The 72,089-nt window shown below is 41.8% G+C and overlaps 1 long non-coding RNA gene across 1 annotated transcript; it reads right to left on the bottom strand.

The window, feature by feature from the left end:
• Positions 1-18,542: 18,542 nt before the first annotated feature.
• Positions 18,543-39,493, bottom strand: LOC130267205 (uncharacterized). The gene is made up of 3 exons (XR_008843095.1): positions 39,336-39,493; positions 21,180-21,268; positions 18,543-18,832 (listed from the first exon to the last, which is right to left on the bottom strand). It is a non-coding gene; the product is annotated as an uncharacterized LOC130267205 (long non-coding RNA).
• Positions 39,494-72,089: the final 32,596 nt, after the last annotated feature.

Here is a 72,089-nt window from a genome sequence, read left to right on the forward strand (position 1 = left end):
TGGGGAGTGTTTAACAAACCAAGATGCCTCCAGCTGTTGCACAACTACAACTCCCACCATTGACTGTCTGGGCATGCTGGGAGTTATAGTTTTGCAACAGCTGGAGGCACACTGATATGGAAACATTGATGCATGGGGTGTATAGTGTGTATATGTATTGTATATGATATGTGACAACGCATACAGTACTGTACAGTTCTTTAAATACCTTCAGGGGGGACAGAATGTCCTCCATTACGATCCTGCCGACTACAGCTCTATAGGAAAGGAAGGGGAGGGCAGCCAGCAGCTCATTGGATGCCTGCAGCAAGATGCTGCAGGCTATTGGCTATGGCTGCACTGGGGGGGCGGGGCTTACACAGAGCTCACAGTGGAAGCCTGTATTAGTTAGCAGTACAGCATGTGAGTAACAGAAGGCAGAACGGGGCACATTATACAACTATCTGTCATTTGCTGAAGTTGTCAGTGCTGTCAGATAGCTGTTTGTACGATGGCCCCAACACACAGCAGCATCATATGTCGAGGCTGCCTTCAACATACGATGGGCTCTGAGAGGCCATCATATGTTGAAATGATCATATGTCGGGGCCATCATAAGTCGGGGGATCACTGTATGTGTGTTTTTTATATTTTTTTATGTACCTTTATATCTTATTAGTTTACATTATACATGAAAAACATTTCTTTATGTTAGAATGTCTTAATTGATTATGTCTTTTTACACCCAGTTATATATATATATATATATATATATATATATACACATTTTTTTTGTCTTATAAAATACTTATTTTTTGTATATTTGTGCTTCCATAAAATCCAGTGTTTGTAGGGTTGCCTAAATAATATGTGCAGTCTGTTTGTACTTTTACATTGATTTTCATTTTCTTTCCCTTTTTTTTAATGTTCATGCAATGTTGTTATATACCCTGAATGGGTTAAGTTTTTTAATTGATGTATCCTGACCCGATAGGGTTTATACTATTTTGTATATAAACCCCCTCCTTATCCTGTTTGTCATGCCTGATGAAGCCGTCTCAGTACGGTGAAACGCGTTGCATTTAACCCCTTAAGGAACGGGGATTTTTCCGTTTCTGCATTTTCGTTTTTTGCTCCTTGCCTTTAAAAAATCATAACTCTTTCAATTTTGCACCTAAAAATCCATATTATGGCTTATTCTTTGCACCACCAATTCTACTTTGTAATGACGTCAGTCATTGTGCCCAAAAATCTACGGTGAAACGGAAAAAAAATCATTGTGAGACAAAATAAAAAATAAAAAAACGCCAATTTGTAACTTTTGGGGGCTTCAGTTTCTACGTAGTACATTTTGCGGTAAAAATGACACCTGATATTTATTCTGTAGGTCCATACAGTTAAAATGATACCCTACTTTTATAGGTTTGATTTTGTCGTACTTCTGGAAAAAATCATAACTTCATGCAGGAAAATGTATACGTTTAAAATTGTCATCTTCTGACCCCTATAACTTTTTTATTTTTCCGTGTTTGGGGCGGTATGAGGGCTCATTTTTTGCGCCGTGATCTGAAGTTTTTAACAGTACCATTTTTGCATTGATAGGACTTATTGATTAATTTTTTCATGATATAAAAAGTGACCAAAAATGCACTATTTTGGACTTTGGAATTTTTTTGCGCGCACGCCATTGCCCGTATGGTTTAAATAACGATATATTTTTATAATTCGGACATTTCCGCACGCGGCGATACCATATATGTATATTTGTTATTTTTATTTACACTGTGTTTTTTTTTATGGGAAAAGGGGGGTGATTCAAACTTTTAATAGGGAAGGGGTTAAATGATGTTTGTTCACTTTTTTTTTTTCACTTTTTTTTTTGCAGTGTTATAGCTCCCATAGGGACCTATAACACTGCACACACTGATCTTTATCATTGATCACTGGTTTCTCATAGGAAACCAGTGATCGATGATTCTGCCGCATGACTGCTCATGCCTGGATCTCAGGCACTGAACAGTCATTCGGCGATCGGACAGCGAGGAGGCAGGTAGGGGCCCTCCCGCTGTCCTGTAAGCTGTTCGGGATGCCGCGATTTCGCCGCGGCTATCCCGAACAGCCCACTGAGCTAGCCGGCATGCTTTCGGTTTCACTTTAGACGCGGCGTTCAACTTTGAACGCCGCGTCTAAAGGGTTAATAGCGCGCGGCACATCGATCAATGCCGCGCGCTATTAGCCACGGGTCCTGGGCGTTGTTAGAGGCCGGGCCCGACCCGCTATGACCCGCGTTATAGATCGGGAGTGGACACATGACGTTCCAGTACTACATGTGTTCTTAAGGGGTTAAATAAAAAATCTTTTACTCACCGGACGTGTCCGTTCCTGGTCAGCGCCGATATCCCTCACCGCCCCTTGGAAGTCCTCACCTGTTAAATGTCAAATAAACGACTTATTGATTTAAATTTACAATATGTCTACTTTATGTTGGCATCATGAAGCTGACATGTTTTTACTTTTTTAAGACATTAGAGGGCTTCAAAGTTTAGCACCAATTTTTCACAAAAAATTTTAAATCTGAATTTTTCCGAAACCAGTTCAATTTGAAGTGGATTTAAGGGGCCTTCATGGTAGAAATCACCCATAAATTACCCTATTATAAAAACTGTATCACTCAAGGTATTAAAAAAGACATTCAGTAAGTTTGTTAGGAATAGATGCAAAGTGGAGGAGAAAACTCAAAATCTCAATTTTTTTCACTAACATGTTGTAGCCCCTCAAAATTTGTAACCCAATATCTCCTGAGTATAAAAATAGCCCAATAGTGGACATAAAGTTATCTGTGGACACATGGTAGGGTTCAGAAGGGGAGTGCCATTTGGCTTTTGGAGAGAGTTTGGCTGGAATAGTTTTCAGGGGCCATGTCACACTTACAAAGCCCCTACGGAAACCCCCCACATGTGACTCCATTTTGGAAACTACATCCCTCAAGGAATGTAATAAGGGGTGCAGTGGGCCATGAAAATAAAAATGAAAATTTTTATACTAAAATGCTTGTGTAACCCCAATTTTTTTATTTTTACAATGGGTAAAAGGAGAAAAAGCCCCCCAAATTATGTTACCCAATTTCTCCCAACTATAAAAGTAGCAGGAGTGCCAAGTGGCTTTTGGATAGCTGTAACACTCCTCACGTTTCTGAAGACTTGACCTCCGGTGTATGTGGATCCGCTGGACCTGTGTGGCAGATGACTCGGACCGTACCAGGGAGCGGAGTCTAATGTGCCGCTGGTCTTCACCAGAGCCCGCCGCAAAGCAGGATGGGCTTGCAGCTGCAGGCGACACCCAGGTTGCTACCCCTGGCATGGCTCGACCACACAGGCGGCTGAGGAGATGCGAGGCACAGGAGGGATGAGACAACTCATAGTCAGGATAGCAGTAGGTCAGGGCAGGCGGCACAGTAGCGTAGTCGGGATGTAGCAGGAGTTCAGTAGGCAGACGGCAGAGGAGCAAGGTCAAGTCACAAGAGCAGGAGATCTGGTACACAACAAGGCAATACAATGGAACGCTTTCTTTAGGACACAAGGCAACAAAGATCCAACAGAGAACTGAGGAGGGTGGAGGAATTTATAAATAAGCCACAGGTGGTTACACTAATGAGCGTACTGGCCCTTTAAATCTTAAAGCTCCGGCGTGCGCACGCCTTAAGGGACGGGGACACGCGCGCCACAGCAGAGAGGCAGAGGCAGGAGAAACACTCGGAGAGTGACGGACTGGTGCTCGCATTCGGGTGCGTCCCGTGATGCGAGTCCCAGTCCCGTCGGCATATGGTAGTAGAAGAAGAAATAACGTAGGCAACTCACCAGATCTTCTTTCTTGGATTTTATTTAAACATACTCACAAATACATATGGCGGGGTGGACGAGTCCTGGGGGCGGTACGGTAGGCGACAACAGGCCGTGTTTCGCACAGGTGTTGTGCTTCGTCTGGCCTCATACCGTATGGACTTCATGGGGATTATAATGCAGGTGTGGGGATCTGTGCACCTAGCACCAACTGACTTCAAGAGTAAGCAACATGTAAGATATGGGATGGATTTTGTATAATATCCTATTACATGACATAAAATCTTCTGATATTGTCCTAAAAACATAATGCTAGATCTGTCTTCTCATTCATATCTAGCGGTCCTGTTGCTTGAGTCCTAATTATCCATTGGGTTTCCCTTTGTAGTAAATATATATCTGCTTTAATACCTGGAACTGCTCGTACTTTCTCTATTCCGGCAAACCGCAACACCTCAGGTTTGCCTTCGTGGACTTCGTTCACATGGGACAGCAGACGCGGAACTCCTTTTCCAGATCTGAAGGAGTAGAAGTGCTCTCTGATTCGGATGCACATTTGACTTATAGTTTTCCCTATGTAAAAGAAGCCGCATGGGCAAAAAATAACGTAAACTACTTTTTTTTTTTTTTTTTTTTTTTTTTTTTTTTTTTACATGTTATTAACTCTGTTACTCTGTTGGACTGGTCCTATCCTAAAGGTTTTCGCTCCTAGATTAAATCTGCAGTAATTAGATTTTTTTGCATGCATAATTTCCTTGTGGGGCTATATCTTGTAACCAAGTATTTTTATTATTGTTAGTTTTTTTCTGACTCTTTAATGAATCCCCCAATAATATGATTTTTTCTATATGCTATCAGTGGTTTATTGATAGCTGTCTGTCGGATGTCCTCATCTGCTTCTAATATATACCATTTTTTTCTGATTGCTTGTTCGATGCGTTTGTTCATTAGGGTATTATTGAATGTGAAAGCGAACCTACTGGTATTCTCTTTTTGTTGCTCTCTTTTCTGTTGAGTGTTCCTATACAGTATGTTGTTTCTCTCTTTTCTGTCTGCTTTCTCTCTACCCCCTTTCTATAAATCGCTGTTCAAGTTTCGTCTGCTTGTTTAAGATATTGTTGTACATTGTTGTTGTTTCTTTTTATTCTTATAAATTGACTGTATGGTATGCCTTTCTTAACAGAGAGAGGGTGTGAGCTTTTAAAATGTAGGAGTGTATACTTGGCTATTGATTTTCTATGAATTGTAATGTATCAGTCACGAAATCGACGTAACCTTCTGAATTGTGGGTTTTTTTTCAGTGCTTTCTTTATAGCCTATACACCCGCATTATGGGGTATGCGGGTGTACAGGGTTACAACATCTATAGAGCAGAGGCTCCATCCCTCTTGCCATTGCATCTACCCCAATATTTGTAACAGCCCCGTCGGCAGCAGAAGGTAAGGGGACAATAGCGTATTTGGATGGAATAAGTTTTGGGGGCCATGTTGCATTTAAAAAGCCCCCATGTTACCTAGACAGTGGAAACCCAACACATGTGACTCCAGTTTGGAAACTTGACTCCTAAAAGAATGTTAGAAGCGGTGCAGTGAACATTTACACCCCACAGGTGTTTGACACAATTTTAGAACAGTGGCCCATAAAAATGAAAAATTAATTTTTGACACAAAAATGCTGGTGTAACCCCAACTTTTTCATTTTCACAAAAGGTAAATGTAGAAAAAGCCCCCTAAAATTTGTAAGCAAATTTTTCCCAAGTATGGAAATGTCCCATATTTCCATGTAGCATGCTGTGCGGGCAAATGGCAGGGCTCAAATGGCAGGTATAGGAGTGACATTGGGTTTTTTGGGAGAGGATTTGGGCTGCAATAGAAATCGGGGACCATGTCACATTTACAAAGCTCCCATGGTTCCCGAACAGTGAAACTCCCCTGCCCCCATGTGACCCCATTTTGGAACCTGCGCCACTCAAGGAATGTAACAAGGGGTGCAGTGAGCATTTAGATGGAACAGGTGTCTGACAGATTTTTGGAACAGTGGTTCGTGAAAATGAAAAAATTAATTTTTCATATTCACGACTCATTGTTCCATAATTCTGGTCGACACTTGTGGGTTTTAAATGCTCACTGCACCCCATGTTACATTCCTTGAGGGGTGTGTTTTTTTTTTTTAGCGTTTATGTCAGAACCTCTGCAATGATCAGCCCACTCCTGTGCAAATCCCCAATTTAGGTCTCCAATGTACATGGTGTGCTCTCACTCCTCAGCCATGTTGTGCACCCGCAAAGCACTTTACGTCCACATATGGGGTATTTCTGTAGTCGGGAGAAATTGTGTTACTTATTTTGGTGGGCTTTTTCTCCTTTTATCTCTTGTGTAAATAAAATATATGGTACAAGACCAGCATGTTAATGTAAAAAAAAAAAAAAAAAATATATATATATATATATATATATGTATACCCTAGAGAGAGTTCAGAGAAGAACTACTAAACTAGTACATGGATTGCAGGATAAAACTTAACAGGAAAGGTTAAAGGACCTTAACATGTATAGCTTGGAAGAAAGAAGAGACAGAGGGGATATGATAGAGACTTTTCATACATAAAGGGAATCAACACGGTAAAGGAGGAGAGCATATTTAAAAGAAGAAAAACTACCACAAGAGGACAAAGTCCCAGGGGCCCACTTACAACACGTAGTCACAGAAATATACACCTTCTCTATAGTTGGTGTATGTTTCTGCACCCGATGCAAGGGCTGCCATGCAGCCACTGGATTTACTAAGAGGTTGAGGCCCCAATATGTCTTCATCTCGGCTGCATTGATGGGGCCCATCTATTGTGCCTTTTCAAAAAAAGCATCGGGATGCTGAGCCACAAAGTTAGTACACGTACAAGTTTTGTCTGAGCCACCATCAAATTGACCAAGTAAAAAGTCAATTTCAGTGAGGACTAAGGGGTCAAGTTGGATTTCTGGGCGGCCAACAAAAACAGGAATCTATAGCTCATAATCATCCAGAACTGAGATCCAGATGGGTTACCTATAAGGGGGACAGGGTAATTTTTTATGGGGACCCGGGACACTAGATAGAGGGGTCTCTAATGGCATTGCCCTGCGGCGCTACCTTCTAGGGGCTCATCATCACTGGATGATGACGAGGAGGAGGAGGAAGAAAAGTGGAAGAAAAGTCTTTCTCTTCTCCCTTAGTGGCGGTCTTGGAGGCAAGCAATGTGTATTCCTCCTCCACCAAAAAGTGTGTAAGTGTGTGTAAACGTATTATGTTTACACTATATTTCCGTGTAGTGTATCTATATAGATCACGGCATCTGCGGCAGTGCAGTACTTTGAATGGATGATCGGATCGCCTGCAGCTCTGCCGCGGCGATACGATCATCCAGCATGGCGGCCGGAGGTCCCCTCACCTGGCCCCGGCCGTCTCCCGTGGTCTTCTGCTCTGGTCTGAGATCAAGCAGACCAGAGCAGAAGATGACTGATAATACTGATCGGTGCTATGTCCTATGCATAGCACTGAACAGTATTAGCAATCAAATGATTGCTATAGATAGTCCCCTGTGGGGACATAAAAAGTGTAAAAAAAAAAAAAAAAAAAAAAAGTAGAAAAATCCCCTCCCCCCATAAAAATAAAAATTGGCAGTTTTTCCCATTTTACCCCCAAAAAGCGTAAATATTTTTTTTTTATAAACACATTTTTGTATCGCCGCATGCTTAAATGTCCGAACTATCGAAATATAATGTTAATGATCCCGTACGGTGAATGGCGTAAATGTAAAAAAATAAAAAAAAGTCCAAAAATGCTGTTTTTTGTCACATTATATAAAAAAAAATACAAAATGATCTAAAAGTTTTGTATATGCAAATGCGGTATCAACAGATGATGGCGCAAAAAATGAGCCCTCATACCGCCCTATATACGGAAAAATGAAAAAGTTATAGTTGGTCAAAATAGGGTGATTTTAGATTACTGATTTTGTACAAAAAGTTTTAGATTATATTTTAAGCGGTACAAAAATATAAAAGTATCTAGCTATGGGTATCATTTTAATCGTATTGATTCACAGAATAAAGAACACATGTCATTTTTACCATTAAGTATACAGTGTGAAAACAAAACCCTCCAAAATGTGCAAAATTGTGGTTTTCATAAAAACTTCCTCCCTAAAAATTTGCTGTACATTTTATGGTAAAATGAGAGGTTTCATTACAGGGTACTATTGGTCACGCAAAAAACAAGCCATTATATGGGTCTGTAGATTTAAATATAAAAGAGTTATGGATTTTAGAAGGCGAGGAGAAAAAACGAAAATGCAAAAATAAAATTGTTCTGGTCCTTAACCTGTTGGGGACGAAGGGCGTATGCATACGCCCGTGGAAATTTATGGTTCTATGATGACCCGGAATATAAGGAGGATTGCTGTTGTTTAAGACACCTACGATCCCCCAGAAGGGATAGGAGTGAGGTGGCAGAGGTGCCACCCCTCCTATCCCTGCTATTGGTCATCAGAAGCGACGACCAATAGCAGATTGGGGGCGGGGGGGTTAACTTTCGTTTTCCTCCTCCTGCCCCCTCCCCCCCATAATAGGCAGGGCAGAATGGGGAACCGAAGGGGAACGGGCATCGAAGATCCACTTACCCATCCGATGGCAGCGGGCGATGGTGATCGGCGGGCGGCGATGTCGTGCGGCAGAAGAGGACGGCTCCCTGGATCCTACGAAACCTGGTAAGTTGCCTAGCAACATCTGGAGGGCTGCAGTCTGAGACCACTATACAGTGGTCTCTAACCTGTAGCCCTCCCAGATGTTGCAAAACTACAACTCCCAGCATTTCTGGACAGCCACTGACTGTCCAGGCATGCTGGGAGTTTAGCAACAGCTGGAGGCACTCTGGGAATCAAATCACTAGCGTAGAATACCCCTATGTCCACCCCTATGCAATCCCTAATGTAGCCCTCAAATGCACATGGCGCTCTCTTATTTCGAAGCCCTGTCGTATTTCAAGGAAACAGTTTAGGGCCGCATATGGGGTATTTCCATACTCGGGAGAAATTGCACTACAAATTTTGGGGGGCTTTTCTCCTTTTGCCCCTTATGAAAAGGAAACGTTGGGGGCTACACCAGCCTGTTAGTGTAAAAAAAAAATGTTTACACTAACATGCTGGTGTTGCCCCATACTGCTCACAAGCAGTAAAAGAAAAAAAGACCCCCAAAATTTTTTACGCAATTTCTCCTGAGTACGGAAATGCCCCATATGTGGCCGTAAAATGCTCTGGGGGTGCACAACAAGGCTCAGGAGTGAGAGCGCACCATGTACATTTGAGGCCTAAATTGGTGATTTGCACAGGGGTGGCTGATTTTACAGCAGTCCTGACATAAACGCAAAAAAAAAAATACCCACATGTGACCCCATTTTGGAAACTACACCCCTCACGGAACGTGACAAGGAGTATAGTGAGCCTTAACACCCCACAGGTGTTGACGAATTTTCATTAAATTTGGATGGGAAAATGAAAAAAGATATTTTTTTCACTAAAATACTGGTGTTACCCTAAATTTTTCATTTTCACAAGGGAAAATAGAAAAAAAGCCCCCCAAAATTTGTAACCCCATTTCTTTTGAGTAAGAAAATACCCCATATGTGGATGTAAAGTGCTCTGCGGGCGAACTACAATGCTCAGAAGTGAAGGAGCACCATTGGGATTTTGAAGAAAAAATTTGTCCGGAATTGAAGGCCACGTGTGTTTACAAAGCCCCCATAGTGCCAGAACAGTGGACCCCCCCACATGTGACCCCATTTTGGAAACTACACCTCTCATGTAAAGTAATAAGGGGTACAGTGAGCATTTATGCCCAACAGGCACAGACCACTTTTCCAACGATCTGTCAAACAACAGTAGGGTGTAAATACCCACTGCACCCCTTATTAAATTCTGTTAAGGGTGTAGTTTCCAAAATGGGGTCACATGTGGGGGGTCCACTGTTCTGGCACCACGGGGGGCTTTGTAAACGCACATGGGCCCTGACTACCATTCCAAACGAATTCTCTTTCCAAAAGCTCAAGGGCGCTCCTCCTCTTCTGAGCATTGTAGTTCACCAGCAGAGCACTTGACGTCCACACATGGGGTATTTCCATACTCAGAAGAAATGGGGTTACAAGTTTTGGGGGTCATTTTCTCCTATTACCCCTTGTAAAATGTAAAATTTAGGGGAAAAAATGCATTTTACTAAAAAAAAAAAATGTTTTTTCATTTACACATCCAATTTTAACAAAATGTCATCAAACACCTGTGCATAGTTAAGGCTCACTGTACCCCTTGTTACGTTCCTTAAGGGGTGTAGTTTCCAAAATAGTATGCCAAATGGGTATTTTTTGCTGTTCTTGCTCCACAGGGGCTTCTTAAATGCAACATGCCCCCCAAAAACCATTTCAGCAAAATTCACTCTCCAAAATCCCATTGTTGCTCCTTCCCTTCTGAGCCCTCTACTGCGCCAGCCGTAAAAATTCAAAAACTGGGTCTACAAGAACATGCCAGTGTAAAAAATGAAGATTTTGAATTTTCTCCTCAACTTTGCTTCTATTCCTGTGAAACACCTAAAGGGTTAACACACTTACTGAATGTCATTTTAGATACTTTGAGGGGTGCAGTTTTTATAATTGGATCATTTGTGGGGTATTTCTTATATGAAGGCCCTTCGAATCCACTTAAAAACTGAACTGGTCCCTGAAAAATTCTGATTTTGAAAATGTTGCGAAAAATTTTAAAATTGCTGCTGAACTTTGAAGCCCTCTGATGTCTTTCAAAAGTAAAAACATGTCAACTTTATGATGCAAATATAAAGTAGACATATTGAATATGTGAATCAATATATAATTTATTTGGAATGTCTATTTCTTTACAAGCAGAGAGCTTCAAAGTTAGAAAAATGCTAAATTTTAACATTTTTCTTAAAATTTTTGAATTTTTCACCAAGAAATGATGCAAGTATCATCTAAAATTTACCACTACCATAAAGTAGAATATGTCACGAAAAAAAAGTCTTGGAATCAAATTTATAAGTAAAAGCATACCAGAGTATGCTAGACGTCTGACAGGTAAGTTAAGATCTTTGGGTTTGGAAACTTAAGTTTGTAACTGGATTGAACACTGGCTCATGGATTGTACCCAAATTGCTCCCCGGTTATTAGTGGTGTACCTCAAGGTTCAGTACTGGGCCCACTGTTGTTTAATTTATTTATCAATGATATATAGGATGGCATTAACAGCTCTGTTTCTTTCTTTGCAGAGGACACCAAGCTTTGTAGCACAGTACAGTCTATAGAGGATGTGTATAGGTTACAAGATGACTTGGATAGACTAAGTGTCTGGGCATCCACTTGGCAAATGAGGTTCAATGTGGATAAATGTAAAGTTATGCATCTGGGTACTAATAACATGCATGCGTCGTATGTCTTGGGGGGGATTAAACTGGCAGAGTCACTGGTAGAGAAGGATCTGGGTGTACTTGTAGATCACAGACTACAGAATAGCATGCAATGTCAGGCTGCTGCTTCCAAGGCCGGCAGGATATTGTCATGTATAAAAAGAGGCATGGACTCGAGGGACAGGGACATAATACTCCCCCTTTATAAAGCATTGGTACGGCCTCACCTGGAATATGCTTTTCAGTTTTGGTCGCCTGTTCATAAAAGGGACACTGTGGAGCTGGAAAGGGTGCAGAGACGCGCGACTAAACTAATATGGGGCATGGAACATCTTAGCTATGAGGAGCGATTAACGGGAGTTACAATTGTTTAGTCTTGAGAAGAGACGTTTAAGGGGGGATATGATAAACGTATATAAGTATATAAATGGCCCATACAAAAAATATGGGTACTAATAACATGCATGCATCGTATGTCGTATGTCTTATGTATTAAACTGGCAGAGTCACTGGTAGAGAAGGATCTGGGTGTACTTGTAGATCACAGACTACAGAATAGCATGCAATGTCAGGCTGCTGCTTCCAAGGCCAGCAGGATATTGTCATGTATAAAAAGAGGCATGGACTCGAGGGACAGGAACATAATACTCCCCCTTTATAAAGCATTGATACGGCCTCACCTGGAATATGCTGTTCAGTTTTGGGCACCAGTCCATAAAAGGGACACTGTGGAGTCGGTAAGGGTGCAGAGACGCGTGACTAAACTAATATAGGGCATGGAACATCTTAGTTATGAGGAGCGATTAAAGGAGTTAAAATTGTTTAGTCTTGAGAAGAAACGTTTAAGGGGGGATATGATACATGTATATAAGTATATTAATGGCCCATACAAAAAATATGGAGAAAAACTGTTCCAGGTTAAACCCCCCCCAAAGGACGAGGAGGCACTCCCTCCGTCTAGAGAAGAAAAGGTTTAGTCTCAAGGGGCGACACGCCTTCTTTACCATAAGAACTGTGAATTTATGGAACAGTCTACCTCAGGAACTGGTCACAGCAGGAAAATGTAACAGCTTTAAAATAGGGTTAGATACATTCCTGGAACAAAATAACATTAATGCTTATGAAGAAATCCCTTCCCCAATATTGCGCCACACCCCTACCCTTCAATTCCCTGGTTGAACTTGATGGACGTATGTCTTTTTTCAACCGTACTAACTATGCAACTATGTAAGGGTTATTAATGCTTAAATTGACAGTGGTCAGATTTGCAAAAAATGCTCCCATTCCATCATGGCCTCCGTACCCAAGGGGTTAAGGTGAAAATGGGCTTGGTCCTTAAGGGGTTAATAGGGTACAAATATATTAATGGAATAAGAAATTAAAACAGAAGCAGATATGATATATTTTGATTGTATTAACCCCTTAAGGACCAAGCATTTTTCTGTTTTTACACTTAAGTTTTTTCCTCCTTACCTTTTAAAAATCATAACCCTTTCAATTTTGCACCTAAAAATCCATATGAGGGCTTATTTTTTGCCCCACCAATTGTACTTTGGAATGACATCAGTGATTTTACACAAACATTTATGGCGAAACGGGAAAAAAAATCACTGTGCGACAAAATTGAAGAAAAAACACCATTTTGTAAATTTTGTGGGCTTCTGTTTCTAGGCAGTACATTTTTCGGTAAAAATGACACTTTATCTTTATTCTGTAGGTCCATTCGATTAAAATGATCCCCTACTAATATAACGTTTGATTTCGTCGTACTTCTGGAAAAAATCATAACTACATGCAGAAAAATGTATACATTTAAAATTGTCCTTTTCTGACCCCTATAACTTTTTTATTTTTCCACGTACAGGGTGGTTTGAGGGCTAATTTTTTGCGCCGTGATCTGAAGTTTTAATCGGTACCATTTTTATTTTGATTGGACTTCTTGATCGCTTTTTATTCCTTTTTTTATGGTATGAAAAGTGACCAAAAATACGCTATTTTGGACTTTGGAATTTTTTTGCGTGTACGCCAGTGACCGTGCGGTTTAATTAATGATATATTTTTATAGTTCAGACATTTACGCACGCGGCGATACCACATTTGTTTATTTTTATTATGGTTACATATTTGTAATATGGAATTTGGGAAAAGGGGGGTGATTTAAACTTTTAATAAGGAAGGGGTTAATGTGTGTGTTTTTAAACTTTTTTTAAACTTTTTTTTTTTTTACACTTTTAGTCCCCTTAGGGGACTTTTAGGAGCAATCATTAGATTCCTCATACAGATCATTGTGGTTTCATAAAACCACAATGATCTGCGTGCTCTGCGTTCGATTGATAAAGCCTGGTCCTGCCAGGCTTTATCATTCAGAGAGCCGGAGCCACCGCAGCAGGAGAGGTAAGCCCTCAGGCTACCTCAGTAGTGGATCGCTCCCCTGCGATCGTGCTGCAGGGGGGCGATACACCCCACTGGACCACCAGGGACTTAATACAGGCACCTTTAGACGCCGCTGTCAACTTTGACAGCGGCGATCTAAAGGGTTAATAGCCGGCCGCGGCGATCGCCGCATGTCGGCTATTAACGCCGGCCCCCAGCTACAGGAATCAGCTGGGGGCTGATCGGTATGACGCGGGCTCGAGTCGGGAGCCCGCGTCATACCCCGGTAACGGCCATTGGACGAGTATAGACGTCCATGGTCGTTATCGGGTTAAATGACCATCATTACATTTCTAAATCAATTTCTATCCATTATGAACATAATTATTCCTGCCTTAACCCCCAGAGGATGCAGGGCTTATCTGTACACCCTGGCTGCCTCATGCTTGGCACACCAGGATTTATAAGTTCATCCGGAGTCCCATTCCAGCTATGAAGCAAGCATAGGTGCTATGCTCCCTTCATGGACTACTGGTCCTGGCTGTTGTCGGCAGCTGGGGACCCGATAACAATCACAGACATCAGCGATCACTCTGATACCCGCCATTAACCCTTCAGATGCCACCATAAATACTGATCACATCCTCTGCAGTATAAAGGGGGTATAACCGGACCACCCACGGCGCAATCGCAGGGTTCTGATTTGTAAAGATGGTGTGTAGAGCTACTTTTACCTGCTCTTGATTGCCTTCTGCGATCTCCTCCACTGAAAAAAAAAATGTTTAATAAAAGTGAATAACCCCAACTGCGATAAAATATAAAATTCCCCTCTTTTCCTATTTAAAAAAATAAATAAATAACATATCTGTTTGGAGCTGCAAGTTACGTTGGTTAGCTTGTAGGGTATAAAAAAATCACTGCACCTTTCTTGGACCTGATTATGGTTGCCAAATTGCCTCATTATTTCTAAGCTAAGTTTCCCTTACATAACCTCCCATTTTTTCCTTCACTGACATACAGAACTCTCTGCATCAATAAAGGAGGTGTTAGGAGATGAGGGCAAAATGAATGATTGGGTGATTTGATACACATCCTCTATAGACTGTACCGTGCTACAAAGCTTGGTGACATAATGGCAACATTCAGACGCCAAACCCAGTTTACAGACTAAGAAAGAAGTGCTACAGGAAATGTAAAAAATATACTGACATAAACAAAGTCTCAAATAGATAGGCTGCTTATATGTCTCCAAAATTGATATCCAGTCCAAGAAAAAGAAGCCAGCATTGGCCATTTTGTACCTCTGACAGTGGCCCTTCTGTATTACAGCTCTGGCTTAATGTTGAAATGAGGAGTACAACTTAGCCTTATTAGTAATTAAGGGTAAAAGTCAGAAGTAAAAAAAAAAGGAGATAGTAAAAAATATGGCATAGGTCAGTTCTAAGAAAACCACATGACACACTTTTTGGGATATGTTGAGCTGTTAATGAAAGTAAATCACATGCTTTGCTATGCTTCTCTGCTATTAAGTAGTGTTGAGCGGGAATATTCTAAATGCAATTTTTTACAACGAATATCGGCACTTCGCGATTTTGGGATTATTTAGAATATAGTGATATATATTCATACTGATGAATATTGTTTTTTTTTTGTTTATGCGAATTTATGTGAATATTTATGCAAATATTGGCACTTCCAGAATGGACAATGATCCCTCCCTTCTTTTAGGTGAAAGATATAATTGCGCATGCGCACTATGCGAATTTCATTCCGAATTTTCGCATGAAAAAAAAAGAGAACGAACATAGCGAATATGGGAATTTCGCGAGCATAGGACGAATATTCAAATATGGCCCCTGCCGCTCATCACTACTACTAAGTAGATCAGGCGCAAACTAACAACATGCAACTTGTGCAATACCTCACACAGTCCTTATTTATGTAGCTTTAACCTTTATTTTCATGAGCCTGTCCACAAATCTGACACCATCCTGCCTCAGTTGCAACCTTCATCTCTATTACTAGCTACCCCCTTTGCTGCTTGATCTACCTATACTCCATCTATGGTTCCTCAGCCTGGATTTTTTTTTTCTAGACTGCATGACTGGCACAGCATTATAGTTATATTTATACACACCTAGTTATACAAAGTAAAAATGATTGTTTATTAATATTGTGCAATCCATAAATAATAATATTCTATTAATTTGTAATTAAAATATGCAATGAGCATGTATGATATCTATATAGTCTATATATTCCTAAACATATTAACACCTTAAAGCAGTGCCCCTAGACATCTTATCACATATCCAAAGGATAGGGGATAAGAGGTCTAATTGCGATGGTCCTGTTGCTGCTTACCCTCCCACCCGCGATCTCTGCTGTGGCACCCCAGCCATCCACTGCACAGAGCGAACTTTGCTCTGTGCCGGATGACTAGCGATGCAGTTTTCGGAGACTTGCGCCATCAAACCCATGCCCCCCCTTGTAATGTCACGCCCCCTCCCATGGACTTGCATTGAGGGGGCGTGACGTGAGGGCACGAAGGGGCGTGGCCATGATATCATGAGCCTCCGGCGCCACAGCTGCCATTCTAAAAGAACGACAGGTGCTTTAGGGAGATTGAAGGACCCCTGCAATCAGACATCTTATCCTCTATCCTCTGGATAGGGGATAAGATGTCTTAGGGCAGAGTAGCCCTTTAAGGCCATTTATTGAAAATCTGACCTGTGTCACTTTATGCAATAATAACTGTGGGATGCTTTTACTTATCATTCTGATTCCGAGACTGTTTTTTTGTGACATATTCTACTTTATGTTATTGGTAAATTTTTGGCGAAATTTGCATAATTTCTTGGTAAATTCCAGAATGTCATGAAAATTTGGAAAATTTAGCATTTTGATAATTCTGAAACTCTTTGCATGTAAGGAAAATGGACATGCCAAATATATATATAGATTCACGTGTACAATATGTTTACTTTATGTTGGCATCAAAAAGTTGACGTTTTTACTTTTTGAAGGCATTAGAGGACTTCACAGTATAGCAGCAATTTTCAAAATTTTCACGAAAAATTTAAGTTTGAAGTGGATTTGAGGAGCTTTTCTGTAAGAAATCCCCCATAAATTACCCATTAGAGAAACTGCACCCCTCAAAGTATTCAAAATAACATTCAGAAAGTTTGCTAACCCTTTAGGTGTTTCACAGGAATAGCAGCAAAGTAGAGGAGAAAACTCAAAATCTTAATTTTTTAGACTAACATGTTCTTGTAGCCCCATTTTGTCCATTTTTAAAAGGAGAAAAAGCCCCCCAAAGTATGGAAATACATCATATGTGGATGTAATATGCTTTGTGGTTACACTACAGGGCTCGGACGGAACGATATTGGGCTTTTGGAGAGCAAATTTTACTGAAATGGTTTTTTCGGGGCATGTCACATTTAGGAAGCCCCCATCACGCCAGAACAGAAATAAAAAAAACGCACTTGGCACACTATTTGGGAAACTACACCCCTCAAGGATTGTAACAAGGGGTACAGGGAGCCTTAACAAACAACAGGTGTTTGACAAACTTTTGTTAAAATGGGACAGGAAAATGAAAGAAAAAAAGTTTTTCACTAAAATGCTGGTGTTACCTAAAATTTTCATTTTCACAAGGGGTAATAGGAGAAAAAAACCTGAAAATTTGTATCCCCATTTCTTTTGAGTAGGGAAATACCCCATATGTGGACATAATGTGCTCTGCGGGCGCACTACAAGGCTCAGGAGAGAAAAAACTAAATATGGCTTTCAGAGAGCATGCCCCATTTAGGAAGCCCCCATAGTACCAAAAAAGCAAAAAGACCCACACATGGTACACTATTTTGGAAACTGCACCCCTCAAGGAATATAACAAGGGGTACAGTGAGCCTTAGCACCCACAGGTGTTTGACACAATTCTGGTACAGTGGGCCATGAAAATGAAAGATTAAAATGTTTACACTAAAATGCTGGTGTAACCCTTAATTTTTCATTTTTGCAAGGAATAATAGAAGAAAAAGCCCCCCCAAAATATGTAAACCAATTTTTCCCAAGTATGCACATAACCGATATGGGGACGTAAAGTGTTCAGGGGCTCACTGCAGGGCTCAGGAGGGAAGAAGCACCATTTGGCTTTTGGACAGAGAATTTGTCTGGAACAGTTTTAGGGGCAATGTCGCATTTATAAATCCCCCAATGTGCCCAGAAAGTGGAAACCACCCACATGTAACACCATTTTGGAATGGTAAATGTAAATGGCACTCTCAAACCTTCTGAGCCATGTTGTGCACCCGCAGAGCACTTTATGTCCACATATGGGGAAAAATTGCAATATAAATTCTGGGGGTCTTTTTCTCCTTTTACATCTTGTGAAAATATGAAGTATGAAACAACTTTTCCTTTTCATAAAGAGTAAAAGGAGAAAAATAAAATAAAAATTCGTACCACAATTTCTCCCGAGTACGAAAATACCCCGTATATATGGCCCTAAACTGTTGCCTTGGAATGCGACAGGGCTCCGGAGTGAGAGAGCTCCATGCGCATTTGGGGTCTAAATTAGGGATTTGGCCCCCTTCACACTGCTGTTGATCCCCATCAAAAACGTCCGTTAAAGTCTCTTTTTTTTTGTCACTTTAACGTCCGTTCTCATGAAGGGGAGCAACAGGCAACAACAGGTCCTGACGTTTTTACTATTATTGGGGCCATCTGTGCCATTGTTTTTTGACAGGAATAGAGGGAGAAAAAGACAATACAAGCAGTATTTTTTCTCCCGTTATTCTCCCCGACTCCCCCCAATGTCCGTCACACTTCGGTGTCATAACGGAAGTGTGAAAGAAGCCTTTGAACAAAAGAAATTCACACACACTGTTTCACTGCAACAATTTCTTCCTTTTATATATGGATTCTTTCCAAAATTATAACACGGTACAGGAAGGCAGAAAAATTATAATCACCCACTGTGGATAGAGCAAAGTCCGCACGATGTGTCTTGGAGTAATAGCCGACTTCTTTATGACTTCATGTGCAGTATTCACTGCTGGATACTCCGGCCATCTCCCTTCACACGATGGACAGGTGAAACAAGTTGCTACGTTTCAGAGGCTACGCCTCCTTTCTCAAGCATAGTGCACGTTTCCCATCACCAACATACATAGTATCAAACTCTCGTGAGATTTTAATTCTACAAAAGTATATACAGATATTTTTAAAAACAATGTACATTAATATCTAGAAAGATACCCTACAGAAACACATTAAAATTACAATATTCATTAATTCAATGGGGCTGCAACCTGCACAACTTTTGAATCCATCACACCTCACTTCTCAGTAACCTCATCTTAATCTGTTCACTATTATCACCTTCAATGTTCTCCAGTATTTGCCATCTTAGTTCATTAATGCTATGCCCTCTCTCAAAAAAGTGCCTTGCCACGCTCGTCTCATATTTTTGTTTCTGACTTTTGTCATCTGTCTTTTTTTATATGTACGAATTGTACTTTTATGTTCGTTTATTCTTTGTTTAATTGGTCTCATTGTTTGTGCAACATATCCCATCCCACAGGGACATTTTAAAAGATACACTACTTGACTACTGTTACAGGAGTGCCATCCCCTGATCGTTATCTTGGTCCCTTTCATGGGATGGGACACCGTATCGCCTTTGATGATAGCATTACAATTTTGACAAGCTAGACAAGCAAAAGTTCCTGACTGTTTAGCTTTAATAAAAGTCTGTTTGTCTGTTTTCTTCTTTTTGAGATCTGCTCTAATCAAATGGTTAGCAATTGATTTATTTTTCCTATATACAAATCTGGGGCGTTCTCTGAACAGACGACCACTTTTATCGTCTGCTCCTAGTAATCCCCAGTATTTGTATATTTTTTTTAATCATTTTTGAATGACAATTATATGTAGAAAATAAACTAATTCTATTTTCTTTAGAATAATTTTTATTACACTTTTTACTTACTTAGATCTTCTCTTGTTAATAAATCTACCTCCTTACATGCTTGCACCAATTCTTTCTTGTCATACCCTCTTTGCATGAACTTTTCAACAACCATTTCCTTGTTTTTTTTATACTGTTCCTCATTACTACAAATTCTTTTAGTCCGAATAAGTTGCCCTTTCAGGATCCCTTTGAATACTTGCGGCGCATGTCCGCTTTGTCTATGTAACAAGTTATTACGATCAGTCTCTTTAACATACAAAGTGGTCTCCAACTTTCCTTCAATATTTTTTACCATTCTTACATCTAGATAATGAATCTCTCTATCACTAGACTCACAAGAAAATTCCATCAATTCATGGCAACCATGTAGATACTCGACAAACTCGAGGAGCTGAGGCTGTGAGCCTGCCCAGAGGACGAACACGTCGTCCACATAGCGGACCCACAGCCTCACCTTCTCACTATGGCAATGTCCCCCTACAAATTTTTTCTCAAATTGGGACATAAAAATATTACCTAAACTGGGGGCCACAGGGGACCCCATCGAAGTCCCCTGTTTCTGAAGAAAATAATCCTCTCCAAAATGAAAATAATTTTTGTACAGAATATCTAATAATTCCACTAGGAATTTAATCTTAGCATTAGTCTGTATACTATCTCTAATTAAATGTTCTTTTATGGCAAAAATCCCTTCTTGAGTAGGAATATTGGTGTGCAGACTTTTTAAATCTAGAGTACATAGCAGAAACTCATGGGAATCTTCAACCCCCGCTATGTAGTCCAGAAATTGGTTAGTGTCACGCAAACAATTTGGTAATGAAGCAACAATTTTTTTGCAGATAACTGTCAACATAAATTGCCAAAGGGCACAAAAGGGAGTCGACCCCCGAGACGATAGGTCGTCCCAGGGGTCTCTCCAAATTTTTGTGCACCTTTGGCAACAAGTAAAGTACAGGTGTACGTGGGGTAGTATTTAATAATGCACTTTTCTCTACATTATCAATAATTCCATTTTCATAAGATTCCTCCAACAGTGTAACAATATCCTTCTGAATTTCTTTAATCGGATCTCCTTTTAATTTTTCATAGACCTGACAGTCATTTAACTGGTTGTATGCTTCTTCAATATACATAGTTTTATCAAGGACAACCTTTGCTCCAGCTTTATCCGCTTTTTTTACAATTATCCTATCATCATTTTTTAATTCTGTCAATGCTATTTTTTATTTTTTCTGAAAATTTGGTTTCCTATTTTCTTTAACCTTATCCCATTTTTCTGTAATCTCTTTAATCACCACCTGTTGGAACGTGTCCAACAGGGGGCAATTCACATTCGGATCAAAAGTACTCTTTTTCTTTAATTTCGGAGGAAGTGGAGCAACGTTGTCCCTAGTAACCTGTTGTTTATCTTGAAAAAACATCTTAAGTCTAATATTCCTACAAAATTTGTGAAAATCGACCAAAAAATCTAAACTGTGACCTTTCTCTATCGGCACAAAACCCAAACCTTTATTAATGACACTTTTCTGGTTATCAGTCAATTCCACTTTAGAGATGTTATTCAATAGCTCACCGGCTTTTTCTTTTGACCTCTGGTCTGTGTTCCTCCTGGCAAGTTCACATTTGCTGCTTTTCTTCCTCTTGTGTCCTTTGGGCGTGTGCCTGAAAAAACAGATGTATTCACACCTTGCGTTTCACTACGTTCCGTCAAACCATTCAAAATCTTTCTTTGCCTCTCGGTTCAGACGTCGGACGCGTCTTCTTTCGTTTGCCCAAGTGTAGACTCTGTCATACAAATAATCCTTGGTGTCTCGTTCAAACTTAGATAATTTCACTTGTAGAATAGAGGTGCGTAGTTTTTCAATGTTGTGCTTTAACTCTGTATGTATTTTTTCAACTGTTTCAGTTGTTTCATGTGCTTTAAATTCTTTATCTACCTCTTTTAATTCATTTTGCACTTCTTGAATGGCAGTTTGTAAATGCTGCACTGTTAAGCACATGAGATCGAGTGAATGCCTATTGCATAAGTCATGCCACTTTTTTTGATAATCTTTATCGTCCTGTAGCAGAACTGGATGTACCGTACTTCTCAGTGCCCTTGGGATTCTATGTGATTTTAAATATTCAGTTAATGTAGAGGCATTAACCTATTCCCGCAGAATGTCATATATAAACGCCGGGTTGTGCAGTGCGTTCGCGCATCTCGACGTTTATAAATGACATTCAGTTAACCCGGCGATGCGCAGCATCGCACGGGTTAACCAGCATAAGTCCCGCTGTTTCCAGCAGGGGACAACTTCTGCTTCACCCCCAGGACCATCCATTGATGGTCCTGGTCAGCGATCACTGTGATTGGTCCCTGTGGACCAATCACAGTGATCTGGGGTGAAAGTTCAGATCCCCCGCACTGCCCGCCCCTGGAAGTCGGGCAGAACGGGGGACGATGGCTGCGGGGGCTCGCGGCATAGGTGGGGGAACACGTGGGGATCGGCGGACTTACCCGAACAAGCGGCGGGACCGAGGAGCACTGCGGGACCGGCCACGTGGATGAGCAGCGACGGGACCGGCAGGTAAGTATCTGGTCCTCAGAAGCAGCAGTGAAGATCTTCACTGCTGCTTCTAGGAGTCTGAAAACTACAACTCCCAGCATGCCTAGACAGCCTTTGGCTGTCTGGGCATGCTGGGAGTTGTAGTTTTGCAACATCTGGAGGGCCCCAGTTTGGAGACCATTGTATAATGGTCTCCAATCTGTGCTCTTCCAGCTGTTGCAAAACTACAACTCCCAGCATGCACTGACTGTCCAGGCATGCTGGGAGTTTTAGTTCAGCAATATCTGGCCCTTCAGATGTTGCCGAACTACAACTCCCAGCATGCCCTTCAGCTGTCTGGGCATGCTGGGAGTTGTAGTTTTGCAACAACTGGAGACACACTGGTTGGGAAACATTGTCTGTTTCTAACTCAGTGTTTCCTAACCGGTGTGCCTCCAGCTGTTGCAAAACTATAACTCCCAGCATGCACTAACAGACCATGCATGCTGGGAGTTGTAGTTTTGCAACATCTGGAGGGCCCCAGTTTGGAGACCATTGTATAATGGTCTCCAATCTGTGCTCTTTCAGCTGTTGCAAAACTACAACTCCCAGTATGCACGGACTGTCCAGGCATGCTGGGAGTTTTAGTTCAGCAACATCTGGCCCTTCAGATGTTGCCGAACTACAACTCCCAGCATGCCCTTCAGCTGTCTGGGCATGCTGGGAGTTGTAGTTTTGCAACAACTGGAGACACACAGGTTGGGAAACATTGTCTCTTTCTAACTCAGTGTTTCCTAACCTGTGTGCCTCCAGCTGTTGCAAAACTATAACTCCCAGCATGCACTAACAGACCATGCATGCTGGGAGTTGTGGTTTTGCAACAGCTGGTGCACCCCCCCTGTGAATGTACAGGGTACATTCACATGGACGAGGGTTTTACAGTGGGTTTCTCGCTGCAAGTTTGAGATGCAGCAAATTTTGCGCTGGGAAACTCGCTGTAATCCCCTGCCCATGTGACTGTACCCTAAAAACACTACACTACACTACCACAAAATAAAATAAAAAGTTTAAAACACTACATATACACATACCCCTACACAGCCCCCCTCCCCCAATAAGAACGTCCGGTACACCACTGTTTCCAAAGCAGAGCCTCCAGCTGTTGAAAAACAACAACTCCCAGTATTGCCGAACAGCCGTTGACTGTCCAGGCATGCTGGGAGTTTTGCAACAGCTGGAGGCACCCTGTTTGGGAATCACTGGCGTAGAATACCCCTATGTCCACCCCTATGCAAATCCCTAATTTAGGCCTCAAATGCACATGGCGCTCTCACTTTGGAGCACTGTCGTATTTCAGGGCAACAGTTTAGGGCCACATATGGGGTATCGCCGTACTCGGGAGAAATTGCAAGGTTTGGGGGGCTTTTTCTTCTTTAACCCTTCATGAAAAGGAAATGTTGAGGTCTACACCAGAATGTTAGTGTAAAAAAATTAAATTTTTTACACGAACATGCTGATGTTGCCCTATACTTTACATTTTCACAAGAGGTAAAAGGGAAAAAAGCCCCCCAAAATTTGTAATGCAGTTTCTCCTGACTACGGAGATACCCCATATGTGGGCGTAAAGTCCTCTGGGGGCGCACAACAAGGCCCAGAAGGGAGAGTGCACCATGTACATTTGAGGTGATTTGCACAGGGGTGGCTGATTGTTACAGCGGTTTTGACAAACGCAAAAAAAACAAAACCCCACATGTGACCCCATTTCGGAAACGACACCCCTCACGGAATGTAATGAGGGGTGCAGTGAGAATTTACCCCCCACAGGTGTCTGACGGATCTTTGGAACAGTGGTCCGTGAAAATTAAAACTTGTACAGCCCACTGTTCCAAAGATCTGTCAGACACCAGTGGGGGGCAAATGCTCACTGTACCCCTTGTTACGTTTCTCAAGGGGTCTAGTTTCCAAAATAGTATGCCATGTGTTTTTTTTTTTTTTTTGCTGTTCTGGCACCTTAGGGGCTTCCTAAATGCGACATGCCCCCCGAGCGAAATTTGCTCTCAAAAAGCCAAATATGACTCCTCTTCTGAGCATTGTAGTTCGCCCATAGTGCACTTCAGGTCAACTTATGGGGTACCTCCATACTCAGAAGAGATGGGGTTACAAATTTTGGGGGGTATTTCCTGCTATTAACCCTTGCAAAAATGTGAAATTTGGGGGGAAACACACATTTTAGTGGAAATTTTTTTTTTTTTTTTTACATATGCAAAAGTCGTGAAACACCTGTGGGGTATTAAGGCTCACTTTATTCCTTGTTACGTTCCTCAAGGGGTCTAGTTTCCAAAATGGTATGCCATGTGGTTTTTTTTTTTGCTGTTCTGGCACCATAGGGGCTTCCTAAATGCGACATGCCCCCCGAGCAAAATTTGCTCTCAAAAAGCCAAATATGACTCCTTCTCTTCTGAGCATTGTAGTTTGCCCGTAGTGTACTTCAGGTCAACTTATGGGGTACCTCCATACTCAGAAGAGAAGGGGTTACAAATATTGGGGGGTATTTCCTGCTATTAACCCTTGGAAAAATTTGAAATTTGGGGCGGAAACGCAAATTTTAGTGAAAATTATTTTTTTTTTTTTACATATGCAAAAGTCGTGAAACACCTGTGGGGTATTAAGGCTCACTTTATTCCTTGTTACAGTCCTCAAGGGGTCTAGTTTTCAAAATGGTATGCCATTTGAGGGTTTTTTGCTGTTCTGGCACCATAGGGACTTCTTAAATGCAACATGCCCCCCAAAAACCATTTCAGAAAAACGTACTCTCCAAAATCCCCTTGTCGCTCCTTCCCTTCTGAGCCCTCTACTGCGCCCGCCGAACACTTTACATGGACATATGAGGTATGTGCTTATTCGAGAGAAATTGGGCTACAAATATAAGTATAAAATTTCTCCTTTTACCTCTTGTAAAAATTCAAAAATTGGGTCTACAAAAACATGCGAGTGTAAAAAATGAAGATTGTGAATTTTCTCCTTCACTTTGCTTCTATTCCTGTGAAACACCTTTAAGGGTTAAAATGATGACTGAATGTCATTTTGAATACTTTGGGGGGTGCAGTTTTTATAATGGGGTCTTTTGTGGGGTATTTCTAATATGAAGACCCTTCAAATCCACTTCAAACCTGAACTGGTCCTTGAAAAATAGTGAGTTTGAAAATTTTGTGAAAAATTGGAAAATTGCTGCTGAACTTTGAAGCCCTCTGGTGTCTTCCAAAAGTAAAAACTTGTCATTTTTATGATGCAAACATAAAGTAGACATATTGCATATGTGAATAAAAATTTTTTTTATTTGTAATATACATTTTCCTTACAAGCAGAGAGCTTCAAAGTTAGAAAAATACTAAATTTTCAAATTTTTCATCAAATTTTAGGATTTTTCACAAGGAAAGGATGCAAGTTACCACAAAAATTTACAACCATGTTAAAGTAGAATATGTCACGAAAAAAACAATCTCGGAATCAGAATGATAACTAAAAGCATTCCAGAGTTATTAATGTTTAAATTGACAGTGGTCAGAATTGCAAAAAACGCTCTGGTCCTTAAGGCCAAAATGGGCTTGGTCCTGAAGGGGTTAATGAATATTGTAATTTTAATGTGTTTCTGTAGGGTATCTTTCTAGATATTAATGTACATTGTTTTTAAAAATATGTGTATATACTTTTGTACTTTTGTATTTTTGTAGAATTAAATCTCGCGAGAGTTTGATACTATGTATGTTGGTGATGGGGAAACGTGCACTATGCTTGAGAAAGGAGGCGTAGCCTCTGAAACGTAGCAACTTGTTTCACCTGTCCTTCGTGTGAAGGGAGATGGCCGGAGTATCCAGCAGTGAATACTGCACATGATGTCATAAAGAAGTCGGCTATTACTCCAAGACACATCGTGCGGACTTTGCTCTATCCACAGTGGGTGATTATAATTTTTCTGCCTTCCTGTACCGTGTTATAATTTTGGAAAGAATCCATATATAACAGGAAGGAATTGTTGCAGTGAAACAGTGTGTGTGAATTTCTTTTGTTCATTGTGCTTACACTGGGACTAGAGCACCCAGTCACCACACTGCACCCTAGGACTGAAGTCCCTTCCCTAGATTTATTATCCAGGACTGAAAGAAGCCTTTCCCATACAGGGTGCCTCCAGCTGTTGCAAAAATTACAACTCCCAGCATTCCTGGCCAGTCAATGGGAGTTTTAGTTTTGCAACAGCTGGTGGCTCCATTTAGCAAACAGTGCCGTACGAGCTGTTTTTAATATTTATTGGGGGGAGGGGGAATTGTGTAAGGGTGTGTGTATGTGGAGTGTTTTACTCTTTATTTTGTGTTAGTGTAGTGTAGTGCGGTGATCACGCAAAGCAGCACCATAAATGTATGGTGCTGTGTGCCAAGTGATGCTTAGCAGCGCCATACATTTATGGCGCTCGTCCTTAAGGGGTTAATACTTCAAATTGTGGAACACCATTGTGTTCTCTGTTTTCCATCTGTTTATACTCATTTGTATATATTCTCTCAAAACATTGGCCTTTAACCTCATAAGGACGCAGGGCATACCTGTACGCCATGCGCCCGGTCCCGGTGTTTAAAACATAGCATCACACCGGGTCGGTTCCGGCTGCTATTGATAGGCGGGACCCTGTGCTAATAGCGCATGGCATAGATCGTTGTGCCGCACGCTATTAACCCTTCAGACGCGGTGATCAAAGTTGATCACCGCGTAGAAAATGAAAGTAAAAGCTTCCCGGCAGCGATGTCCCGATCAGCTAGGACGCGAGCGGAGGCCCCTTACCTTCCTCCGTCGCGGCCGATTGGCGTTTCATTGCTCCAAGCCTGAGCTACAGGCTTGAGCAATCAACCCCCTATTACGCTGATCCATGCCAAGCTATGGCTTTGCAGGGATCAGGGTAAAAGATCAGAGTGTGCAGTGTTATAGCCCCCTGTGGGAGCTATAACACTGCAAAAAAAGTGAATAAAGGTCATTTAACCCCTTCCCTAAAATTTGAATCACCCCCCATTTCCCATAAAAAAACTGTGTAAATAAAAATAAACATATGTGGTATCGCCGCCTGCGTAAATGTCCAAACTATAGAAATAAATCGTTAATTAAACTGAGTGGTCAATGACGTACGCGCAAAAAAAATCCAAAATAGCGTATTTCTGGTCACTTTGTATATCATAAAAAAATGAATAAAAAGCGATCAAAAAGTCCGATCAATGCAAAAATGGTACTGATAAAACCTTCAGAACACGGCGCAAAAAATGAGCCCTCATATTGGCCCATACGCAGAAAAATAAAAAAGTTATAGAAGTCAGAAGAGGATAATTTTAAATATATACATTTTCCTGCATGTAGTTATGATTTTTTTCATAAGTACGACTAAATCAAACCTATATAAGTAGGGTATCATTTTAACCTTATGGACCTACAGAATAAAGATAAGGTGTCATTTTTACCAAAAAATGCACTGCGTAGAAACGGAAGCCCCCAAATTTACAAAATTTCATTTTTTCTTCAATTTTGTCACAAAATAAATTTTGTTTTCCATTTAGCCGTGTTTTTTTTTTTGTAAAATTACTAATGTCACTGCAAAGTAAAATTGGTGGCTCAAAAAATAAGCCATCATATTGAATTTTATGTGCAAAATTGAAAGCGTTATGATTTTTAGAAGGTGATGAGGAATAAATGGAAAAACAGAGTCCTTAAGGGGTTAACCTCTTTGTAAATATACAGTTAATTGTGCTTTGTTAGTAAGTTCTACAATGTATAGAGTGTGAACAATGAAATAGAAGACATATAGTAACCCCTATACACACTAACCACAATCTACAGTAACCAAATGCCCTATATAATTCTTGCAAAATAAGCTATGTTTTTGTACATTTAAAAAAAAAAGGTTTTGGTTAAAACTTAAAGGGGTACTCCGGTAGAAAACATTTTTTTTGTTTTTTTTTGTTAATCAACTGGTGCCAGAAAGTTAAACAGATTTGTAAATGACCTCTATTAAAAAATCTATACCCTTCCAGTACTTTTTAGCAGCTGTATGCCACAGAGGAAATTATTTTCTTTTTAAATTTTCTTTCTTCACAGTGCTCTCTGCTAACACCTCTGTCCGTGTCAGGAACTGTCCAGAGCCGCATAGGTTTGCAATGGGGATTTTCTCCTGCTCTGGACAGTTTCTGATACAGGCATCAGGTGTCAGCAGAGAGCACTTAGAACTAGACCAAAAAAGAAATTCAAAAAGAACAGAATTTACTCTGTAGCATACAACTGCTAAAATGTACTGAAAGGGCAAAGATTTTTTTTAATACAAATCTGTATAACTGTATAACAGTTGATTAAAAAAAATGTTTTACATCGGAGTACCCCTTTAAAGTTAAAACTTTGAAATAATAGACTTTTTTTTTTTATAGGAAATAAGTGAGAATGTAAACAGGAAAGCTGTTAATTTGAATCATTTAAATGGATTTAAGCACTCAAAATGCAGAACAATAGAAATAAAAGGATTATGGAGTGGCTCAATTTATATCACCGTGCTTCCTTTTAAGACTACTGCATTGTATCAAATATTGGAAATTAAATGTGCTTTATGTAAAGCATTCCATTCAAGGCTTCTCTGAACATCTGTGTTTCATAGCTGCAATTGATTTCCTCTGATGTATTGTGCTTTACAAATTAACTGTCTTGTTATTAATGCACTAATCAAATATAAAAGCAAATCCTTTAATGTTGTGAGGTCATTTTGACCTTGCTATTTGTCATGGTGTTGCAGACATGTCATTCAAGACCTGCAAGAAGCTTACTTTTAAATTAGGATCTTAAAGCATCCCAGCTTAATAATTATGCTACATTAATTACACATCTGTTAACAAAAACAGAAAGTCAGCAGAGTGCAGAAGACACGGTAGTCTCATTTTAAAATTCCAAAATAATACAAAAGACGTTAATTTCACTGTTGGTTACCATAAAACTCAGATATGAGCTAACAATTTATTTCATAATATAATTCAAAACCACCCTATCACTTTGCATACAAAGAAGTTTTGCTTCTGATATGTAATCATGTGTGGACTGTATAATTCATCGTCTAATAATACTAGTCCATACTGTGGATAAGAAACTACAACATTTTTTCCTATTTATTCAATAAATGATTTAGTGATATAAAAAAAAGCCCAAACTTTATCCTCCAACCATATAGTAGCTGTCATGACCCACGCCCATGCCCATCCCCCCTATACAGCAGATCGACAACCATGCTGCCGGTCCCTTCCTGTGTTAAAGTGCATTGGGCGTAAAGTTACACAAATAATACTGTACATAGTCAAAAAAACAACCAGATAAACCAGACAGGATATAAAAATACAAACAGGGCAGGACATAGCATACTAACATACAATTCAGAAATCGGAATCAAGATAAACGGCATATATGAATAAATGAACAAGGCTTGATATGGAATAAGTATACAGCAGAAACCTGGAGATGCAGGGTATAAAGAGATGAACTGAATGTCAACACCAAACAGGTCAGGAAACATAGAACACTGTTCACACTGGACACAGAACACTACACAAACAGATAAAAGTTCAGAGGACACAGATCAGTGATAAAGCACAGAGGACACTATAGATCAGTAATCTTGTACACTATCATCAGTGCATGTACTTAAAACACTTAAGATCAGAAATCATGAACTCTCTAGACTCCCCACTCCAAACATGGAGGGACATCAATACTAAAGCCAAGTAGACTACTAGCCTGCGGGCACACTCCACCGTGTGATCAGGTTGTTGACCTAGTAGGAAACAGACATATAATACACAGAACACTAGCCTGAGAATCGGATAGGTCTGAATAGACTCCAAAAAAACAAACTCCAACACATGGAGGAATACAGGTCTGGATACCAAACAGGAATAATACAAAGCCAAACTCCAAACATGGAGGAATATGGGTCAGGACTCAAAACAGGAATACTAAATACAGAGCACGATACAAGCAAGACTCACAGTGTGAACACAGACTAAGATAACAAGGTTAAATCAGAACAAACATACATAATCCTAAAAACCGACAGATGTACTAAACATTTAAGTAGACTAAAATCTATTTCATAAACAGGCATAATAACCATGGTTAAAACTCAGATGATCCACAAAAAAATTGCTAAGAGTATCTTTAAAGATATTTAAAGATACTTTTAGCAATTTTTTTGTGGATTTATGTGAGAATTAGCTATAGTGGATGTGAGGGTTCAGGTTTTGTCAGTGATTGTGTTAAAACTCAGATAAACAAACATAGCCAAGGTAAAACTAATAACATCAGAGTAGATCGAATTACGAGCACAGAGTGTAGCAGAGTTCGGGTTTAAATTGCCCCACCCGAGTTGTCATTGGCTATTTCCATTAACTATTCCCTAGCCAGGGAGAATAGCACAGAAAACAGATAATACATAAAAACAAAGTCTGAACAGGGCCTAAAACGGAAAAATGCAAAAACACAAAAACGGACATTAAAGTAGCATAGATCACTTTTAGTCAGGTGCAACATAATGACTAAGGTCATATGACAACGAACACAACAGAACCTCACAGCTTCCAGTGGGCAACACAATCAATATACCCATGACTGCAAGGAAATGATTATGCAGTACCATGTGACTATTGAATTCACAAATCTTCACAGGTAATGCAAACAAGGTATGGAATGTGAATAACTACTCTTGATAACATAGTTATGATAAGTAGGGATCGACCGATATCGGTTTTTTAGGGCCGATACCGATAATCGGTACAGGTTAGGGCCGATAGCCGATAACTTATACCGATATTTCGGTATAAGTTATCGGCTATTTAACCCCCTGCGACACCGCTGCCGATCATTGATTTAAAGCGGGCGCTTTAAATCAATGATCTGCAGTGGCTTTTGCGGGGCCATAGGCCGCCGCCGCCACCACCCGCTTCTCTCCCCTACCTGCCAGGGTGCTCCGGGCCATCCATCCATCGTTCCTGTAGTGTCCGGGGCCTTCCGGGTGGAGGGTGGTCCGGTCCGGGCTGTCCTTCTCCGGCGGGCCTCTTCTCCACTCCGGGCAGGCTCCGGCCTAGTACGCTGCATAGACGTCGCTGCGCAGTGACGCCCGTGCGCAGCGACGCACCTGACGTCACGGCGTAGCGGCGTCTATGCAGCATACTAGGCCGGAGCCTGCCCGGAGTGGAGAAGAGGCCCGCTGGAGAAGAAGGACAGCCCGGACCGGACCACCCGGAACGCCCCCGGACACTACATGAAGGAAGGATGGCCTGGACCACCCCCATTACGGGTAAGTTTAATTTTTTTATTCACTCGGAGGGTGGGGGAGGGGCCCGACCGGTATAGCAGTATGGGAAAAAATCCATACCGGTATACCGCCTAGCATCACGGTGGGGGGTGCGACGCGGTGCGGTGGGTCGGAGGTGCGGCGGGTCGAGGGGGTGGCGGTCGCGGTGCGGTGCGGGGGGCGGGGCATTATCAGCTTATCGACAAGATAATTGCCGATACCGATAATGCCCAAAATCGTGATTATCGGCCGATAATATCGGCCATACCGATAATCGGTCGATCCCTAATGATAAGTGCCTTATTTGCTCTCACTTGCAGCATTTTGTAATATCTCTAACACAAAAGAGGTTTCTGAATGTAAGAGTTGTACAGTATGCTACCAAAGACTTTGCAACACAGTTAAATGCTAAATGAAAACACTAATGGCATTTTGCCATTGGTTAAGGATTTCAAGATCTCCAAACTTCCAAATTCAATACAATATGGTAACATGCTAGCAAAGTGGTTCAGTATACATAACAACCACTTAGCCTAACAGATCACAAAATCATGTTTTCATTCCCTGAATTACAAATCAGATGGGTAAAGTAATTATTATGGGTGACTTTACCTATTGTAATATAGACTGGGAAGCTGAAACTTGCAGATTCAGCAAATGAAGGGTTTTTGGCATTAATAAAGGGCCATTATCTTTCCCAACTAGTTCAGTACCAAACAAGAGGGGGGGGGGGTCACTTCTGGACCTTATACTAATCAATAGACCAGACATAGTATCCAAAGTAGACGTAGGGTGTCATCATGGCATTAGTTATCACAACATAATGGCCTTCATTTATTATTGCAAACCCGACATGTTTTGTCGGGTTGTGCGCCAGATTCTGTCTGCACCGGAATTTGCGGCAGAATTGAGAAAAAACAAAATAACTTTCCATTTTACTGAGAAAACCCGTAAAAAGGGCAAGGGCATCAGGAAAAAGGGGCATGGCCACCGAAAAGGGGCATGTTCCCGACATTTTAACAAAAACCAAACATATTTACTAAGGTTTCCACAGAAAATGTGGTGGATTTCAGCTGAGGAAAACCCGACAGATGAGAGAGCATGTGTAAAAAAAAGCAAAATGTAGGGAAAATACTGTGGACAAAATTTTTTAGGGAATTAAAACCCACAAAGAAACCTACACTGGTCTCTTAGTAAATCAGGGCCAATAAGTTTTTATGTAATCTATAAGAGAATGTAACCTAGTGGGGATACATAGCATTAAACCTTAGGAAGGTCAATTTTTACTAAATAAGAGAGGACCAAAGTGACATGGATTGTGACTTTGTCCTCAGTAATAAAGTATACAAGCTAAAGGGGAAATTTATAATCACTTCATAAATAGATCATGTTTACAACATAAACCTTACAGGAATAAAGGTGTCAGAAATAGGAGAAACATGGAAGAAAGAAGACCCTTTGGAGACGGCGCTGCTGATGTCCAGTGTCGATGGAAATGATCAAGCAAAGGAGGAGGTTTTAACCAAAGCTGGAACAATTTATTAGAGAAGAGAGGGTATCAAACAGGATAACGTGTTTTGGGGGACAGCACCCCCTTCTTCAGATCAGTGGTACAGCATAATGGCACATACAAAATTTAAATATGCTTGAATTTGGCACCCAAAACAATGGGGAGGAGCCAAAGTGACATTCAGTAAAATGCAGGATACAGGCAGCAAAGCAGAAAAATAAACAAACATCTACATTGAATGTTGTATAACCATGACACTGTATGAGGGAGGCACTGAAATAAGCAAAAAACAGGTAAGTGTAACGACATCTGTAAATGCTTCACACACCGGAGAACTCTCTGTGTATCTGGAGCACGGAGCAGAAATGTCAGTTGCCAAGGACCCGTCGCTAGGGCAGTAGCACGCGTCACATGGGGAAGACGCTTTGCCAAGGGGACGCATCCAATGTTATGTACAGCGCCGCTGGCGTTGGGAGGGACTGGCGGAGAGGGGCGGTGAGCCCTGTCAGAGCTGTCAGTGCTGTGCACATATTCATAAAGCTGGATTTGCCCTTGTCATCAGCCACACAGGTCAGTGGATTTACATCCAGCAGCATTACAGCAAGATCCGGCCATGGATCCCGCTGGGGTAGCTCTGAGAATCCGGATCTCGCCACTGTAGTGGTTCTCCAGTCGCAGCAGTTAGCCTAGCAGGCGCGACAGTTAAACGAGTTGTCCGCCATGATGCAACAGTTGCTGACTGCCCAGCAACAACTGCCTCAGCCTCCTCCTGCTCCTGTAATGCCTCCCGCTCCTGCAGTCACCATGGGATCCAAGCTCTGTTTGTCTCTTCCTGAGAAGTATGAATGGGATCCCAAGTCCTGCCGTGGATTTGTGACACAGTGCTCCATGCACATAGAGCTTATGGCGGAACAGTTCCCTACGGAACAAGCGAAGGTGGCCTTTGTCGTCAGTTTGTTAACTGGAAGGGCTCTGGCCTAGGCAACTCCGCTATAGGATCGCAGTGACCCTCTCACAACCAGTCTTCAGGCTTTCCTGACGGAATTCCGAAGTGTTTTCGAAGAACCTGCATGAGCTTCTTCCGCTGAAACGGCTTTGCTGAGCCTTTCTCAGGGCAACTCCTCTGTGGGCGAGTACGCAATCCAATATCGTACTCTGGCTTCAGAAATATCCTGGAATAATGAAGCTCCTTGCGCCACTTTCAAAAGAGGACTCTCTAGCCATATTAAGGATGTCCTTGCTGCCCGGTAATTGCCATTTACCTTAAATCATCTCATACAACTGGCCGCCCGGATTGATATCAGTTTCTCTGAGTGACGTGAGGAACAACATCAAGAAAGGGAGTCTGCATGACCTCGGTGCTTTCCTCACCTGGCACCAGTCTTCCTGCAACCACCGCAACCTTTTATGTTGCCTCCCGCAGTGGAGGCTATGCAGGTGGATCGGTCTCGCCTTACTCTGCAGGAAAGAACGCACAGACAAACTGAGAATCTATGTCTACTGCGCCAGTGCAGATCATTTCCTCAAAGATTGTCCTATACATCCCCAGTCACAGGGAAATGCTTGCACCTAGGGTTTGTGGGAGAGGCTTCCCTAGGTGTGAACACCACCTCTCCACACTTGAATTTATCGGTCCAGCTTAACCTACCCTCCAAAGAGATTATTTCCGTTCTTGCCTTCCTGGATTCTGGTTCCGCAGGATTGATGCCTCCTTAGTTCGTAAGTATAATCTGCCGGTGTCTCGCCTGTTGAAGCCTTTGTACATCTCTACGGTTAATGGAGAAAATCTGGACTGGACTGTGCTATACCGCACAGAACCGTTATCTATGCAGGTCGGAGTTTTGCATAAGGAAAACTTGTCCTTCTATGTACTTCCTCACTGTACCTCCCCTCTCCTGCTTGGCCTTGCTTGGTTGCAACTCCATGCCCCGCAGCTGGATTGGAAAACTGGAGAAGTTCTCCATTGGGGACCTTACTGCAACAGTCCTTGTATTCAAACTCATCCGTCTAAGTTGGTTTCTCCTTCTACTCCTCTGCCCGCTTTGCCTTCATATCTTCAGGACTATGCTGACATCTTCAGTGAGAAGCATGCTGAAGTATTGCCACCTCATCGACCCTTTGATTTTCCTATTGACTTATTGCCCAGGACCACTCCTCCTCGGGGAAGAATTTATCCTCTGTCTGTTCCCGAAACTCATGTAATGACTAAATATATTCAAGGAAATCTTCAAAAAGGCTTTATCCAGAAGTCATCTTCCCCTGCCGTAGCTGGATTCTTCATTGTAGAGAAAAAAGACGGTTCTTTGCTGCCCTGCATTGACTATCGCAGACTGAATAAAATCACTCGAGAACCCCTACACTTTTCCTGATATCAGAGTTATTTGATCGTCTGCGTGGGGCGAGGAATTTCTCCAAACTTGACCTTCGAGGTGCCTATAACTTGATTCGCATAAGAGAAGGTGACGAATGGAAGACTGCATTTAATACTCGGGATGGACATTTTGAGTATCTTGTGATGCAGTTCGGACTCTGTAATGCTCCAGCAGTCTTCCAGGAGTTCCTTAATGATATCTTTCGTGACCTCTTATACACCTGTGTTGTGGGCTACTCTAGTCACCCAATGTTCAGACTCATCATTCCCACATCCGCCAGGTCTTACAACGTCTCCAAGACAACCATATTTACGCTAAACTGGAGAAGTGTATTTGTGGAAAAAAAAAACAGTCTTCTTTTTCTGGGTTATATCATTACTAGTCAAGGTCCACAGATGGATCCTAACAAGTTTTCTGCTGTACTGGACTAGCCCTGACTGACCGGTTTAAAATCTATTCAGTGCTTTTTTTGTTTTGCCTATTACTAGGCCAAGACAGTTAGTTGTGGTAGGGGATTCTATAATCAGGAAGACGGATAGAATAATTTGTCGCCAAGACCACCTCAACCGAATGGTTTGCTTTCTCCCTGGTGCCAGGGTTCGGCATGTGGTGGAAAGGGTGGACAAATTACTAGGGGGGGCTGGGGATGACCCAGCTGTCGTGGTCCATGTGGGAACCAACGACAGAATACATGGTAGGTGGAGGTCCTTGAAGAATAATTACAAGGAACTGGGTGCCAAGCTGAAGGGAAGGACCTCTAAGGTTGTGTTCTCTGGAATACTTCCTGTGCCATGCGCATCGCAGGAAAGACAGCGGGAGCTTAGGGAGTTAAATGCATGGCTTAAGTCGTGGTGTAAGGGGGAAAGGTTTGGGTTTTTAGAGCACTGGGCTGACTTTTCATTGGGGTACAAACTCTATTCTACGGACAATTTGTATCTGAATGGAAGTGGGTCCGCTGTGCTGGGGGAGAGAATCCTGGAAGGGGTGTTAGAGTATTTAAACTAGGTGAGTGGGGGGAGGATAATAAAGCAAAGAAAGCAAAGAAACAGTGGGATGGATAGGTTAGAGAGGGGTCGGGACATAATGGTGGGTGGAGAGGAGTCCTGTGGGGGGAGGTTAAGAGCAGTGGATAAGGAGATCCATGGGTTACAAACAAGCCGTAAAAATAAATGTAGCCCGAAAAATTGTAATCCCAAAAAAATTCCGTTAGCCTCAATAACTACAATAAGCCCCATTAACTCAAACATACCATTAGCCCCAATAACTTAAATAATAACGTTAGACCCAATAACTCAAAAAATCCTATTAGCCCCAATAACTTAAATAGTACAATTAGCCCTTATAAGTCAAATAATAACATTAACCCCAATAACTCAGAAAATCCCATTAGCCCATGAGACTATATGTGTAAAACTTAATGGAAATGTAAAGTGTATGTTCACAAATGGCAGAAGCCTAGCAAATATAATGGGGGAGCTTGAGGCCTTGATACTGGAGGAACATATTGATATAGTAGGGGTCACTGAGACATGGCTGGACTCCTTGCATGAATGGGCTGTTAATCTGCAGGGGTTTACATTGTTTCGCAAGGATAGAATGAACAGAAAAGGTGGTGGAGTCTGTCTGTATATTAGAAGTGATATGAAAGTCAGTGTGAATGATGCCATAGTGTGTGATGATTCTGAGGATGTGGAATCATTGTGGGTAGAATTACAAAAGGAGGGAAATACTGAAAAAATAGTATTTGGTGTAATCTACAGACCCCCTAATATCACTGAAGAGATAGAAGGTCGGCTGCATAAACAAATAGAGAGGGCTGCCCGGGCAGGTACAGTGGTAATAATGGGATATTTTAACTATCCAGATATAGATTGGGGCCGGGGGCTGGCTAAAACTACAAAGGGGCGACAATTCCTAAATTTATTGCAGGATAATTTTATGGGCCAGTTTGTGGAGGACCCAACAAGAAGTGATGCCTTGTTGGATCTGATCATTTCCAACAACGCAGAGCTGGTTGGTAATGTAACTGTGCGGGAAAACCTTGGTAATAGCGACCACAATATACCGTATTAATCGGCGTATAACACGCACTTTTTAATCAAAAATTTTTAGCCTAAAGTCTATGTGCGTGTTATACGCCGATACACCCCCAGGAAAGGCAGGGGGAGAGAGGCCGTCGCTGCCCGCTTCTCTCCCCCTGCCTTTCTTGGGGTCTAGAGTGCTGCTGCCGACCCTTCTCTCCCCCTGGCTATCGGCGCCGCTGCCCGTTCTGTCCCCCTGACTATCGGTGCCGGCGCCCCATTGCCGGCGCCGATAGCCAGGGGGAGAGAAGCGGCGCCGACAGCCAGGGGGAGAGAAAGGGCAGCGGCACCCATTGCTGGCGCCGCTGCCCCGTTGCCTCCCCCCATCCCCGGTGGCATAATTACCTGGGTCGGGTCCGCGCTGCTGCAGGCCTCTGGCGTGCGTCCCCGGCGTCGTTGCTATGCGCTGCGCGGCGCATGACGTTGGTGCGCCGCGCCGTGCATAGCAACGACGCAGGGGACGAGCGCCGATAGCCAGGGGGAGAGAAGGGTCGGCAGCAGGGCTCTAGACCCCAGGAAAGGCAGGGGGAGAGAAGCGGGCAGCGACGGCCTCTCTCACCCTGCCTTTCCTGGGGGTGTATCAGGGTATACACGCGCACACACGCACCCTCATTTTACCATGGATATTTGGGTAAAAAACTTTTTTTACCCAAATATCCTTGGTAAAATGAGGGTGTGTGTTATAGGCCGGTGCGTGGTATACCCTGATAAATACGGTAGTTACTTTTGACTTAAAATGTAGAAAACAAAGAAAGACGGGGAAGGCAAAAACATATAACTTTAAAAAGGCAAATTTCCCTGGGCTGAGAGCTGCACTACAGGACATAGCCTGGGGGGAGGTGTTCTCAAATACTGATACAGAAGGTAAATGGGAAATTTTTTAATCAACTCTAAATAACTATACAGCTAAATATATACCAAAGGGGAACAAATATAAACGATTAAAACTAAATCCTACATGGCTGACAAATGATGTTAAAAGAGCAATAAACAATAAAAAAATAGCCTTCAAAAAATTCAAATCTGATGGGTCAGCTATAACATTAAAAGAGTACAAGGAGCTTAATAAAATCTGTAAAAATGTAATAAAAACAGCAAAAATTCTAAATGAGAGACAGGTGGCCAAAGAAAGCAAAACTAATCCTAAATATTTTTTAGATATATAAATACAAAAAAACCAAGAACAGAGCATATAGGACCCCTTAATAATGATAATGGGGAGGCTGTCACGGGCGATCAAGAGAAGGCGGAGCTACTGTATGGGTTCTTTAGTTTTGTATATGCTATGGAAGAAGGAGCTGACATTGGACAGGTCAGTGCTGGTAACACATCATGTAATGTACTGAACTGGCTTAATGTAGAGATGGTACAAGGTAAGTTAAGTAAAGTAAATGTAAGCAAATCTCCAGGGCCGGATGGACTACACCCAAGAGTTCTTAGAGAGGTAAGTTCAGTAATATCTGTACCCTTGTTTATGATATTTAGAGATTCTCTGGTGTCTGGTATTGTGCCAAGGGACTGGCGCAAGGCGAATGTGGTGCCAATCTTCAAGAAAGGCTCTAGGTCTTCGCCAGGCAATTATAGACCGGTAAGTTTAACGTGCATTGTGGGTAAATTGTTTGAAGGACTTATAAGGGATTACATACAGGAATACATAGGGGATAATAGTATTATAAGTGATAATCAGCATGGGTTTACTAAGGATAGAAGTTGTCAAACCAACTAATTTGCTTTTATGAAGATGTAAGTAGAAGCCTTGACAGAGGAATGGCTGTGGATATAGTGTTTCTGGATTTTGCTAAAGCATTTGATACTGTCCCTCATAGACGTCTGACAGGTAAGTTAAAGGACATCTGCAGTGCTGGGCAAAAAAACTTTTTTACCTCATTTAATAGGTCTTTGAAAGACCTTTCCAACGATGTCTCCCCCATCAAAATTGGCCCAGTCGTTCTCCCGTTATCAGCACACGAATTACGGAGGAGAAGTGAAAGTAAAACTACATCTCCCATCATGCCTTGTGCTTACTTCCTGTAAGCTGCTGCCCTCCCCCTGTTCTATCCCCCCGAGCAAATTATTATATTGTAACGCCCACATCTCCCTTCCCTATGCATACACCCTCCCCTTCTGCTCATCTCCCCCTCCCCATGCTGGCTCCTGTCCAGTGATGAAGCAGGCTGCCTCCGTGCTCACTGTAGTGTGGGTACTGGAGAGTGGATAGTGAAAGTAAAAATGGTAAAAAAAAAAACATATTTGTTTGTCTATAAAACTGTCCTGATAGGGGTCCCTCCATCTTTTTCACAACTACAACTCCAAGCATGCCCAGTTATTTTATATGCTGTTCGGGCATGCTGGGAATTCCAGTGGTGCCTCCAGCTGTTGCAAGACTACAAATCCCAGCATGCCCTGTCAGCTTTCTGCTGTTTGAGTGTATAAAGGAGTTGTAGTTCACCAACACCTCTACTGTATCAGGAGACTCCTGGGAGTTGTAGTTCACCAACACCTCTATTGTATCTCTGTAGTCTCCTGGGTGTTGTAGTTCACAAACACCTATATTGTATCTCTGTAGTCTCCTGGGAGTTGTAGTTCACCAACACCTCTATTGTATCTCTGTAGTCTCCTGGGAGTTGTAGTTCACCAACACCTCTATTGTATCTCTGTAGTCTCCTGGGTGTTGTAGTTCACAAACACCTCTATTGTATCTCTGTAGTCTCCTGGGAGTTGTAGTTCATACACCAGTGTTTCCCAACCAGGGTGCCTCCAGATGTTGCAAAACTACTACTCCCAGCATTACCTGGTTGGGAAACACTGGCATACACACACACATAACAGGGACTACAACTCCCAGCATGTCATTCTGTAGTCCCCCCCCCTCTCACACACAGAATCATCTCCAGTATGATATTTATTCCCTGTAGTCTATACACCACCAGCCCGTGCAGTGTAATATGTCTCCTTCACACACACGTCCTCCCCTCCCCCCTCCCTGCTCTGTGGTTTGCTCTGTGTTTTCCCCCATGAAAACTTGAAACCTCCCCGTGATAAGTGAGGTCCTGTGTAGACAGAGCAGGGGAGGGGGGAGGAGCTGTGGACGTCCTCATTCTCCCCCTGCTTGAATCTTACAGATAGGGGCGTTTCTGAGGCTGAGCCTATGGCTGCCTCAGAAAGCACCCGCTCATGCATATGCATAAGCAGGGAGGACCTGACAGAGGCTAGGGGGAGCACAAACACTGCTGGGAGGAAGAGATCTCCGTCCCCAAGATGGCGGCTGCAATGTAATGAATAGGGGACGGACGCAGGACTGGGCTATGCTGGCAACTCTAATATCTCAGAAATGGCTGCATATAGGTAAATAGAACTAATTGACTGAATTGTATAACTTTTGTTGGGGAACATTTGGGCAGGGATTTTTGACCACTGCAGTTGTCCTTTAAGGTCTTTGGGTTTGGAAATTTTAGTTTGTAACTGGATTGAACACTGGCTCATGGATTGTACCCAGAGAGTGGTGGTCAATGATTCGTACTCTGATTGGTCCCCGGTAATTAGTGGTGTACCCCAAGGTTCTGTACTGGGACCGCTGTTGTTTAATTTATTTATCAATGATATAGAGGATGGCATTAACAGCTCTGTTTCTATCTTTGCAGAGGACACCAAGCTTTGTAGCACGGTACAGTCTATAGAGGATGTGTATAGGTTACAAGATGACTTGGATAGACTAAGTGTCTGGGCATCCACTTGGCAAATGAGGTTCAATGTGGATAAATGTAAAGTTATGCATCTGGGTACTAATAACATGCATGCGTCGTATGTCTTAGGGGGGATTAAACTGGCAGAGTCACTGGTAGAGAAGGATCTGGGTGTACTTGTAGATCACAGACTACAGAATAGCATGCAATGTCAGGCTGCTGCTTCCAAGGCCGGCAGGATATTGTCGTGTATCAAAAGAGGCATGGACTCAAGGGACAGGGACATAATACTCCCCCTTTATAAAGCATTGGTACGGCCTCATCTGGAATATGCTGTTCAGTTTTGGTCGCCTGTTGATAAAAGGGACACTGCGGAGCTATAAAGGGTGCAGAGACGCGCGAGTAAACTAATATGGGGCATGGAACATCTTAGCTATGAGGAGTGATTAAAGGAGCTGCAATTGTTTAGTCTTGAGAAGAGACATTTAAGGGGGGATATGATAAACGTATATAAGTATATAAATGGCCCATACAAAAAATATGGAGAAAAACTGTTCCAGGTTAAACCCCCCCAAAGGACGAGGGGGCACTCCCTCCATCTGGAGAAGAAAATGTTTAGTCTAAAGGGGCGACACGCCTTCTTTACCATAAGGACTGTGAATTTATGGAACAGTCTACCTCAGGAACTGGTCACAGCAGGAACAATTAACAGCTTTAAAACAGGGTTTGATACATTCCTGGAACAAAATAACATTAATGCTTATGCAGAATTATAAAACTACATCCCTTTCCCTTATCCCCTTGGACCCTTCCTTTCAATTCCCTGGTTGAACTTGATGGACGTATGTCTTTTTTCAACCATACTAACTATGTAACTATCGGCAATTTATTCCTCATTACTCCACCTTGGTGGCTCCCATTGTCTCTCTCACCAAGAAGACTTCTAATCCCAAGGTTTGGACTCCAGAGGCTGAAGATGCTGTTAAACAGTTAAAGTCCGCAATGAAATCCCGAAAAGCTGTAAAGACAGCAGTAGGGTCCCTACCTTCCTCCATGCTGTCTGGAGGGCTACAGTCTGAGACCACCGTAAAGGGGTCTCTAAACTCTAGCCCTCCAGATGTTGCCAAACTACAACTCCCAGCATGCCCAGACAGCTGTTTGGGCATGCTGGAATATGTCGTTTTGCAACAGCTGGAGGGTTACAGTTTGAGACCACTATATAGTGGTCTCTAAACTATATCCCTCCAGATCTTGCAAAACTACAACTCCTAGCATGCCCACATAGCTGTTTGCTGTCTGGGCACGCTGGGATTTGTAGTTTTGCAACATCTGGAGGTCCACAGTTTGGCGATCACTGTGCAGTGGTCTATAAACTGTAGCCCTCTAGATGTTGCAAAACTGCAAATCCCAGCATGCCCAGACAGCAAATAGCTGTCTCGGCATGCTGGGAGTTGTAGTTGCGTACCTCCAGCTGTTGCATAACTACATCTCCCAGCATGCCCTTCGGTGATCAGTACATGCTGGGAGTTGTAGTTTTGCAACAGCTGGAGGCACACTGGTTGGAAAATACTGAGTTAGGTAACAGAACCTAACTGAAGGTTTTCCAACCAGTGTGCCTCCAGCTGTTGCAAAAGTACAACTCCCAGCATGCACGGTCTGTCAGTACGTGCTGGGAGTTGTAGTTTTGAAACAGCTGTAGGTTTGACCCCCATGTGACTGCAGCAGCGCAAACTCCTAGCGGGAAACTCACCGTAACACGCCAGTGCGACTGTACCCTAAAAACACTACACTAACACATAATAAAGGGTAAAACACTACATGTACACCCCCTTACACTGTACCCCCCCCCCCCCCCAATAAAAATGAAAAACGTCTTGAAAAACGTCTTGAAAAACAACAACTCCCAGCATTTCTGGATAGCCACTGACTGTCCAGGCATGCTGGGAGTTTTGCAACAGCTGGAGGCACCCTGTTTGGGAATCACTGGCGTAGAATACCCCTATGTCAACCCCTATGCAATCCCTAATTTAGTCCTCAAATGCGCATGGTGCTCTCTCACTTCGGAGCCCTGTCGTATTTCAAGGATACAGTTTAGGGCCACATATTGGGTATTTCCGTACTCGGGAGGAATTGCACTACAAATTTTGAGGGGGCTTTTTCTCCTTTTATCCCTTATGAAAAGGAAAAGTTGGGGGCTACACCAGCCTGTTAGTGTAAAAAAATAAAAAAAAATTTACACTAACATGCTGGTGTACCCCCATACTTTTTATTTTCACAAGCAGTAAAAGGAAAAAAAGACCCCCAAAATTTGTAACGCAATTTCTCCTGAGTACAGAAATACCCCGTATGTGGGCGTGAAATGATCTGAGGACGCACAACAAGGCTCAGGAGTGAGAGCGCACTATGTACATTTGAGGCCTAAATTGGTGATTTGCACAGGGGTGGCTGATTTTACAGCGGTTCTGACATAAACGCAAAAAAATTAATACCCACATGTGACCCCGTTTCGGAAACTACACCCCTCACGGAATGTAACAAGGGGTATAGTTAGCCCCACAGGTGTTTGACGAATTTTCATTAAAGTTGGATGGGAAAATGAAAAAAAAAAAAATTTTCACAAAAATTCTGGTATTACCCTAAATTTTTCATTTTCACAAGGGAAAATAGGAAAAAATCCCCCCAAAATTTGTAACCCCATTTCTTCTGAGTAAGAACATACCCCATATATGGATGTAAAGTGCTCTGCTGGCGCACTACAATGCTCAGAAGAGAGGGAGCACCATTGGGATTTTGAAGAGAATTTTTTTCCGGAATTGAAGGCCATGTGTGTTTACAAAGCCCCCATAGTGCCAGAACAATGGACCCCCCCCCCACATGACCCCATTTTGGAAACTACACCCCTCACAGAATGTAATAAGGGGTACAATGAGCATTTATGCCCCACAGGTGTCTGACAGATTTTTGGAACAGTGGTCCATGAAGATGAAAAATAAAATTTTTCATTTGGACAGCCCACTGTTCCAAAGATCTGTCAAACGCCAGTGGGGTGTAAATACATTGTACCCCTTATTACATTCTGTGAGGGGTGTAGTTTCCAAAATGGGGTCACATGTGGAGGGTCCACTGTTCTGGCACCACGGGGGGCTTTGTAAGCGCACATGGCCCCTGACTTCCATTCCAAACAAATTCTCTTCCTAAAAACTCAATGGTGCTCCTTCTCTTCTGAGCATTGTAGTTCAGGATGCTCAGAAGAGGACTGTGAATTTATGGAACAGTCTACCTCAGGAACTGGTCACAGCAGGAACAATTAACAGCTTTAAAACAGGGTTTGATACATTCCTGGAACAAAATAACATTAATGCTTATGCAGAATTATAAAACTAAATCCCTTTCCCTTATCCCCTTGCACCCTTCCTTTCAATTCCCTGGTTGAACTTGATGGACGTATGTCTTTTTTCAACCATACTGTCATTTTCTCCTATTACCCCTTGCAAAAATGTAAAATTTAGGGGAAAAACGGCCTTTAACCCCTTAAGGACTCAGCCCATTTTGGCCTTAAGGACTCAGACAATTTAATTTTTACGTTTTCATTTTTTCCTCCTCGCCTTCTAAAAATCATAACTCTTTTATATTTTCATCCACAGACTAGTATGAGGGCTTGTTTTTTGCGCGACCAGTTGTCCTTTATAATGACATCACTCATTATATCATAAAATTTATGGCGCAACCAAAAAACACTATTTTTGTGGGGAAATTAAAACGAAAAACGCAATTTTGCTAATTTTGGAAGGTTTCGTTTTCACGCCGTACAATTTATGGTAAAAATGACGTGTGTTCTTTATTCTGAGGGTCAATACGATTAAAATGATACCCATTATTACATACTTTTATATTATTGTTGCGCTTAAAAAAAATCACAAACTTTTTAACCAAATTAGTGCGTTTATAATCCCTTTATTTTGATGACCTCTAATTTTTTAATTTTTTCGTATAAGCGGCGGTATGGGGGCTCATTTTTTGCGCCATGATCTGTACTTTTTTTTGATGCCACATTTGCATATAAAAAACTTTTAATACATTTTTTATAATTTTTTTTTAATAAAATGTATTAAAAAAGTAGGAATTTTGGACTTTTTTTTTTTTCGTTCACGCCGTTCACCGTACGGGATCATTAACATTTTATTTTAATAGTTCGGACATTTACGCACGCGGCGATACCAAATATGTCTCTAAAAAAAATTTTTTACGCTTTTTGGGGGTAAAATAGGAAAAAACGGACGTTTTACTTTTTTATTGGGGGAGGGGATTTTTCACTTTTTTTTTTTACATTTTTTTTTACACTGGAATAGTCCCCATAGGGGACTATTCATAGCAATACCATGATTGCTAATACTGATCTGTTCTATGTATAGGACATAGAACAGATCAGTGTTATCGGCGATCTTCTGCTCTGGTCTGCTCGATCACAGACCAGAGCAGGAGACGCCGGGAGCCGGACGGAGGAAGGAGAGGGGACCTCCGTGCGTCGTTATGAATGATCGGATCCCCGCAGCAGCGCTGTGGGCGATGCGATCATTCATTCAAATCGCGCACTGCCGCAGATGCCGGGATCTGTATTGATCCCGGCACCTGAGGGGTTAATGGCGGACGCCCGTGAGATCGCGGGTGTCGGCCATTGCCGGTGGGTCCCTGGCTGCGATCAGCAGTCGGGATCAGCCGCGCATGACACGGGCATCGCTCCGATGCCCGCGGTTATGCACAGGACGTAAATGTACGTCCTGGTGCGTTAAGTACCACCTCACCAGGACGTACATTTACGTCCTGCGTCCTTAAGGGGTTAAATGTAAAAAAATTTATTTTTATTTTTTTACTAACACATCCAACTTTTAACAAAAAGTCGTCAAACACCTGTGGGTAGTTAAGGCTCACTGTACACCTTGTTATGTTACTTAAGGGGTGTAGTTTCCAAAATGGAATGCCATGTGGGTATTTTTTGCTGTTCTGGCACCACAGGGGCTTCCTAAATGCGACATGCCCCCCAAAAACCATTTCAGCAAAATTTGCTTTCAAAAAGCCAAATGTGACTCCCTCTCTTCTGAGCATTGTAGCTCGCCCACAGAGCTTTTTACGTCCTAACATGGAGTATTTCCATATTCAGAAGAGATGGGGTTACACATTTTTGGGGGCATTTTCTCCCATTACCCTTTAACAAAAAGTCGTCAAGCACCTGTGGGTAGTTATGGCTCACTGTACCCCTTATGTTCCTTAACCCCTTAAGGACCGGAGGTTTTTCCGTTTTTGCATTTTCGTTTTTTGCTCCTTGCCTTTAAAAAATCATAACTCTTTCAAATTTACACCTAAAAATCCATATGATGGCTTATTTTTTGCGTTACCAATTCTACTTTGTAATGACGTCAGTCATTTTGCCCAAAAATCTATGGTGAAGCGGGAAAAAAATTCATTGTGCGACAAAATTGAAAAAAAAACGCTGTTTTGTAACTTTTGGGGGCTTCCGTTTCTACGTAGTACATTTTTCGGTAAAAATGACACCTGATATGTATTCTGTAGGTCCATACGATTAAAATGATACCCTACTTATATAGGTTTGATTTTGTCGGACTTCTGGAAAAAATCATAACTACATGCAGGAAAATTAATACGTTTAAAATTGTCATCTTCTGACCCCTATAACTTTTTTATTTTTCCGTGTATGGGGCGGTATGAGCGCTCATTTTTTGCGCCGTGATCTGAAGTTTTTAACGGTACCATTTTTGCATTGATAGGACTTATTGATCACTTTTTATTCATTTTTAAATTATATAAAAAGTGACCAAAAATGCACTATTTTGGACTTTGGAATTTTTTTGCGCGCACGCCATTGACCGAGCGGTTTAATTAATGATATATTTTTATAATTCGGACATTTCCGCACGCGGTGATACCACATATGTTTTTTTTTTTTTTTATTTACACTGTGTTTTTTTTTTTTATTGGAAAAGGGGGGTGATTCAAACTTTTAATAGGGGAGGAGTTAAATGATCTTTATTCACTTTTTTTTTTCACTTTTTTTTTGCAGTGTTATAGGTCCCATAGGGACCTATAACACTGCACACACTGATCTTCTATGTTGATCACTGGTTTCTCATAAGAAACCAGTGATCAACGATTCTGCCGCATGACTGCTCATGCCTGGATCTCAGGCACTGAGCAGTCATTCGGCGATCGGACAGCGAGGAGGCAGGTAGGGGCCCTCCCGCTGTCCTGTCAGCTGTTCGGGATGCCGCGATTAGCCGCGGCTATCCCAAACAGCCCGACTGAGCTAGCCGGGAACTTTCACTTTTAGCCGCGCGGCTCAGCTTTGAGCGCGCGGCTAAAGGGTTAATAGCGCGCGGCGCCGCGATCGGCGCTGCGCGCTATTAGAGGCGGGTCCCGGCTTCACTATGACGCCGGGCCCGCCATGATATGACGCGGGGTTACTGTGTAACCCCGCGTTATATCAGAAGAGCAGGACCAAGGACGTACCGGTACGTCCTTGGTCCTTAAGGGGTTAAGGGGTGTAGTTTCCAAAATGGTATGCCATGTGGGGTTTTCTGCTGTTCTGGCACCATAGGGGCTTTCTCAATGTGACATGCCCCCCAAAAACCATTTCAGCAAAATTCACTCTCCAAAATCCCATTGTTGCTCCTTCCCTTCTGAGCCCTCTACTGCGCCTGCCGAACACTTGACATACACATATGAGTTATTTCCTTACTCGAGAGAAATTGTGTTACAAATTTTGGGGGGCTTTTTCTCCTATTACCACTTGTAAAAATTCAAAAACATGCGAGTGTAAAAAAATGAAGATTTTTAATTTTCTCCTTCACTTTGCTGTCATTCCTGTGAAACACCTAAAGGGTTAACACACTTACTGAATGTCATTTTGGATACTTTCAGGGGTGCAGTTTTTATAATTGGATCATTTGTGGGGTATTTCTAATATGAAGGCCCTTCAAATCCACTTAAAAACTGAACTGGTCCCTGAAAAATTCCGATTTTGAAAATTTTGTGAAAAATTGGAAAATTGCTGCTGAACGTTGAAGCCCTCTGACCTCTTCCAAAAGTAAAACCATGTCAACTTTATGATGCAAACGTAAAGTAGACATATTGTGTATGTGAATCAATGTATAATTTATTTGGAATATCCATTTTCCTTGCAAGCAGAGAGCTTGAAAGTTAAAAAAAAAAAATGCTAAATTTTAAATTTTTTCATAAAATTTTTGAATTTTTCATCAAGATATTATATAAGTATTGACAAAATTTTACCACTAACATTAAGTAGAATATGTCACGAAAAAACAGTCTCGGAATCAGAATGAAAGGTAAAAGCATCCCAGAGTTATTAATGCTTGAAGTGACAGTGGTCAGCCCGTAGTGGCGGACATCCGCGATCCTGTGGATGTCTGCCATTAATCCCTCAGATGCCGTGATCAATACAGATCACGGCATCTGCAGCATCGCGGTCACTAAAATGGATGATCGGATCACCCGCAGCGCTGCCGCGGCAATCCGATCATCCAGCATGGCAGATAGCGGTCCCCTCACCTGGCTCCGCTGCCTTCCCGGCATCTTCTGCTCTGATCTATCTTCCCACAGACCAGAGCAGAAGATGACCGATAATGCTGATCAGTGCTGTGTCCTATACATAGCACTGAACAGTATTAGCAATTGAGTGATTTCTATAAATAGTCCCCTATGGGGACTATTAAAGTGTAAAAATAAAAGGGAAAAAATTAAGTGAAAAAATTTGAAAAACCCCCTCCCCCAATATAAGCATAAATTGTCCCATTTTCCCTATTTCACCCTCAAAAAGTGTTAAAAAAATATCTGCCGCGAGCGTAAATATCTGAACTATTAAAATAAAATGTTAATGATACCGTACGGTGAACGGCGTGAACGTAGAAACAAAAAAAGTCCCAAATAGTTGCTTTTTTATAACATTTTATTCCCCAAAAAATTTATAAAAATGGATTAAAAGTTCTATATAAGCATATGGTATCATTAAAAAGTACAGATCACGGCGCAAATAATGAGCCCTCATACCGCCGCTTATACGGAAAAATGAAAAAGTTATAGGTCTTCAAAATAGGGGAATTTTAAACATACTAATTTGGTTAAAAAGTTTGCGATTGTTTTTTTAAGCGCAACAGTAATAGAAAAGTATGTTATCATGGGAATCATTTTAATCATATTGACCCAAAGAATAAAGAACACATGTAATTTTTACCATAAATTGTACGGCGTGAAAACAAAACCTTCCAAAATTAGTAAAATTGTGGTTTTCTTTTTAATTTCACCACACAAATAGTATTTTTTTGGTTGCGCCATACATTTAATGGTAAAGTGAGTGATGGCATTACAACGGACAACTGGTCGCGCAAAAAACAAGCCCTCATACTAGTCTGTGGATGAAAATATAAAAGAGTTATGATTTTTTGAAGGAGGAAAAAACGAAAATGTAAAAATTCAATTGTCTGCGTCCTTAACCCCTTAAGGATCAGGCCATTTTTCACTGTAGGACCAGAGCGTTTTTTGCACATCTGACCACTTTCACTTTAAGCATTAATAACTCTGGGATGCTTTTACCTTTCATTCTGATTCCGAGATGTTTTTTGTGATATATTCTACTTTATGTTAGTGGTAAAATTTTGTCGATACTTAAATTCCAAACTTTTTGAAAAAATTGAAAATGTAGCATTTTTCTAACTTTGAAGCTCTCTGCTTGTAAGGAAAATAGACATTCCAAATAAATTATATATTGATTCACAAATACAATATGTCTACTTTATGTTTGCATCATAAAGTTGACATGTTTTTACTTTTGGAAGACATGAGAGGGCTTCAAAGTTCAGCAGCAATTTTTCCCAAAATTTTCTAAATCTGACTTTTTCATGGACCAGTTCAGGTTTGAAGTGGATTTGAAGGGCCTTCTTATTAGAAATACCCCTCAAATGACCCCATTATAAAAACTGCACCCCTAAAAAAAATTCAAAATGGCTTTCAGTAAGTGTGTTAACCCTTTAGGTGTTTCACAGGAATAGCAGCAAAGTGAAGGAGAAAATTCAGAATCTTCATTTTTTACACTCGCAAGTTCTTGTAGACCCAGTTTTTGAATTTTTACAAGGGGTAAAAGGAGAAAAATCCTCAAATAATTTGTAACCCAATTACTCTCGAGTAAGGAAATACCTCATGTGTATGTCAAGTGTTTGGCGGACACAGTAGAGGGCTCAGAAGGGAAGGAGCGACAGTGGGATTTTGGAGAGTGAGTTTTTCTAAAATGGTTTTTGGGGGGCATGTCACATTTAGAAAGCCCCTATGGTGCCCGAACAGCAGAAAAAAACCCACATGGCATACCATTTTGGAAACTACACCCCTCAAGGCACGTAACAAGGGGTCCAGTGACCCTTAATACCCCACAGGTGTTTGACGACCTTTCGTTAAAGTCGGATGTGTAAATGAAAAAAAAAAATTTTCACTAAAGTGCAGTTTTTTTCCCCAATTTACCATTTTTATAAAGGGTAATGGGAGAAAATGCCCCCCAAAATGTGTAACCCCATCTCTTCTGAGTATGGGAATACACCATGTTAGAACTTAAAATGCTCTGCGGATGAACTACAATGCTCAGAAGAGGAGTCACATTTGGCTTTCGGAAAGCAAATTTTACTGAAATGGTTTTGGGGGGCATGTCGCATTTAGGAAGCCCCTATAGTGCCAGAACAGCAACAATACCCACATGGCATACTATTTTGGAAACTCCACCCCTCAAGGAATGTAACAAGGTGTACAGTGAGCCTTAACACCTCACAGGTATTTCATGACTTTTTGTTAAAGTTGGATGTGTAAATGAAAAAAAATTCACTAAAATGCAGTTTTTCCCCAAATTTTACATTTTACAAGGGGTAATAGGAGAAAATTACCCCCAAAATTCGTAACCCCATTTCTTCTGAGTATGTAAATACCCCATGTGTGGACGTCAAGTGCTCTGCGGTCAAACTACAATGCTCAAAAGAGAAGGAGCGCCATTGAGCTTTTGAAGAGTGAATTTGTTTGGAATGGAAGTCAGGGGCCATGTGCGTTTACAAAGCCCCCCCGTGGTAACAGAACAGTGGAACCCCCCCCCCCCCCCACATTTGACCCCATTTTGGAAACTACACCCCTCACAATTTAATAATGAGGGGTGTAGTTTCCAAAATGGGGTCACATGTGGGGGGGTCCACATGTGACCCCATTTTGGAAACTACACCCCTCATGTACACCCCTCCAGCTGTTGCCAAACTACAAATCCCAGCATCCCCAAACAGCTTTCTGGGCATGCTGGGAGTTGTAGTTTTGCAACATCTGGAGTGCAACAGTATAGAGACCTCTGTATAGTGGTCTCGGACTGTAGCCCTCCAGATGTTGCTTGGCAACTTGCCGGCTTCCGTCGGATCCAGGGAGCCTGCTGCACGACATCGCCGCCCCACCGATCTCCGACACTGATCATCGCCCGCAGCCTCCGGAGGGGTATGGGGACATTCGGCGCCCGGTCCCTTTCAGTTCCCCTTTCTGTCCCACCTATTGTGGGTGGGCAGGTTGGGGAAAACAAAAGTTAACCCCCCGCCCCTGATCACCATAGACCCGTAATGACCCGGAATCATGCAAATCGCAATGACCCGGCGACATGGGGGGGTCTGATGACCCCCCTGGGCATTTGCATGAGGTGCCTGCTGATCGATATCAGCAGTCACCCCGGTCCGGTCCCCGCCCAGCGCGCGGCGGGGGCCGAAATTCCCACGGGCGTACAGGTATGCCCTTGGTCCTTAAGTACCAGGGAGCAAAGATGTACCTGTACGCCCTTGGTCCTTAAGGCCCAAAATGGGCTGCGTCCTTAAGGGGTTTAAGGTATATTTGGGCTGGGTCTTTAAGGGGTTAAACGTATACATTTTCCTGCATATACAAAGAAAGAACCCAAATTGACACCTTTCTAATCTATGTATCATCTTATATAATAGGTGTCTATCATGATCCTACAATACATAATGGCCACTCCCTCAATTATAACAACACCAAAGAAAGAAAACTGGAGTGTCTATACCATATAAAATCAGAAAATCTTTATTAGAACAATTAATATAAAATACACTACAAAATAGAAGAGTTGAACAATAGCACAAATCCTGGACTGCTGCCGAGGTACAGTAATTATCATGTATCATATAGCCTGGTGCACCAATACCATAAATAAATAAATATTCAATAATTGTCCAATGAGTCACAAATATCAACACTAGACTGAGAAAATTATATATGAATGCAAATATAACTGAGGCTGTTCTAAAATCCTAAACAGAGACTCTAAGGTGCAACTTGCATACCACTATGAAATAGCGAGTCCTGCTGCCATAAGCCCGTCTCATATGTACAAATGAGCAATGTAAACATAATCAAAAAAGGTCTCTACCATAGACATTTTTTACAGCACTAAAGTGCCTAGTGCTTACCCATATTCTGTCACCTCGGCACCCCAACACCGTTTCGTACCACAATTTCTCAGGGGGGCACCGTCTACTCTCTGTTGTTAGGATAGAGCTTTTATATCCGGTAAACCGGAACTTACTGTCACGTGATCGCGACCCTGTTGGCGCAGGCGAGGAGTCGAGTTCCGCTCCACACTGCCTCACTTCCATCGCCCGCTCTGGAGAGCGCAGGCCCTGGCCAACAACCGAGCATGTGCCATCCAGGCGAACGGCGGCAGGGACAAGACCGCAGGAATCAAGACTCCGCGTATGTGCTCTAGTCGTGATCACGGACTTAGATAAAAAATTGTGAAAAGTGTATAGAGACTGGATCTAATCTGCAGCAGAACCCCTACTACACAGGTATTAGAGGCAGGCAACATTATGATGTGACTATAATCTTGCAATGGATATAAAGTAAACAAAATGAAATGCATAACCCCATATCATGCCACCAAAATTCACAAAATACAACATAGTAAGAAAAAATTATATACATGTGATCAATATGAAACGAATAGACAAATAAATATATAGTGAATAAATTATAATAACAAGCAATGAATTAAGAATGTTCACAATAATGTACACCAAGTGCCCTAATGTGCATAAATAAAATAGTGAATTTCATGTTATAGTGACTTGTAATGATGGATTATTATATCCATCAAATAATGGAAGGATCGAACAATAATCCATACCTTTCATTAAGGTGTGAACTAAATACCTCTCTTACTATGTGTAAAATAAATTAAATTCAATTCAATATGAACGTGAGGGGCCAGGCGCCAGCATGTGGACCTGAAACATGTCCACAGGGTGGTACCCCACCAACACACGTCCAAGCCAATGACCTGAGTGATATTTCATAAAAGGTATATAAATATTTAATAACAGACACACCTTCAAATGTGAAAAATATAAGTACCAGCAACAAATATGTGAATATCCACACAAACAAAATTATTATTATTGCAAATTTTATATATTTACATAAAATGTATACAAATTTTGTGACTTTTGTTTCCTCTTGTCTTTTGTGGGTTCTTTATGAGGGCTGCTGCGAAGATCTTCAGTGTGGTTTTAGGCCTTTAGGAGCCATGGTGCCAAGTTGGACAATCCAACGGCATTCCTTTTGGGCTAACAGTTGTTTATAGTTCCCTCCTCTTGCTCCTAGGCTCACTTTCTCAGTGTCCCTAACTTGTAAACTCGAAGGGTCACAATTATGAACCGCCTTAAAATGTCTGGGCAACGTTTTTAGTATCATGGTGTCATAGAGTCTTTGGCCGCCAGTATATCCCGGATATGCTCTCTCACCCGGATCTTCATTTGTCTGGGGGTGGAACCTAGATATATATCTTTTGACAGCCCCAATGGCGTAATAGATCACATTTTGTGAGTTACACGAGATATACTGGTGGATTGCAAATTCCCTAGCCCCATCTGCTGATTTGAAGGTTTTAGTTCTTACCACATTCCTACATGCCACACAGTCACCACAAGGATAACGTCCCACTCTGGGATTAATACCACCGATCACTTGTGGGGGCTGAGTGGCATAGTGGCTTTTGACCAACCTATCTTTTAGGTTTGACCCTCTTCTTGCGGTAAATGACGCTTGATCTGGGAATATTGACGCTAAAACTGGGTCAGTTTTTAATAAAGCCCAGTGCTTATCAATTGCTTTTCTCATAGTGTTCCATTGGCATTTGTATGTGGATATGAATCTGATGGTATTGTCACTTAGTTTTTTCTTGTTTTTTTTGTTGGTTATTAAGTAGGTTGCTTCTAGATCCGTGTTTGGCTCTTAAATATCCTTGTTTTATAGCTCTATTGCTATACCCCCTCTCTTTAAATCTATGCTTTAGATCAGTGTTTTTCAACCACTGTGCCACGGCACACCCGCCGGGTGTTTTCGCCGCGGGACATCTCTGTGTCCCGAAAGTTGTTTTCGGGACACAGGGATGCCTCTAAGTCCCTGCAGCCCCGCGTTTACTTTAAAAACGCTGGGACCGCCGGGAGGTAGCGCACGCAGGGACGTCACTGACGTCCCATGCGTGCGCCCATAGCAACAATCGCGGAGGACCGGAGCAGCGAGGAGGACGCACGCTGTCAACTTGGTAAGTGTTACCAGCGGCGCGTCTCCTTCGGTGTTCCGAGCACCGCTCCTCCGGTCCCGGGACCTACTGCTATAGCCGGACCGGAGGAGCGGTGCTCGGAACACTGAAGTTGGGCAGTACACAGGCATACAGCCTTCAGTAATACACTGTATGGCTGAAGGCTGTATGTCTGTGGGGGAACTATACTGCACCTAATGTGGGGGGACTATAATGGACCTAATGTGGGGGGACTATACTGGGCCTAATGTGGGGGAACTATACTGGACCTAATGTGGGGGGACTATACTGGGCCTAATGTGGGGGGGACTATACTGGTCCTAATGTGGGGGAACTATACTGGGCCTAATATGGGGAACTATACTGCGCCTAATGTGGGGGGACTATACTGCACCTAATCTGGGGGAACTATACTGGACCTAATGTGGGGAGACTATACTGGGCCTAATGTGGGGGAACTATACTGCACCTAATGTGGGGGAACTATACTGCCAACCTAATGTGGGGCGATATACTGGGTCTAATGTGGGGGAACTATACTGGACCTAATGCGGGGGACTATACTGGACCTAATGTGGGGGAACTACAACCTAATGTTTGGGAACTACAACCTAATGTGGGGGTAACTATACTGCCAACCTAATGTGGGGGAAATAAGATAAGATATATGCAAGATAAGATATATGCAGTGTGCGTAGGAATTTGTTCATATTTTTTTTTTACTATAGTCCGGCCCTCCAAGGAGACAAGTGCAATAAGTACTGAGTGACAGTGAGACAGATAAATATATATAGTGCAGTGTGTTTACTCCCTTTTTTGCTCGTCAACCTCGGTAGCGGTGCCCCGCGGAAAAAAAATTTCCGTGGTGTGCCCCGACTCGAAAAAGGTTGGGAAGCACTGCTTTAGATCATCACTTTGTTATTCAAAAATGGATTCATTGGAGCTTATTCGCTTTATCCTGAAGAATTGCCCCATGGGTATTGCTCTAATTGTACATGGAATGTGGGCCGATGAGGTGTGTAATAATGAGTTAGTGGAGGTTTCCTTACGGAAGACATCTGTAGATAGGTTTCCGTTTGGTTGTCGTGATATTTTTAAGTCCAAAAAGTCAATTTCATCTTTACTGGCTTTATGTGTCAATCTGACATTGATGTCATTAGAGTTGAGCAAGGGCATTAATTTTTCCTACTCTGACACAGACCCCTGCCAAAAAAAAAGGATATCGTCAATATAACGTATCCAACATTGTACCTGGGCCACGATCTGTGCCCCGCCACAATGCAGGCCTCCCTCTCCCAATACCTGAGAAAGAGACCTGCGCATGAAGGGGCACAGGCTGAACCCATCGCGATACCCTTCTTTTGTAAGTAGTAATGATCTTTAACCCCTTAAGGATTTGGAATATCCATTTTCCTTACAAGCAGAGAGCTTCAAAGTTAGAAAAATGCAAAATTTTCACATTTTTCATCAAATTTGGGGATTTTTCACCAAGAAAGGATGCAAGTTACCACAAAATTTTACCACTATGTTAAAGTAGAATATGTCACGAAAAAACAATCTCGGAATCAAATTTATAAGTAAAAGCATTCCAGAGTTATTAATGTTTAAAGTGACAGTGGTCAGAATTGCAAAAAATGGCCGAGTCCTTAAGGTGAAAAAGGGCTCAGTCCTTAACGGGTTAAATGTGAAAAAATTATGATTTAAAATAAACTCCAAAAGTTCCAAAATAAGAATGCAGAGGTCTGTGTCATAGCCACTATTCTCCAGAAAAAATCTCACTGCATGTAATCCGTCGGCATGTCCAATACAGGTGTAAAGCGACTCAACGTCTGCCGTCAACAGCATCATATTGTCCTCCAAAAATATCCCCTCAATCCTCCTAAGTACGTCTGAGGTGTTTTTAACATAAGATGGCAGAATCTCTGCCAATGATTTAAGAATTATGTCAATAAATTTGCAAACTAAATCGCAGACTCCGTTGATACCCGCCACAATCGGGCGCCCTGGAGGACTGAGAGGATCTTTGTGTATCTTGTTGATAAGATAAAACATTGGGACCTGGGGATAATTAACTATGAATCCGTCTTTAGTTTTCTTATCTATTATCCCTTTTACTTGAGCCTGATCTAAGATTTGGGTGAGACTCTTCTGGAAGTTTTGTAGTGGATTATGTGATAATTTGACATACGTGTCCCTGTCCCTCAGTTGGCCTCTCTTTCATGCAGCACTTTAGGCCATATAACCACGTTACCCATAGATTTTTGGATAAAAGGACTGATGTCATTACAAAGTAGAATTGGTGGCGCAAAAATAAGCCATCATATGGATTTTTCGCTGCAAAATTTAACGGGTTATGATTTTTAAAAGGTAAGGAGGAAAAAACGAAAGTGCAAAACTGGAAAACCCTCTGTCCCCAAGGGGTTAAAGGGCCAGTACGCCCATAATTATGTGCAACACCTGACACTGATCTATAAATCCCTGCACCTGCCTGATCTTCAGTGCCAGTTGTCTGAGATTAAGCGTACCCTTGTCTGTTTGCATAGCCTATATTCTGACCCTTCCGCTACGTTATTGACTACCCACCTTTGCAATCTGCCTTGACCTTCTGCTAAGTCTGACTTAGTCTCTGCCTCATCCTACTGTACTTCGCCTCGCCCAGCTACCTGTATGGTCGAGTCGTATCGGGGGTAGAGACCTGGGTGTCGACTGCCTCAGCAAGCCCATCCTGCCTTGTGGCGGGTGAAGACCAGCGACACCTTAGACTCCGCTCCCCGATACGGCCTGTATCATCAGGTCAGTGGATCCACATCCAGCAGCATTAAATTAGGCAGCTGTCTTGTTCCTTACATCCAATTTTAAACTGAAATTTGGGCAATTAGTAAGTTTCATACAGAATTTTTAATTGAATAAAACTGTGCATGCAGTTCATAGAGGTCTTCCTAATATTCCCCTATGCTTCAGACAATTCCTCTGTTGATACAGTGCCTAATTTTTTCTCCCATCATATCTTTAGTCTATTTAAATAGCCTCTTGGTGCTTCTCCTATTAATAAATTATGGTGCTTCTCCTATTAATAAATTAAAAAACGTTTTCACCTTTTCCCTAACCTCTATACTATCCCTTTACATATTAACCAAAATGTGTGCTTGAATAGAAAATATTTTTTTCCTCCATTAACCAAAATGCATTTTGAAGTTGCATATAGCAAATGCCTAACCCCACATTCTCTTTTGATTTCTTTACATTTCTTCAAATTACCATTCACCATCAAATTTTTTATGTAAATAATCCCCTTACTGATCCTAAACTTACTATTTTCAAAAATTCCACCAATCTATAATTGTTCCAAACAGGTGTACACTTTATCATCATATTCCCCCAAAAAAGGAATAAAATATGTATTAAAAGTTTTATATGTGCAAATAATATATATGCGGTATGCACTGATGATTGCAGAGAAATGCGCTAAAATATGCCTAAGAACTCAGTATTTTTGTAAAACACCAGCCGGTGATTACTTTTGTCTGTCCTTTCACAGTATGTAGGCCCTTGACAGATTCACAGGTACAAAATAGTACACTACGTAGATGTAGATATGTGGTATGCACTGATGTGGGCAGAAAAATGCTCTACAGTACACTTAAAAAAGTATCTCAGTACAACACCAGCCGGTGAGTACTTTTGCCTGGACTTTCACAGTATGTAGGCCCTTGACAGATTAACAGGTACTAAGTAGTACACTACTTAGATGTACGTATGCGGTATGCACTTATGAGTTCAGAAAAATGCGCTACAATGCGCCTAAAAACTCTGTAATTATTTTAAAACACCAGCCAGTGATTACTTTTGACGGATTAACAGGTACAAAATAGTACACTACTTATATGTACGTATGCGGCATGCACTGATGTCGGCAGAAAAATGCACTACAATAAGCTTTAAAACCCTGTATTTTTGTAAAACACCAGCCGATTGCTTTTGTCTGTCCTTTCACAGTATGTAGGCTCTTGACAGATTAACAGGTACAAAATAGTACACTACTTAGATGTATGTATGTGGTATGCACTGATAAAAGCAGAAAAATGCGCTACAGTACCCTTAAAAATATATATTTTTGTAAAACACCAGCAGTAAACAACAGTAGTGCAGCCCAAAAAAACTGTGTGCTAAACAAAAAATTGCAGTATAACTAGTAGATGATTTTTTGTGGAACTGAATTGTGCTGAAAAATTATTCCTGTCTCCTCTGCACACGGCCTGTACAGTGAAACTGCAAATGGCTCATTAAATCAGTTATGGCACATTAAATCCAGTTATGTGTACCGGCTTGTTGAAATGTATGAGGCAACACATAGCTATGTGCCCCTCTCTGTAATACTATGCCGAATAAATTGACTGGGAGGTTAATGCCTGCAGCTGGAGTAAAAATCTTTTTCAATGAAAAAAACTATGCTGTCCATCCACGAGAACGCTGATGTGACTAGGAGGATGTTAAACCCTGTTGGAATGCTCTGCTGTAACACACACAGGCTGTCTGTCCTATCTCTCTGCAGTGTAATGAATGAAGTGGCTGGCAGCAATATGGCTGCCTATTATATAGGGCTGTGACATGTCATTTTAACACTTAACCTTTGCACTAATTTAGGAAGATTTAACTTATTCACTCACCACATTGTCTTTGATTGCAGAGTAAAGGCAATCTCCAATAATCATTCCTCATCATTCCTCCTCTCTGTGTAACATGTACAGCATAAAACCAGAGAGTAAAGGGTTACTCTCCTGAGAGCAGTGAGTCAGCAGAGTGAGGAATAATGCAGAGTCATGCACAATGCAGGCAAGAGAGGGACACGCCCCCCCTACAAGAAAGGATGATAAAGAAGTGAGCAGCTTTAATATGCTATTTGTTAGTGAAATATCGGTGATAGAGACATAAAAATGACATGTACATGATTAGGTACTGAGTAACATATAACATTTTTTTTTAATTTGTGGGATCTGACAGTAACACTTATTTTCTCCTTGGGGACGGAGGGCGTATGCATTACGCCCTTGCGTCCCGTCTCTTAAGGACGGAGGGCGTATCCATACGCCCTCCGTATTTCCGATCACCACCGCTCGCTGGGCGGTGATCGGACCGGCATTGCCTAGGGGGGTCCTGAGACCCCCCCCATGTCGGCGATCAGCGCAAATCGCATGTCAATTCAGGCCTGTGGTTTGCTGTGATCCAGGCTGATGACCCGATCGCCCGGAAAATAAGAATGATCGGTGCTGTCAGAGACAGCTCCGACCATCCTAAAGGATAGGAGCGAGGTGGCAGTGTTGCCACCCCCTCCTATGCCCTGCTATTGGTCCGTCAGGCTGACAACCAATGGCAGTTGGGGGCGGGGGGGTTAGAGTTAATTTGGGGGGGGGGAGTCAACACGGGCGGCGAGGTGGGGAGCATTGCCTGCTTACCGGACCGATGAAGGGCCAGATATTGCAGAACTACACGCCCAGCATCCCTGACTGTCTGGGCATGCTGGCAATTGTAGTTTTGCAACAGCTGTAGGCACACTGGTTGGGAAACACTGAGCTAGAGTCTGTTTCCTAACTCAGTGATTCCAACCCGTGTGCCTCCAGCTGTTGCAAAACTACAACTCCCAGAATGCAATGACAGACCATACATGCTGGGAGTTGTAGTTTTGCAACAGCTGGAGGCACACGGCTCAGAATCACTGAGCTAGAGTCTGTTCTCTAACTCAGTGGTTCCCCACCAGTGGGCCTACAGCTGTTGTAAAACTACAACTCCCAGCATATACGGTCTGTCAGTGATTTCGGGGAGTTGTAGTTTTGCCACAGCTGAAGGTTTGGGGCGCCCCCCAGCCCATGTGAATGTACAGGGTACATTCACACGGGCGGGTTTACAGTGGGTTTCCTTCTACAAGTTTGAGCTGAGGCAAATTTTCAGCCGCAGCTCAAACTCCCAGCGGAAAACTTACTGTGAACCCCCGCCTGTGTGAATGTACCTTAAAAACACTACACTACACTAACAAATAATAAAAAGTAAAACACTACATATACACCCCCTTACACGTCCCCGTCCCCTTCCAATAAAAATAAAAAACGTCTCATGCGGCAGTGTTTCCTAAACAGAGCCTCCAGCTGTTGCAAAACCACAACTCCCAGTATTGCCAGACAGCCATAGACTGTCCTGGCAAGCTGGGAGTCTTGCAACAGCTGGAGGGACCCTGTTTGGGAAACACTGCTGTACGGTTTTGGTGGAGACAAGCCCCATCCTTGTTACCGGGTCCACCCCTATTGCAAATTCCTTATGTAGGCTTCAAATGTGCATGGCGCTCTCTCACTTCAGAGCCCTGTCGTATTTCAAGGCAACCGTTTAGGGCCACATATGGGGTATCTTCATACTCAGGAGAAATTGGGTTGCACATTTTGGGGCGATATTTCTCCTTTTACCTCTTATGAAAAGGAAATGTTGGGGGCTACACCAGCATGTTAGTGTAAAAAATAATTAAAATTTTTACACTAACATGCTAGTGTTGCCCCATACTTTTCATTTTCACAAGAGATAAAAGGAGAAAAAGACCCCAAAATTTTTAACGCAATTTCTTCTTGGTACGGAAATACCCCACATGTAAAATGCATACGTAAAATGCTCTGCGGACGCACAACAAGGCTCAGGAGTGAGAGAGCGCCATGTACAGTTGAGGCCTAAATTAGTGATTTGCACAGGGGTGGCTGATCGTTACAGCGGTTCTGACATGAACACAAAAAAAAAAAAAAAACATGTGACCCCATTTAGGAAACAACACCCCTCACGGAACATAATAAGGGGTATAGTGAGCCTTAAAATCCCTCAGGTCTTTGACAAGATTTGTTAAAGTTGGACATGAAAATTAAAAATTCATTTTTTTCCCTGAAATGCTGGTGTTACCCCAATTTTTTCATTTTCACAAGGGGTAATAGGAAAATTGCCCCCCAAAATTTGTAACCCCATATCTTCTGAGTATATAAATACCCCATATGTGGATGTAAAGTGCTCTGCGGGCGAACTACAATACTCAGAAGAGAAGAAGCTCCATTGGGCTTTTTGAGAGAGAATTAAGGTACGTTCACACGTACGCAGCCGGTTTTCCGCTGCGTATTTGAAAGTGGGCGGGCTTTTGTCAGCTGTCCGCAGCAGACTTTCCGCAGCGGAATTTATGCTGCGGAAAATCCGCCACAGTCCTTACTGACTTCAATGGGGCTTGCGGCAGATTTTCCGCAGTGTACATTCCGCCACGGAAAATCGGCTGCGGACAGCCGAGAAGAGCCCGCCCACTTTCAAATACGCATCGGAAAACCCGCTAAAAAATCTGCGCGTGTGAACGTACCCTTAGGCTGGAATTGAAGGCTATGGTGTCAGAACAGTTGACTCCCCCCCCACACGTGACCCCATTTTGGAAACTACACCCCTCACAGAATGTAACAAGGGGTGCAATGAGCATTTACACACCACAGGTGTCTGACTGATTTTTTGAACAGTGTAAAAATGAAAAATGAAATTTTTCATTTGCACAGCCCACTGTTCCAAAGATCTGTCAAATGCCAGTGGGGTGTAAATGCTCAATGAAACCCTTATTAAATTCTGTGACGGGTGAATTTCCAAAATAGTATGCCATGTGTTTTTTTTACTGTTCTGGCATCATGGGGGCTTCCTAAATGCGACATGCCCCCAAAAACCATTTCAGCAAAATTCGCTCTCCAAAAGCCCAATGTCGCTCCTTCCCTTCTGAGCCCTCTAGTGCACCCGCAGATCACTTTAAATGCACGTATGAGGTATTTCCTTACTCAAGAGAAATGGGGTTACAAATTTTGTGGGGCATTTTCTCCTGTTACTCCTTGTGAAAATGAAAAGTTTGGGGTAACACCAGCATTTTAGTGTTAAAAATCTAATTTTTCATTTTCACGTCCCACTTTAACGAAAGTTTGTCAATCACCTGTGTAGTGTTAAGGCTCACTCGACCCCTTGTTATGTGCCTTGAGGGGTGTAGTTTCCAAAATAGTTTGCCATGTGTTTTTTTTTTTTTGCTGTTCTGGCACCATAGGGGCTTCCTAAATGCGACATGCCCCTAAAAAGCATTTCAGCAAAATTTGCTTTCCAAAAGCCAAATGTGACTCCTTCTCTTCTGAGCATTGTAGTTCGCCCGCAGAGCATTTTACGTCCTAACATGGGGTATTTCCAAACTCAGAAGAGATGGGGTTACAAATTTTGGGGGGCATCTTCTCCCATTACCCTCCGATTTGCAAAATTGAAAAATTTTGGGGGAAGAACAGCACTTTAGTGAAAAAAAATGTTTTTTTCATTTACACATCCGAATTTAACGAAAAGTCGTCAAACACCTGTGGGGTGTTAAGGCTCACTGGACCCCTTGTTATGTGCCTTGAGGAGTGTAGTTTCCAAAATAGTATGCCATGTGGGTATTTTTTGCTTTTCTGGCACCATAGAGGCTTCCGAAATGTGACATGCCCCTCAAAAACCATTTCAGAAAAACTCACTCTCCAAAATCCCATTGTCGCTCCTTCCCTTCTGTGCCCTCTACTGCGCTCGCCGAGCACTTCACATACACATATGAGGTATTTCCTTACTCGAGAGAAACTGGGTTACAAATTTGGGGGCCTTTTCTCCTATTACCCCTTGTAAAAATTCAAAAACGGGGTCTACAAGAACATGCGAGTGTAAAAAATGAAGATTTTGAATTTTCTCCTTCACTTTGCTGCTATTCCTGTGAAACACCTAAAGGGTTAACAAACTTTCTGAATGTCATTTTGAATACTTTCAGGGGTGAAGTTTTTACATTAGGGTCATTTATGGGGTATTTCTAATATTAAGGCCTTTCAAATCCACTTCAAAACTGAACTGGTCCCTGAAAAATTCAGATTTAGAAAATTTTTTGAAAAATTTGGAAATTACTGCTGAACTTTTAAGCCCTCTGATGTCTTCCAAAATTAAACACATGTTAACTTTATGAAGCAAATATAAAGTAGACATATTGTATATGTGCATCAATATATAATTTATTTGGAATGTCTATTTTCCTTACAAGCAGAGAGCTTCAAAGTTAGAAAAATGCTAATTTTTTTATTTTTTCATCAAATTTTGGAATTTGTCACCAAGAAATGATGCAAGTATCGACAAAAATTTACCACTAACGTAAAGTAGAATATGTCACGAAACAACAATCTCAGAATAAGAATGAAAAGTAAAAGCATCCCAGAGTTATTAATGCTTAAAGTGACAGTGGTCAGAATTGCAAAAAATGCTCCCGTCCTTAGGGTTATAATGGGTTCCGTCCCCAAGGAGTTAAGTATTAAGTATTGCCAGACCCTTATGTTCCTTACATTTAAAAATTTCTATAATGACTGGGCCTGCACTTTGCAAATGTGGTACCAATATTTAAAAAGGGGTCAAAAAGGATCCTGCAAACTATAGGTCTGTAAGTTGTGGGTAAGATTTTTGATGATTTTCTGAGAAATGCTAGCCTGGAGAATCTAAACGAAAAAACTTTCCAACAAAGCACTAGCATGGGTTTTTGCGAGATCGGTGCTATCAAACTAATCTGATTACCTTATTTGTTCAGTTATAAATTGGACCATCTTGAAGCTGTGGATGTTGAATATAAATGGGCAAACAACTGGCTCAGTGATAGAAAACAGAGGGTGGGTATCAATGGAACTTACTCTGGTTGGGTGACAGTTGCAAGTAAGAGACCAAAGGGGTCAGTACGTGTTCTCTTTTTAATCCACTTCTTTTCAATATGAAAGGTAAAACTGTGTAAGGTGATCACACCTAGCATCACAACATAGCAAATAAAGTTTAATATGGATGAATGTAAGGTTATGCACTTGAGCCCTGAGAGGCTGTGAGGAAACTGGAGCTTAGCTGGAAGTTTGAACTCTGAAGTTTCCAGCCTCTAAGGGACACTCAATGTCTTATGTGAGTAACACATTGGATGCCTATGGTTTTTGGGTGAGTGACTGGTAACAAATAATCTGCATAGTTTAGGAATACTACATTAGTGAGCACCATGACAAGCAAGATTCATTTTGAAATTTTATGCCTGAAAGTAAAGGATGCACAGGTGAGGTACGGACTGATCAGCTAGCACCGGACCATCCTCCCAAAACCAACGCACGGCAGGTGTATGGCAGCATCGGATGCAGGAACAAGGAAGAAATTGACAGTGAGGTATAGAGGATCCCAGGTTTATTAAATGGATAAAAACAGGAACGATAAATACAGGGTTACGCGTTTCAGGCGTGTGACAAAACGCCCTTAACCTCTTAAGGACCCAGGACGTACGGGGACGTCCCCGCACCCTGGGCCTTAAGGACCCAGGACGTCCCCGTACGTCCTGCCGTTTTCCGGTCTCTGCCGCTCGCCGGGCAGAGATCGGAACTGGATGCCTGCTGAAATCCTTCAGCAGGCATCCTGGGCAAACGCCGAGGGGGGCCATCCAGGGAAATCGCCCTTGCGATCTGCGGCGATACCGGGCTGATCGGGTCTCTGGGACCCGACCGCCCGGTAATTTTGCATGATCCCGGCTGTCACAGACAGCCAGGACCATGCTAACGTATAGGAGCGAGGTGGCAAACCTGCCACCTCCTCCTATACCCTGCGATCTGTCGGTTAGTTAACCGACCAATCACAGGAGGGGGGGCGGTTACTTCCTCCCGTCCTGCCCGGCCCCTGAAAGTCCGGAGAGGACGGGAGGAAGACCGGGGGACGGGGGAGTGCTGGGGACCGGCCCCGGTACTTACCTCGTCCCTGAAGACCCGGATCCCGGCGAGGAAGATGGCGGCGGCGACAGGTGAGTATATCTTCAGCCGCGGTCGGGCCCTTTACAGCAATGCACGTCGCCGTAAAGCGACATGCATTGCTGTAATAGGACCCTGTAAACTACAACTCCCAGCATGCCCAGACAGCCCTTGGCGTTTTGCAGTTTTTGCAGTTTTGCAACATCTGGAGGTCCACAGTTTTTGGACCACTGTGCCCTTCCAGATGTTGCAAAACTACACATCCTCAGCATGCCCTTACTGTCCAGGCATGCTGGGAGTTGTAGTGCAGTAACATCTGGCCCTTCAGATGTTGCAGAACTACAACTCCCAGCATGCCTGCACAGTTTTGGCATACTGGGGGTTGTAGTTTTGCAACATCTGGAAGGGCACAGATTGGGAACCACTGTATTAGTGGTCTGCAAACTGTAGTCCTCCAGATGTTGCAAAACTACAACTCCAAGCATGCTGGGAGTTGTAGTTCGGCAACATCTGGCTCTAAAGATGTTGCCGAACTACTACTCCCAGCATGCCTGAGAATGTTTGGGAGTTGTGGTTTTGCAACAGCTGGAGGCACACTGGTTGGGAAACATTGTTTCCTAACTCAGTGTTTCCCAACCCGTGTGCCTCCAGCTGTTGCAAAACCACAACTCCCAAACATTCTCAGGCATGCTGGGAGTAGTAGTTTTGCAACAGCTGGAGGTCCCCCCCCCCCCCTGTGAATGTACAGGGTACACTCACATGGGCAGGGGCTTACAGTGAGTATCGGGCAGCAAGTTTGCAATGCAGCAAATTTTGCGCGGCAGCTCAAACTCGCTGTAATCTCCGGCACGTGTGACTGTACCCTAAAAACACTACACTACCACAAAATAAAATAAAAAGTAAAAAACACTACATATACACATACCCCTACACAGCCCCCTCCCTCCCCAATAAAAATGAAAAACGCCTGGTACGCCACTCTTTCCAAAATGGAGCCTCCAGCTGTTGCAAAACAACAACTCCCAGTATTGCCGGCCAGCCGTTGACTGTCCAGGCATGCTGGGAGTTTTGCAACAGCTGGAGGCACCCTATTTGGGAATCACTGGCGTAGAATACCCCTATGTCCACCCCTATGCAAATCCCTAATTCAGGCCTCAAATGCGCAGGGCGCTCTCACTTTGGAGCCCTGTCGTATTTCAAGGCAACAGTTTAGGGCCACATATGGGGTATCACCGTACTCGGGAGAAATTGACTAACAAATCTTGGGGGTCTTTTTCTCCTTTCACCCCTTATGAAAAGGTGAAGTTGGGGTCTACACCAGCATGTTAGTGTAAAAAAAATAAACTTTTTACACTAACATGCTGGTGTTGCCCTATACTTTTCATTTTGACAAGAGGTAAATGGGAAAAAAGCCCCCCAAAATTTGTAACGCAATTTCTCCCGAGTACGGAGATACCCCATATGTGGGCGCAAACTGCTCTGGGGGCGCACAACAAGGCCCAGAAGGGAGAGTGCGCCATGTACATTTGAGGTGATTTGCACAGGGGTGGCTGATTGTTACAGCGGTTTTGACAAACGCAAAAAAAAAAAAAAACACATGTGACCCCATTTCGGAAACTACACCCCTCACGGAATGTAATGAGGGGTGCAGTGAGAATTTACACCCCACTGGTGTCTGACAGATCTTTGGAAGAGTGGGCTGTGCAAATTAAAAATGTTGTACAGCCCACTGTTCCAAAGATATGACAGACACCAGTGGGGGGTAAATGCTCACTTTACGCCTTCTTACGTTCCTCAAGGGGTCTAGTTTCCAAAATGGTATGCCATGTGGGGGTTATTTTGCTGTCCTGGCACCATATGGGCTTCCTAAATGCGACATGCCCCCCGAGCAAAATTTGCTCTCAAAAAGCCAAATATGACTCCTTCTCTTCTGAGCATTGTAGTTCGCCCGTAGTGCACTTCAGGTCAACTTATGGGGTACCTCCATAAAGAGAAGAGATGTGGTTACAAATTTTGGGGGGTATTTTCTGCTATTAACCCTTGCAAAAATGTGAAATTTGGGGGGGAAACACACCTTTTAGTGATTTTTTTTTTATTTTTTTTTTACGTATGCAAAAGTTGTGAAACCCCTGTGGAGTATTAAGGCTCACTTTATTTCTTGTACGTTCCACAAGGGGTCTAGTTTCCAAAATGGTATGCCATGTGTTTTTTTTTTTTTTTGCTGTCCTGGCACCATAGGGGCTTCCTAAATGCGACATGCCCCCGAGCAAAATTTGCTCTCAAAAAGCCAAATATGACTCCTTCTCTTCTGAGCATTGTAGTTCACCCATAGTACAACTCAGGTCAACTTATGGGGTACCTTCATACTCAGAAGAGATGGGGTTACAATGTTTGGGGGTATTTTCTGCTATTAACCCTTGCAAAAATGGGAAATTTGGGGCGAAACACACATTTTAGTGAAATTTTATTTTTATTTTTTTACATATGCAAAAGTCGTGAAACTCCTGTGGGGTATTAAGGCTCACTTTATTCCTTGTTACGTACCTCAAGGGGTCTAGTTTCCAAAATGGTATGCCATGTGGGGGATTTTTGCTGTTCTGGTACCATAGGGGCTTCCTAAATGCAACATGCCCCCCAAAAACCATTTCAAAAAAACGTACTCTACAAAATCCCCTTGTCGTTCCTTCGCTTCTGAGCCCTCTACTGCGCCCGCCGAACACTTTACATAGACATATGAGGTATGTGCTTACTCGAGAGAAATTGGGCTACAAATATAAGTATACATTTTCTCCTTTTTCCCCTTGTAAAAATTCAAAAATTGGGTCTACAAGAACATGCGAGTGTAAAAAATGGAGATTGTGAATTTTCTCCTTCACTTTGCTGTTATTCCTGTGAAACACCTAAAGGGTTAAAACGCGGACTGAATGTCATTTTGAATACTTTGGGGGGTGCAGTTTTTATAATGGGGTCATTTGTGGGGTATTTCCAAAATGAAGACCCTTCAAATCCACTTCAAACCTGAACTGGTCCATGAAAAATTGTGAGTTTGGAAATTTTGTGAAAAATTGGAAAATTGCTGCTGAACTTTGAAGCCCTCTGGTGTCTTCCAAAAGTAAAAACACGTCAATTTTATGATGCAAACATAAAATAGACATATTGTATATGTGAATAAAAAAAAATTATTTGGAATATCCATTTTCCTTACAAGCAGAGAGCTTCAAAGTTAGAAAAATGCAAAATTTTCTAATTTTTCATAAAATTTGGGGATTTTTCACCAAGAAAGGATGCAAGATACCACAAAATTTTACCACTTTGTTAAAGTAGAATATGTCACGAAAAAACAGTCTCGGAATCAGAATGATAACTAAAAGCATTCCAGAGTTATTAATGTTTAAAGTGACAGTGGTCAGATGTGCAAAAAATGGCACGGTCCTGAGGTGTAAAATGGCTGGGTCCTTAAGGGGTTAATCATACATGTTTTTATCCATTTAATAAACCTGGGATCCGCTATACCTCGCTGGCAAATTCTTCCTTGTTCCTGAAAGTAAAGGATGTATTTGTTTTGTGACAAAAAAAAATACAGGAGAAGTCTGTTTAAACTATGCTTCTGTGTCTCTGACTGTTGTTTTGCGAATATTTGTTTGGCTTTACAGACCTAATCTCCCACACTGCACATTGAATTTTATAAATTATATCGTTTTTTTCCTACCGTTTAGAACTTGAAAAATGTTTTATTTTCTAATTGTCCATTTATTATGTCACTTCTTTTTACATTTTAAAGGGGTAGACATCTTGCCTGAGCTATTTTAAACAGGATTTATAAAAAAAAATGTTTTATGGCAGGCCCCATGGACATATTCTAAATAGATGGGACCAGGCCTTATTCACTAGAATGGCGTAGGTGTTTGGGCATGCTCTGTGACCAGTGCAGAAGTTTATTGTGAAGAAATGTCGTTATAGCAATGTCACCTTTCAATGTAATTCTGTATGTGATGACGAAAAGGACACTCTTGGGAAGTGATTTGTACAGAACAGGAAGTCTTAACTTTAAAAATATGTTTAATATGAAAACTTGCATGTGTATGTTTGTGTGTTGGAGGGAATTATCATAGATATATACTCTCTGTATATTGCTTAAAACTGGAGCCATATTTTGGAGTAGCCCACCACTTCTGCAAAATGTTGCAACTTTTTAGAGACGTATGCAACTTTGACAGGATCTATATTATGTGCTAAATGGGACTTTACCAGTTTTACTTAAAAAAAGATACTACACAGGTGATGGTTTATTTTCAAGCTTTTATCAAGGGATGGTATATCATATGGTTTATTAGTGCATAGCTCTCAAAACAGAAAAGGCGTCCAACTAATGGTAGATTACACACTTGGAAATCCAGCCTATCAATAGCTTTAGTAACATACATGTAACACAAGAAACTGAGCAAATCATAACCCCCCCACTTTGATTTAAAAGAAAAGTCATTTTCTGATGACACATTCCCTTTAAGACATAGCTAAATACTGCAGCCAAATAGCCAAACAGTCAAAATCTTTGCAATTAGCTGAGCCCTCCTGTGAAGACCATGGACCAGGATGTAGAAAGAAAAATTGAAGACACCTAGAAAGAAATCAAATTTTTTATGGTGTGCTGCTTTTGTCATAACATGCTGATGGATATACTATTGGTTTTATACTTTTCTAAAAGTTAAAAAGAAAACAAATTGTAGGCTGATACAAAATGATGATAAATGATAAAACAAAAATGCCACCATAAAGAAATATGCCATAAATGCTAAATATAATAGGCATATGTCCTTCTCATACAGCAGGCTACATGTGGTCTATGGAGATTATAATTTCTTAAAGGCAATTTTACTTATTCAAATTCAAATATTCTAATTCAGTCAATTAAAAAAAAAGATGACATACATTCATTTGTTCTCGATCAAATGTTAGCAAAAGTAAAGATTCCTATGTTGAGTATGTGAGATTGTTCTGAGCAATCCCTCTTCTGTAAATAAATCCTGATATCTTTATGGATTTTCGTATTCTAAGAGAGATGACTTTAGATCTGCTATTTATTGTCCTCTTTAAATTCATGTAGGCTTCTCTTTCTGCTATTCCATTTCAGACTTGGAAAAAATAATTTGGCATAAAGAGTTTGTTTATATTGTATATTGACAAAATATTTACTTAAGCTGTACCATACATCATTTTTACTATTGATTGAACGCATTGATTTTAGCATTCTATTTGAAAAATCGATATATTTTGACTCATTTAATTGGTTGTAGGCATGAATTATTTGCAATTTGGCAACACTGCACATGTTTTGAAAAGCTTCAAGTATTTTTTAAAATTACCTGTATTTTTATGTGCACATGAAATAATTGAAGAAAAGAAAGGAATTATTTTACTACCTAATTCAGTTATTCACTTTATTTCTTCAGAATAATTTTATAGTTTGAATGACTTTATAGAAAATATGTTGTTGATGTGTCTGAACTATACATTACATGAATATATTTCGAATATATCTAACATAATTTCTGCATATTTTAGAGCTACTATTTTGGGGCACGCCTCTCTCCCATACACTGGGAGCTTATTAGCTCTTCTGTTAATGTGCTTTTTTAAAAATCTATGTATAGTTAATATGTAATCCTTTCTTTGCACTTAGAGCACCTAACTTCTAGCAATGAAGTGTTAAATACTTATAGGGGTATTCTGCCCCTAGACATCTTATCCCCTATCCAAAGGACAGGGGATACGATGTCTGATCTCTGCTGCGGCACCCCAGACATCCGGAGCAAACTTCGCTCCATGCCGGATGACTAGAGGGAAGGCTCGTTACATCATGGTCACATCCCGTTTGTGATGGTCACGGCCATGCCTCCTATATGCAAGCCTATGGAAGCCTCCCATAGACTTTCATTGACAATCTAGACAATACCTACCTCCAAGGTGTCCCTGTTTTTCATCTGATGCTTCATTTTAATGTAAATGATTTTTATATTATTAAATAAAGAGTATATTATATCTATAACTGTGCACTTTATTATTTGTAGTCATACTATATAGGCCACAGGGCTGGTAATTGAGGGTTTTCTGTTACATTGGTGTTTGCTAGAGCTGCTATTTTGTATGCTTGATACTTTAAGACGTTGCTTTATGTGCACAAAACTAAGGTTTGACAGGTATTGGAAATTGAGTGCATATTTTTTGCAGTAACATCTTTAATGTTTCATTATGTATCTATTTGTCATGGTTTGCAGCAAGCTGTACAGTTATGCCATGAGGATTATTCTGACACAGCAGGCAGGTGAAATACAACTCCACAGGGTATGATATATTTATCACCTCAAAATAAATATTAGGATATAACAGGTACATTTTACAAGACATAGGTCAAAGACACTTAAACTAGAAAATAATTTAAACTTTAAAGGACATTAGAATAGAAGGTTGGAAGGTGGTCAGAAAAACCGAAAGTGAAGTTATGTAATTTGCAGG

The sequence above is a fragment of the Hyla sarda genome, chromosome 4, assembly GCF_029499605.1.
Source record: "Hyla sarda isolate aHylSar1 chromosome 4, aHylSar1.hap1, whole genome shotgun sequence".
NCBI classification, from domain to species: domain Eukaryota; kingdom Metazoa; phylum Chordata; class Amphibia; order Anura; family Hylidae; genus Hyla; species Hyla sarda.